General features: G+C 41.4%; 1 protein-coding gene across 2 annotated transcripts; it reads left to right on the top strand.

Moving 5' to 3' along the window:
* Nucleotides 1-21215: 21215 nt before the first annotated feature.
* Nucleotides 21216-54399, top strand: GATA5 (GATA binding protein 5). Of its 2 annotated transcripts, XM_077252887.1 has the most exons (8): nucleotides 21216-21352; nucleotides 21774-22394; nucleotides 37312-37481; nucleotides 39312-39461; nucleotides 52301-52426; nucleotides 52529-52610; nucleotides 53278-53399; nucleotides 53820-54399. In XM_077252887.1, exons 2-8 carry the CDS (start codon nucleotides 21893-21895, stop codon nucleotides 53967-53969), a joined length of 1302 nt encoding a protein of 433 aa, XP_077109002.1. In that variant the 5' UTR covers nucleotides 21216-21352; nucleotides 21774-21892; the 3' UTR covers nucleotides 53970-54399. The 2 variants fall into 2 exon arrangements, with proteins under 2 accessions (XP_077109002.1, XP_077109003.1); XM_077252888.1 differs by lacking the exon at nucleotides 39312-39461.
* Nucleotides 54400-72089: the final 17690 nt, after the last annotated feature.

Below are 72089 nucleotides of genomic sequence, written 5' to 3'. Positions count from 1 at the left end.
GCTTTAAAAAAAAAAAATACAATATTCACCTCTCCTCATTCCTCAATGCATCACGTAAGTCAGCTGGGTAATTAATCCAAAAAAGAAATGTAGAAGCTATAGCAATTGGATATATTAAAACTTAGCCTTTAATAAATAGCATAAAATACAAATACGCACAAAATAAATTTAGTGAGGTAATAGTGCCCTAAACCCAAACACAGGACGAAAAAAGACCAATATACAAAACATATAAAGTTTTAAAACATTGACTGCACTATTATTTGATTAACAATGGACCAGAAGGCTATCACTGGTCCTGATATATATTCAACACTCTCAAAGAGGTGCAAACAATGAGGTGCTCCCTACTCTGTTGGAGTCCACGTATCCTTATATGTTATAAGTCAAAAATGTACATAGGCAATGGTTGCCTTTATTTTAATGGCCAATCAAAAGCCACACACATCTACCAGACCAATTAAATAGTGTCAGTCAAATGAAAAGATTAGCAGCATGTCACTGTAGGCTTCATAAGGCATAAAGATGCCTAAAGGACTGGGTCATATCTAAAGGAACTCCTGCTTCCTCATCAATATTAGATAAGCGTTCACCAATGTGATCCAGTATACCAAGGCAATATCACTTTTTTCCTAGAAGCACATACAACAAGTGCTCCTAAGGCGCAATAACCAATATGAGCTGTGCCAAGCAAAAATAACCCACTGCTGCAGTAACCGTGGTCATATCACCTTTATCTCGATGACACATAACATATACATAATTGGATCTCTTCCGACTGAGGGTCCATATTATGGCAAAGTAAACTCTCCAGATGCGGGTGAGATCGATCCACAGCAGTGGCTCTATTCTTTATGACACACTTTACATTGATTAGTGTGCCTTTGAAGCACTTTATGTATATGTTATGTGTCATCGAGATAAAGGTGATATGACCACGGTTACTGCAGCAGTGGGTTATTTTTGCTTGGCACAGCTCATATTGGTTATTGCGCCTTAGGAGCACTTGTTGTATGTGCTTCTAGGAAAAAAGTGATATTGCCTTGGTATACTGGATCACATTGGTGAACGCTTATCTAATATTGATGAGGAAGCAGGAGTTCCTTTAGATATGACCCAGTCCTTTAGGCATCTTTATGCCTTATGAAGCCTACAGTGACATGCTGCTAATCTTTTCATTTGACTGACACTATTTAATTGGTCTGGTAGATGTGTGTGGCTTTTGATTGGCCATTAAAATAAAGGCAACCATTGCCTATGTACATTTTTGACTTATAACATATAAGGATACGTGGACTCCAACAGAGTAGGGAGCACCTCATTGTTTGCACCTCTTTGAGAGTGTTGAATATATATCAGGACCAGTGATAGCCTTCTGGTCCATTGTTAATCAAATAATAGTGCAGTCAATGTTTTAAAACTTTATATGTTTTGTATATTGGTCTTTTTTCGTCCTGTGTTTGGGTTTAGGGCACTATTACCTCACTAAATTTATTTTGTGCGTATTTGTATTTTATGCTATTTATTAAAGGCTAAGTTTTAATATATCCAATTGCTATAGCTTCTCAATGCATCACGTCTCCTCACCTCAGCAACTCCACTGCCCGACACAGCGTGGTGCGTGATGAAGTGACATAATTGTCCACCCGCTGTGTCAGAGGCAAAGGGGAGATGATGGGAGAGGGGGCATCATGTCTCTCTTCCATCATTGCTTTCAACTGTATCGTCATCTATGATGTGGGGGGCCCACCTCCCTGACTCATGAGCCCCATAGCAACCGTGTGGTCTGCCGCTATTAGCCACCTTGGACCACTGAGCAACAGTCCAGTTATTTTTCTCCTTAGCCCAGGTAAGACGCTTCTGGTGTTATCTATTCGTCATGAGTGGCTTGACACAAGGAATGCGACACTTGTAGCCCATGTCCTGGATACGTCTGTGTGTGGTGGCTCTTGAAGCAATGACTCCAGCAGCAGTCCATTCCTTGTTAATCTCCTACAAATTTTTGAATAGCCGTTTCTTAACAATCCTTTCAAGGCTGGAGATATCCCAATTGCTTGTGCACCTTTTTCTACCACATTTTTTCCTTCCACTCAACTTTCCATTACCACCTTTCCGACATCGGGCATAATAGTATGCTGATGTTGGACACCCTTGCTTTGATGTGGACTCCAGCGGTGAGCCCACATCTTTTCCAGCACATGTCAGATGTTTTGAACCGTGATCCAACTCGTTAAATGCAGCTGTCAGACTCTGAGAGCGGCATTTAACACGTGCTTCCGGCAAGCGCGCCAGAAATCCCGCCCATCTGCACCTGTGTCACATGACCGCAGGTCACCGATGGGTTAGCATGACAACCAGAGGTCTCTAGCAGACCTCTATGGTTGTCACTGCCGGATTGCTATGAGCACCGCCTGGTGGTCGGCACTCATAGCAAGTCAGCAATTCTGCTACATACAGGCGATCTGATCATCGCCTGTATGTAGCAGAGGGGATCGGGTTATGGCAGCTTCTAGTCTCCCATATTAAAAAAAGAAAAATATACATAAAAGTTCAAATCACCCTGCTTTTGCCCCATTCAAAATAAAACAAGTAAAAAAAATCAAACATACACATATGTGGTATCGCCAAGTTCAGAATTGCCCTATCAATATAAAAAAATTAACACGATTGCCAAACGGCGTAATGAGAAAAAAGTGAAAACGCCAGAGTTACAGTATGTTTTTTTGGTCGCCGCGACATTGCATTAAAATGCAATAATGGGTGATCAAAAGATTGTATCTGCACCAAAATGGTATCTTTAATAATAATAATAATAATAATAATAATTTTATTTATATAGCGCCAACATATTCCGCAGCGCTTTACAACTTATAGAGGGGACTTATACAGACAACAGACATTACAGCATAACAGAAATCACAGTTCAAAACAGATACCAGGAGGAAAGAGGGCCCTGCTGCTCGCAAGCTTACAATCTATGAGGAAAAGGGGAGACAAAAATGTCAGCTCAGCACGCAAAAAATAAGCCCTCACCCCACCTGAGATCACAAAAAATGGAGACGCTACGGGTATCGGAAAATGGCACAATTTTTTTTTTTAAACAAACTTTGGAATTTTTTTTCACCACTTAAATAAAAATGAACCTAGACATGTTTTGTGTCTATGAACTCGTAGTGACCTGGAGAATCAGAATGGGTGATCAGTTTTAGCATTTAGTGAATATAGTAAAAAAGCAAAACAAAAAGCAATTGTGGAATTGCACTTTTTTTGCAATTTCACCGCACTTGGATTTTTTTTCCCGTTTTCCAGTACACGATATGTTAAAACCAATGGTGTTGCTCAAAATTACAACTCGTCCCATAAAAAAACAAGCCCTCACATTGCCATTTTGACTAAAAAAAAAAAGTTATGGCTCTGGGAAGAAGGGGAGCACAAAACGAAAACGCAAAAACGAAAATACCTCCGGTCGTGAAGGGGTTAATATGCTTGGATACAGCACTCTGTGAAAAGCCAACTGCTTTAGCAATGACCTTTGTGGCTTACCCTCCTTGTGGAGTGTGTCAATGACTGCTTTCTGGACATCTGTCAAGTCAGTAGTCTTCCCCATGATTGTGGAGCCTACTGAAACAAACTAAAGGTATGTGTCCACGTTCAGGAAACGCTGCATGTTTGACGCTGTGTGGGGCCGCAGCGTCAAACACGCAGCGTCCAGATGTTCCAGCATAGTGGAGGGGATTTTATGAAATCCCATCTCCACTATGCATGGTAACACGCATCCGTCGGCCCTGCGACTCCGGACATGCTGCGCGTCTTTTAAGATCGCAGCATGTCCGTGTTCCTTGCGGCGACGCTGCACCGCCGCAAGGAATAACACAGGGCCCTATGTGTGGGGTGTGATGATCCCGGATGTGTGCAATGAACACATCCGGCATCATCGCGTCCCAGAAGGGGGCGGGGCTTAGCGCCGAGCGGGTTTGCCGCTTCGACGAAACCGCCGGCCATCCTGATCATGGACACGTACCTTTAGGGACTTTTTAAACATTTAGGAAACCTTTGCAGGTGTTTTTTTAATTATTCTAATTTACTGAGATAATGACTTTTGGGTTTTCATTAGCTGTAAGCCATAATCATCAACATTAACAGAAATAAACATTTAAAATACATCACTCTGTTTGTAATGAAAACCTCTGGAATGTAATCAAGAGGAAGATGGATAGTCACAAGCCATCAAACAAAGAAGAACTGCTTACATTTTTGTACCAGGAGTGGCATAAGGTCACCCAGAAGCAGTGTGAAAGACTGGTGGAAAGCATGCCAAGACGCATGAAAGCTGTGATTAAAAATCATGGTTATTCCACTAAATATTGATTTCTGAACTCTTCCCGACTAAAAACATTAGTATTTTTGTTTCTAAATGATTATGAACTTGTTATTTTGCATTATTTGAGGTCTGCAAGCAATGCATTTTTTTTGTTATTTTGACCATTTCTCATTTTCAGAAAATAAATGCAAAATGTATTGCTTGGAACTTCGGAGACATGTTGTCAGTAGTTTATAGAATAAAAGAACAATTTTTGAATATTTAATAATAAAATGGTATAATGCACTGTTACATACTAATTCTGAAAATTACCTTTTTCCACTGGCTGGTTGACCAAGATTTATTACATATTAAAACTAGTTTGAATCACTGAAAGGTAACCAACTTACGATTTTACTTAAAAAATGCTTTGTCCAAATTAATTTGCACAGCACTGTATAAAGAGAAAAATCAGACAAACTGAAAATTTTGCAGTGGTCTCTTAATTTTTGCCAGAGCTGTGTATGCATTGCAGATTGTGAGCAGGGTCCTCTCTTCTTCTGTACCAGTCGTGACTTGTATTGTTTAAGATTACTGTGCTTGTTTTTATTATGTACACCCCTCCTCACATGTAAAACGCCATGGAATAAATGGCGCTATAATAATAAATAATAATAATAGTAGTGCATCAACACTATGCACCAACACTATGTACACTGAAAATTACAATCTCCTATGAATGCCTCCACCGGGCTAGCTTTCAAAGGAGGATTGTAATGACAAGCACTGGCGTCTTCAGCTGACCCCCGGCTGTCATGATAACGCATCAATTGCATTGATAACACATAATGCCCTATGATCATGTCATTGGCATGCTGAGAAGAACGTGGAATGACAACCACCCTTGGCGGCGCGTAGTAAATGACGCTGTCAGAGATTGACTGTGGTATTTAACCGATTAACAGCCGCCGGCAGAGCTCTACTCCACCCATGGCTGTTAAAGGTACGCGTTGGCTGATTAAATCAGCCGTCATGTGTCCCGGGAAAGATGCAGGTTCAGTGTGCGAGGCCACATCTTAGTTAGAGAGCCGGCAAATGATGTACTAATACGTCATATGTCGTTAAAGGGTTAAAGGGCACTCCCACTTACTTTTGCATTCATTACATGTGTGTATATGTGCATGTAATGTAAGTTTGTTAATATACTCACCTATCGCTACTCTATCAAGAATCCAGCGCCGTCCTTCTCTTCTCAGTGACGCTACCGCAGTTGAAATTAGCAAGCTCACTTTATGCATGAGCAAGAAGTCTTGTTTACAATGTAAATCCATGGGGCCTAGTTCTTACTCTCTATAGGCTTACATTGTAAAAGAGACTCATGGGTCACGCTGCCCTGGGGTTGCCATGACCATCAGGAGTCTGCTGAAGCCCCCCGAGCCTGTTATGATGGTGTTTCTGTAAAGACCAGTCTGTGGCTGGCTTTCATTGGAGATCTCAATTTTTGCCATATAGTTATAGTATGTAGTACAAGCAATAACATCTGTAAAACTGCAGTCTATCAAAATATAAAATGAATTAACCTGAATGATAAATAGCATAAAGAAAAATAGCTAGATGCTAAAATTACAATTTTGGGGGCACCGCAACATCACAAAATATGCAATAAGAAGTCATCAAAACATCATTCCAAACTCAAAATGTTATCAATAAAGGCATCATCTTGTCATACAAAAAACACAACCTCACCCACCTTCACCAACCAAAAAAATGGAACCATTACGTGTCTCGTAAAATGGTGACACAATTTAATTTTTTTAATGATTTTCTGAACTTTTTCATTACTTGAATTTAAAAAAAACGCATGTTCGGAACTGACCTGGAGAATCATATTGCCAGCTTACCTTTCTCATAGGCCGAGGTCACCCCAGTTTGTAATATGGACGAGTGCTATGCGATAAAAAATCACAGAGCACTCTGACCAGTATTTCTCTATGGGGCAGCTCTCATCTTCCGTTTTTTTCTCGTCCGTATTACACTTGCGAGTGAAATCGCAGCATGCTGCGATTGTCTGCGTATCTCAGCTGAGAAACGCCAATGCAAGTCTATGGGGCCTGAAAAAATCGCACAGCACACGGACCATCAGTGTGACTTGCGAGAAATTCTCAGGCATTGGGCAGGTGACGGGAAATTGGCTCAGCTATTATTTGCTCATTTTGCAAGTGTGTGAGAAAATCTCACCATACGGATGACACACGGATACTTTTTTGAGAAAACAAATGCATCCTGGCATTGCACACAGATGACATACGGATCACCATACGGAAAACATTTGTGCGATTCTCGGCAGACAAAATCGGACAGATTTTTTATACCTTGTGAGTGACCCCGGCCATTTAATGAATGCCATGAAAACGAAATTCAAAAACCAATAGTCAAATTAGACTTTGCTTCGCAATTTTTGCCACACTTGGAATTTATTTTCCATTTCCACTACATTACATAGTAAAATGGATGGGGTCATTCAAAAGTACAACTTGTCCTGCAAAAACATACCCTCGAACAGCTACGCTGGCAGAAAAATGTAAAAAAGTTATGGCTCTTGGAAGAAGGGGAGAAATAAACAAAAACATAAAACTCGCCATGCCGAGAAGACGTTAGTCAGTTAATGAGATGGGTTCCAATGACCATACTCCTTGCAATATTTGATTGATTCTGATGTTAAATATACATTTATGCATAGGAAGAAAACGTAATTATAAGTTAGCGGGGGAGGGTGTACTTTCATTTTCCCCACTATAAATTAATGGGAGTTAGCAGGGAGTGAGCGCTGAGATAGGATGGTGAGTGAAATGAGAGTCAGGGCTGGGGGGAGTCAGCAGTCAGACAGGAGCCTGGCTCTCTCCCTGAAAGATTACTCACACTCCTCTGTTGAGCCCCCTGCATTCCCTAAAATCCTAGCAACTTCAAGCTCTCCCTGGCTGCAATGAATCATGTTATATAACCTTTACCCCGGCCACCACCAGGTTAATCTATCAGAGTACACTCTCCTCGCTCTACCTTATTATTTACAGGGAGATACTTCAGACATCACCAGATCAGCCCTATGGTTCTGCCAAGAGTCTCATGTCAGCAGCTTTTAAGAGGAATTTATTTGGCTGTGTTCACATACAGCAGCAATCATTAAAGTGGCTGCAGCCAGTCGCTTGGTTCAGCTATCCTGCCAATGTAGATAGCAGGAGAGGTTGAGCTCAGTGATTGGCTGCAGCGCTGTTGAGGTGACATTACTGCTGCAGCCGATAATAAAGACTGGAGCAGCAACAAGAGGTGTCATACTGATGGGGAATTCAGATTGGGTACAGCGATGATAATGTCTGTAAAGCGCTGCGGAATATGATGGCGCTGCAGAAGCATAATAAATAAAATAAAGGTGTCACTGATCTCCAGGAGGGCGAGTAACAGCTCAACAGTTTTTATTCTTTTGTGGGCCTGAGGCTATGGGAAAATAATCTTTGGAATGCCAAAAACCTCCTGAACATTCTAAATTATGAACAGATCAATAGATATATTGTACAATTTGATAATTCAAAAATTCTGATAGAAAGGAAATGAAATTTAAAGATGCCTATACACCTCTAATGCCGTCAGTCGACTTGTATGTCTTCTCAAACATGAGAGTATAAAGAGGTGGTGCCAGACACTTCTGGCGGCTGCTTATCTCTGGAGAGGACAGAAGAATTGATGCTTCTCTGCCCTGACATTTGCCATAGGAGAGCCCCCATGTACAGGAGGTGCTCGGCTGATCCCATGATAACATCATTTTATCTGGTATCATTTTCTTTTCTGTTGTGTTACTTTATTGTTTGTATGACAATATAGAGAGTGATTATAAAAGATTCATCCTGTTTTGCATTCATGTTACTGCAAATATATAAATTTTACCCGTTTGTAATAATATTGAATGTATCGATAGGTCACATCTCAGAGTTTGGAACTCACGCGTGCAGACTCGCTTGTGACTCATGGGTGGCAGGGCGGCATCAGATCCCAAAAAGGCGACTAGGCAAGAAAAAGCGTTTTGTGTTTTAGAGTATGAGAAGTGTAAATCAATTGTTACCGTTGAGCGAGTGTTCCGAAGACAGTATGAAAGTGAACCACCTGGTCACCGATCTGACAGCGTGTGACTTCTTCCTTTGGGGGTACGTCAATGACATTGTTTACATGCAGTCTTTGCCCACAACACTAGATGAGCTCCAGGACTGCATTACCGCCACTCTAATGACCAGTGATGGGAACATGCTGCAGCGTGTTTAAGTCAAACTGGCTCAAAGCAGCCATGGACTGCTCCTGCGGGAAATTCTGTTGCTTCACGTCTACAAATCAGCTCATTGTCTTCTGCTCTGCTATGTCAATGGGCCGTGAAAGCCGTTGTCATGCTGATTAACATTGGACTTCTAGCAGTTATCAATCAGCATGACATCTGTAGTCTTTCCCTGTCATCAGAGCAGATTGGAAGAGAAGCAGTTGCTCTGTTGACGTGACAGTACAAGCTACAGAATTGCCAACAGGTGCATTTTTTTTACAAAAATTCAGAATAATTAATATAAGAATAAAAATAAATGACAAATTTAAATGGCTTTCCTTGTATCTGTGTTGCATCCAGTCAGATATTTTTAAAGGAGTATTCTCAAGTTTAAAAGTTATTCCCTATCAATGGGGAAAAGGATAACTTCCCGATTGGATGATGGGACCCCCACTTATCCTGAAAACTGGGTCTGAATGAAGTGGTGGTCTATCATGCTCACGGACACTGTCCATAGGTAGCCGGGTACTGGGCACCACTAGACTTCCATAAGAATGAAATGGCAGTCATGGACCTCCATTCATGCAAAGTTTTTGCTTTTTGGGTTGGGCTAATGCAAAGTCGTGAACTGGATAATGGGAAATTATACCATAAATTGATGCCCATAAAAGTAAAACAAAAATAAGTGAACATCAAACTCAAAAATACTGATGATTGTTTCAGTGATATAGTAGTAGGCAGTAAAGTGCTGGAATGTACACACATGTTGTTTGATTTTTCAATTGAAATGGTAAATGAATTAAAGAGCTTTCTTAACATATATATTGTGGGTTATATTACAAACGAAATGGAAAACTATAATGGATCAGTCCCACACTGGACATCAATGACAACTTACAGACCACATTGACTTACCGTATATTGAGGTTCGTAGATGTTCCATCATGATGTCCGTCACTTTAGCCTGATGAAAAGTACCATAAGCTACCTTATTCTTACCACCAATTATGGTGAAATCTGTGGCCAAGACTTCTAGCAAACCTTCCAAAGCAGATGTGAACACCGCCTAAGTTTTGTGTTTAAAGGAAACCTGTTACCCCCAAAATGAAAGATGAGCTAAGCCCACCGGCATCCTGAAGCCCCGTTGTATCCTGAAAGATAATAAAAAGAGGTTAGATTATACTCACCTGGGCGGGCGGTCCGATCCGATGGGCGTCGCGGTCCAGTCTGGGGCATCCCATGTTCTTACGGTGACGTCCTCTTCTTGTCTTCACGCTGTGGCTCCGGCGCAGGCGTACTTTGTCTGCCCTGTTGAGGGCAGAGCAAAGTACTGCAGTGCGCAGGCGCCGGGGCTCTCTGACCTTTCCCTGCGCCTGCGCACTGCAGTACTTTGACAAAGTACGCCTGCGCCGGAGCCACAGCGTGAATACAAGAGGATGTCATCGTAAGAAGATGGGAGGCCCTGGACCGGACTGCAGCGGGACCGCCCCTGGGTGAGTATAATCTAACCTCTTTCTCATCTTTCAGGATACATCGGGGGCTTATCTACAGCATTACAGAATGCTGTAGATAAGCCCCTGATGCCGGTGGGCTTAGCTCATCTTCCATTTTGGGGGTGACAGGTTCCCTTTAAGGCTGTGAATATTTGTTTTGTTCCATGGCAAATGCACCTCAAGTTTATTCCCCGTATCCTTAGGCTATAATTGGCCTGACATATTCCGCATATCCCTGAGATGTAATAACGTGGATACCTTTTATAACTTTATGGAAAAAGTACACTGATCCATACTGGATGCTATGCCTAGAAGAAAAGCCGCCCACCTATGTATCATTCTTCTTCTCCGTTTGTGACCACATTTTCTTCTTCATATGTATCTGACCAAGATGCAGAATAATTATTACTACAGTAGAATTCTTATTACTTCCTGATTCTGTGAGATCCTGATCTGCGGAAAGCCAGATTTTACTTTTTTGTGTTGATAACATGGTAAGTGTTGTAGAAAGCTATAAATTAAAAAAGTGCCCCTTCCCCTTTTTTATGTAAAGGTGATGTTGATGTTGTAGGAGTACCAGTCTGTGCCATATCTACTGCTCTACTGTATTTTACATAAATAAGAGATGAAGACTAGCCTCAGAATTGTATTTAAACTGCCCTCCACAATATAAAAAAGGCATATCCAATGTCATTCTCTTCCAGTCACATGACTGCTGCAGCAAATCACAGCCCTCAGAGGTCAGATGACTGAGGAATGGACGCCACCGCTTCCTCTCCTGCATACCGACCAGCACCCGAGCCACAGGGGTTAGAGTCGGTACCCATGCCACATTTTGTTGTTTTAAAGCCTGTCCTGCCTTTCGAAAAAAATTAGAAGTTGAATAACCCTTTAAATGGCTTTTCTGGTCTCAGTTCACAAAGTGTACTCATTGTATAATAAAACGGTTAATATTTCCTAAAGTTTTTTAATACAGCATGTGTATCATCTATAACTATTCTTTAAGGGCTTTCTTGGATTAATTTAATGTTGACTTTTTTGACTATAGATTGTAAGCTTGCGAGCAGGGCCCTCATTCCTCTAATGTCTATTGTCTGTACAAATCCCCTCTATAATTTGTAAAGCGCTGCGGAATATGTTGGCGCTATATAAATAAAATTATTATTATTAATATTTTAACTTTCATAAGATCTGAATTTTCTCTATATAATTTTGATAACTGTACTGTGTGAATAATACAGTTGTGTCTTAAGTCTTACTAGCATTGCTTCACAAGAGATTCAACACCTCCCTACCCTACCCCACCACCTAAAAATTCCGAAAGATCCTGCAACTATTATTTATTTTGCTTACTTATATAGCACCATTATATTCCCCAGCGCTTTACAGACATCATCACTGTCACAATCTAAATTCCCTGTCAATATGGCTTTGGAGTGTGGGAGAAAACTGGAGACCCCAATATGAAACCCACACAAACACGGGGACAACATACAAACTGTTTGCAGATGTTCTTGATGGGATTTTAACCAAAGTCTCCAAACCAATAGTGCTAACCACTGAGCCACTTATCATTAAAGGGAACTTGCCACCAGGTTTTTCCCATATAACCGAAGGTCACCGCCTTTCAGTCCTGTGTTGCAACATTCTAAAATGCTGTGTATAAGCCTCCAAGCTGCCCTACAAATCAAAAAAAGAGCTTTTACTATACTGACCTATGGAGGGGTCGGGTCCAATGGGCATCACCTCCTCTCTTCTTGCGATGCCCTCCTGTTTCTCTGCTTTGTTTGGATGATGCATCTTACATTACCCGCACAGTGTTCCCTATGGCACTCCTGCACAGCTGTACTTCACTCTGCCCTGCGCACTGTTCTGTGCATGCTCAGGAAAAGGCCTAAAGAGCGCCGGCGCATGCGCACTACACTACTTTGCTCTGCCCTGCGCAAGGCAGAGAGAAGTAGTAAGAAGGAAGATGGCATCACAAGAAGAGAGGAGGCACCGGACCAAGACCAGCGACCCCCATGTGGACCAGACTGCCCCACAGAGTGCTGTAAAGGAGGGCTGAAAGGCTGTGGCTGTAGATTATATAGGAAAAACCTACTAACAGGTTCCCTTTAAATTATTCTGTTGGAACAAAGGAAAAAAGTGACTCTCCACTCTAGGGTTGAAAAGTGCCTTTGCTTTTCCCATTCACAGTCACCCTACCTAGTACCCTATTTGGCTCCCAATGTTTCCTCTGCTCAGGTTGGCATTTCATGTCCTTCTGCTTTCAAAATGACCTCTGTGGCGGCATTGGGAATGCAGTGGTAAGTGTAAACCACAACTTCCCTGCCCTTCCTGTGCTATAGGAATCCAAAGAAAACCGCTCCATGTCTGCACCGATCAACCAAGTAAATTAGAAAAATGCGAGAGGTGCTCACCTAGCGAGGTTGTCTTCATCATTTTTTTTCTCCTTAATTTTTGTGCCATTGGTGGGATAACAATTAATCCATTGTATTTTAAATGTCAGAATTCTGTGAACAATATATGGCTTTTATTCGGAATTTTTTAATAATTAAGTGACCAATCAAAGGTTATATGTGTTGTGATGTCCCCACCTGTCTGTATAAAGGCAGATGATGATATATGGCCTGTATACTCCTAATGAAGAGGATGGACCGTCCTTGAAACGCATAGTGGAATGAAAAGCTTTATCCTACCCGTACCTGGCTTGTCTTTCCCTTGCGGCACCCAGTTGCTTTCCTTTTTCTTTTCCTTCTTTCCTGTGTTGTGGGATAGGAACGGCTGGATGTGGCTTGGTTTAGACTTACAACTGCACTCTGCATGCCACTGTGACAGCCATCCTGGAAAAGGAGTAATGGAACGACGATTGTGCAGTGGAGGCAACCGGAGGCAAATTGAGATAACCAAATTGTGCGACTACAGAGAATTGTGTAGATGCTTTATAGTTCCAGGGTGTATGGTTGTCCTGCCTTGGGATACAAGTATGCTCTCTATGTGACTGCAGACTTGTGAATCCTCACATTGCACGCACTGCACGCTGTGAGGATTCTCCGATTCCGGGAGCCGGCAGTCATGTGACCACATGTATGCGTTTTGCTTACTTCTGAACACATTCCAACTAGACGTGTCCGGCCTCACTCAATACACTTGCACTGAGTGAGGCCACGCACGTCTAGTCGGCATGTGATCGCATATAGTGACTGCATTCTTGTACCAATAGGCCAGACAACCCCTTTAAGGTTTCGTTTGCATCTGCAATGTTATGTCGTTTTGATGCTTCATATGAGCAACAGGGAAAATAATGGCAGTGTTGGATCATTCATGTGACAAACTGCAATGACCCCCATGGACCCTTTTTCACTATAATGGGGTTTAATCGGGTTTTAATTATGATTTCCATAATTTTATAGAACTAAATAGTACAACATATTGCATATTATTTTCAAGATTTTTTTTTTTACAGAATCTGTGACGTGGGCTTCAGACTGCACCTTCAAAGAAGATGTGAACAAAGACTAAAGAATGCATTGCTTCATCAGGCTGTATCCCCCCAAAAATAAGTACATTAGGCAGTTGAAAACCCAAACACATGGAAAAAAGAGAACAGATCCAGTGACTGATTTATTTATATGGGAGGCAAAATGAATCTATTATTATAAGTTCACTCAGTACCTCCCACATTTTGGTTAATATTAGTCTAAAGAAAAATATTATAAAATCTCCATACAGTGTTTTGTCTCTTGATGTTTTTTGCAGCATTTTTGGGGCTCACTGACAGTTTCTTTTTGAAAGTGAAGAAGAAGAGTCAACTGAGTATGGCATTTTTCTGGCTTTTTTGCCATTTTGTGGGCATTTTTTACTTAGTTTTTTAGTATGGGCATTTTTTCTGCTTCAATTGATTGAGTAGTCAGATTTTAAGAGGGGTTTTTTTTTTAGCAAAAATGCCTTAAGGATTGATACTTTTTTCTTTTTCCACGTGGAAAGGAACAGCACCATGTGCATTTTTTTTCATTGAAATTATAGGAAGTTTATTCATGCAGTAATTTATGCAGTTTGTCATGTGGATTTTTTTAGCAAAATCTGCTCTAAAACCCATGTTAAGGCCGGTTTCACACGTCAGTGGCTCCGGTACGTGAGGTGACAGTTTCCTCCCGTACCGGAGACACTGACACACGTAGACCCATAAAAATCAATGCATCTGTTCAGATGTCATTGATTTTGTGCGGACCGTGTGCGGACCGTGTCTCCGTGTGCCAAACACGGAGACATGTCAGTGTTCGTGGGAGCGCACGGATTACACGGACCCAATAGAGTCAATGGGTCCGTGTAAAACACGCACCTCACACGGACATTCTCCGTCTGGGGTCCGTGTGGCGTGCCGGAGACAGCGCTACAGTAAGCGCTGTCCCCCCCACATGGTGCTGAAGCCGCCATTCATATGTTCCCTGTAGCACCGTTTGCTACAGAGAAAATATGAATGATAGTGTTTAAACTAAAGATCCATGTGTCCGCCGCCCCCCCACCCCCTGTGCGCCCCCCCCCCGCTGGTCAGAAAATACTTATCCGGGTCCCCCGTCGGCTGTCGCTCCTTCCTGGTCTGGCCGCGCCTCCTACTGTATGCGGCCGATTACACTCATGAATATGTGGCTCCACCTCCAATAGGGGCGGAGCCGCCTATTCATGAGTGTAAATGAGCGGCCCCACGTGACCGCATACAGTAAGCCGCGGCCAGACCAGGAAGGAGCGACTGCCGACGGGGGATCCGGGTGAGTATTTTCTGACCAGCGGGGGGGGCGCACAGGGGGTGGGGGGGCGGCGGACACATGGATCTTTATTTTAAACACTATTCTTCATATTTTCCCTGCAGCAAACGTTGCTGCAGGGATGATATGAATCGCAGCTTCAGCACCATGCAGAGTGGGTACCACACGCTCCGTGTGGTACCCACTCGCCATACGGGCGGCACACGTGTGCCGCAGGTATGGCCTCCGTGAGTTCCCAGGCACACGGACACGGATAACTCCGGTACCGATTTATTCCGGTACCGGAATTATCTGGACGTGTGGGACAGCCCTTAGACGAACTTCACACACCATTTTTTGCAGTAATTATGTAGCAAGTACTATAAAAAAAATTCCATGAATATCGGGTTTTTACAACCATTTTTGTTAATGCTTTTTCTTGTGAAATACACATGCTATTTTTATTTTTATGTATAAATATACAAAAGTGTTAAAAACAGCTACAAAAGTGCATAAACATGGCAAAATCATTTAAACTACTGTTGTTGTTTTTTTGCTTTTTTAAGGTATGGTGACTTGAAGTTTTTGACAAGGTTTTGGGGCAGATCTTCAGCCAAATCTACATCAAAAAAAGCGCTTTCATTTGATGGGGAATATGCACCTACAGTACACATGTCATGTTTTTCCTCACATTTTTAACGCATGGTAGAAAAAGGATCATTTTAATTCTTTTAATTCTCTGAAAACGCAGCAAAAAACTCAGTGTGAACACACACTTAAGGGTTTTTTGGACAGAAAAATACAAGTAAAAAATTCCTTTACGCCAAGTTCCCACGACGAGTATTTGTGCATTATAGTTGTAGCAAAGTGGATGGGATTTATGGAAATCTCATGCCCACAGCGTTTTTTTCAGCAGCGTAAGTTGACCTGTGAATGTGATGCATTTTTTAAATACACAACATGTCAATTTGTTTTGAGGTGAAAATGTGTTTTATTTTCAGATTTTCCCAATAGACTTGAATGAGATGAAGAAAATTTGCAGGTGAAAAACAAATATTCATTTTTGTTTTTTTGAAACAGACTAAAAAGACTAAAAATGTATAGCATGTATGACTTTATCAATAAAGTTTTATCAAAGCCAAATAACAGGAAATATTCAAAACAGGTCAGTTTGCTTTAAAATGTGAAACTGTGAAAGGAGACAAAAACTGCAGCAGAAAAAATACTATAAAAATGCATGTAAAATACATTCTCAAAAACGCATTGAAAAAAATGCAGAAAATCTACATAAAAAATGCACCAGGTATTCACCCAACTTAGCCTTGGGTTAGTTATGTTCACAATGAGTTTTTTATGATCGTTCTAAAGCAGATTCTACTCCAAAACCCACATTAAAAAAAACTCAAATACTCTTTGAACAGGCTTCCTATTCATATCAATTGGAAAACATGCCTATAGGTCACATGGTGCTGTTTTTACCACATGGAAAAAGAACCAATTTATGAAGTGATCCTGCTTGAGAAAAGAAATCTCCAAAACGTCTGAAACAATTGAAGCAGAAAAAAAAACACACTATGCACATGAAAAAATAAAAAAACACCCCCCAAAAAATATTTGTAAACCTTTTTTGTCAGCTTTGACTTTTAAGTCTAAAAATCCACATGAAAATACTGTGTGAACATACCTTTATAATTAAAAAAACACCAAAAACCTTGACAGTAAAAAAGCGTCAAAGGTTTGTTCTCACAAAACCACACAGAAAAACACTTTTTTTATTTTTATGTTAATTTTTCAGCATGAAAAATGTAAAAAAACAATAACTCTCTTTGTGAACATCTCCTTAAAATGCTGAAAAAATGGATTGTAAAGGACAAGGAATTCCCAATTTGCTAACTTGGCAGAGTCGCTGCTCTGTGCAGTGAACAGATGATCTGCACAGTAGACATGAGCTGTCTATTTATTGAGTTACCTCTACCCCCTAGAGGTTATTACATTACGATTTTTTTTACGTGTGTGTGTGCGTGTGTGTGTGTGTGTGCAGAACACACCTAGCTCTACTAGCAAATATGGATCTATAAGTAAAAGACTCAACCTCCCCATAAATGAAATGTCCAAAAGGGACCAATGTAATTAATTGCTATAAGGAGATTATTAATTAAAAAATTATTGTCAGGCAAAAGTTGTTGAGAACTAAAGAATGTAATAAATGTAGTCCTATATATTTATACTGAGTCCAGCATTTAGAGAGAGATGGACTGGTCAAAAGCCATATGGACTAATATTTATTATTGGTAAGAAGATTTTGTACTTTCATTAATATTTCATTAAGTTCTTCTCTTTTTTTTTTTGCTATCCTTTTCCAGTGAAACTACAACCCCCAGCATCTCTTGACAACATGAGCTGCGTGTATTACTGTGAATAGTGCATCTTCAAGGAAGTAGTGGACCAGAGCAGGGTGTACACAGAGATGGACACTGATAGATAGATAGATATGGGATAGATAGATAGATAGATAGATAGATAGATAGATAGATAGATAGATAGATAGATAGATATGGGATAGATAGATAGATAGATAGATAGATAGATAGATAGATAGATAGATAGATAGATAGATAGATAGATATGGGATAGATAGATAGATAGATAGATAGATAGATAGATAGATAGATAGATAGATAGATATGAGATAGATAGATATTGTCTCCTCGCTGCACTGTGCGATATATCAACAGTTTTGTCACTTGCGGCTTTATTATTGCTATTAGGAGTGCTAGATAAAGTAATGTGCTGTCTTTCCATGCTGACATCCCCCTATATCACAGATTAGAAAAAAGTGGTTATAAATGCAAAATACAAATGTATCAGAGCTTAAATGGAGCCAAAGTGAAAAGGAGCAGAGCTGGGTTTCTCCTGGTGACAATAGATTAGGATATTTGCAGCCCTATGGAATTCAATAGACAACTAAAAAGTCAACTCTGCTGTATGTGACAAATTCATCTCTGCTACTACTTCTTAGTTCTTCTAGCTAAAGACTGAGACTATAGCACTGGCTGGCACAGACTAGTCCAGTGTCTCCATATACCACTGATGCTTTATGGCAGGAGCTTGTGCCAGTCAGGAAACCCACCCCCGATGTACAGGATTCACTAAAGTCAGAGTTTCATATTATGTCCAACATTAATGCAGTACTAAGATGGAAACAATAATAAGTAATAGTATTTCTGAATCATATGAAATATATATAGTGGATACTACTTTAAAATAAAATACATTATTGTAGACATACATGATGACTACATTCTGGTGATAATGAATCATGGTATCACATAACAGCATACATTATAGTAAGGCTAATAGTAATAACACGTATTAATAATGAATGCAGGGTGCTGTGAGCTGTCATGATATCGGAATAGGCAGGATTCCTCTCTTGGGGTCACAGGAGGTAAATATCTCACGATGTGTCTCTCAGGATGATTAGTAGAGGAGCAGCAGCTCTGATCCCGGGAGCATGTCGTCCTCCATTACCGGCAACCGCTCCAAAATAAAATCCTGGAGGTTAGGAAGGATTTGACCTCAGCATTGCCCCTTTGCCTGCATGTGGTAGTGAGGCGTCTCCCTGCCCCCTCCCCAGTGAGTGACAGCTCCATATACTGGGGGTGCAGCACCCTGCTCTCCTTATTTATGTATAGGCCAGTGACTGGCTGGAGATAAACACCCGGACTGATAATGGCCATTATTAGATTAGACTGGCTCCAGCTCATCTGCATGGAGAATGGCGTTCTCTTCATCCCCACTGTGCACAATGAGAGATCAGACTCTATGTCCCGGGGTCTTCTCCCCGGGAATAGAAATACAAGAGGGGTCCTCTGCGGTGATGTTTGACAGGGGCACAAATATCTCTCTGGACTTTTTTTTTGTGGGGGGTTAATATATATATATATATATATATATATATATATATATATATATATATATATATATATATATATATATATATATATACATATAATCATCATCATCATCTCATTACTCTACAGAACCCAGAGTGCAATTAGCTTCTAATAATAAAGTAGCTAATTGAATATTAACTAATTATTTAACTATCAATCTCCTCATTAGACGAAATATTAATTATCTACAAACTGTAGTTCAACAACTGTTTGGTAACTACAATTCCCAGCAAGCCACAGATTAGAGAATAATTTATTAAGAGCAAAACATTGCCAAAATGTATAGAAATCATATAATGTGAAAAAGTTTCTCTCGTTAAAGACAGTGAATATCATTATTAGTAATATATATATATATAGGTAAGTGGCTATATGCGTTATATGGTGGCTTTATACATTTTATTGGTACTTCCATCCCCAGACAATATATAGTGGACATAGAAGGAAAGTCCAGCACTTCGCTGACGCTCCTATAGCTCATCCAAATGTACAGATTCTGCTTTCGGCAGCTGGATATAGGGCTAATGGTGCAGTATATGCAGAGGTTGGATACTTGGGGTTGTTTTTTGTGTTACATGTTGTCGCTTGTTACAATTTGTACAAAAAGAGTTTTCTCATGGACTTATTCCTCATGCATTATTACATAGAGGGTACACGATTGTTGTTATACTGTTTATTATAGGTTTCTATATGTTACTGTATGTGTGTTGTTACATTGTACTTTGATATATCATTGTGCTTAATGAGTACAGACAGTGATTATGTACTAACTTAATGTATTTGGTATAATTTAATCTATTAGTGTGTTTTACAAAGTATATTAATTGTATAATGGGAGCGCACACAGTTGTTACATTGTATCTTACTAGTTTACAAGTAGATACAGGAGGGGTCAATATTGTTTCATTGTATTTGGTTGCATTGTATTTATATAACATACATTTCTTGTAAATTCTATTTAGGTCACATATTGTGTGTTAGACAGCTTTCTTGAGAAAACACATTGTTTTGTGACACTTTATCTTGTTCCCTGGACCTATAGAGTGGCTCTATGTGTTACATTGTATCTGTTGTGTTATTACCTTGTACCTAGAGAATGCACATTTATGTCACACGTTGTTCCCTTATACTAAGTCAATACAGGTAGTTGTTACCTTGTGAGCTATTGGTTGTCCTGTACTGGTACCTGGATAGAGCACATGAGTGTTAGGTTGCTGCATTCTGCAGTTCAGACATTGGCACATTGTTACTTTGCACTTACAGAACACACACAGAGCGACTGGGATTACTGCGAAATCAGCGAACTCACATTTTATCTGATGCGGTTATTACAGGTCACAAACCAGATATTATGTCTCTAAGTATAGTAATGTTAATACTCCAAACATTAGAGCAAAATAATCTCTCTCTTACAGAGCTGACAATAATGGCATTATTGTTAACTTTATTATTAAATTATTATTAACATTATTATTATTATTATTATTAATAATATGCTTTTTTTTAGTATACATGAGCAGAGTTTTATTATACTGCCACACATGCGGCAACACATCGGCTTGGAAGATTAAAGTATAATTTGTATTTTTGTCTATGATTATGGAGGTTTTCGTAATGATGATTACTAAGCTTGGAAATATTGTATATGCCGCACATTTATTATTTTATCCTTAAAGTCGCATAATATGAGCTTTGTCAAGTGCTATATGCTGCACACAGACATATAATATGTAGAATAAAAACACTGGGCTGGATACAGTTAATATAAACCACTTATGTCTGCGATCACTTACCTGCACAACGCATGTAGGTATGAAAAGTGCATACAAACTCTTATCAGGCCACGTGTGCAACGTTTCGACTCCCCAGAACTTGACACAACTTTTTGCATATACATATACAGTATATAGAATGTGCTTCAACATATCTACAGTAATGGCTATAAATTAATTGCATAAAATATATAAACAAAATGTACAATTGTCACCATTAAACACAATGCAGTATGTACTCATATACAGTCACCCTGCACTCATAGGTCTCTGACTATATTCTGACCATGTTAGAATATACCTTTACGTATATTATTATATACAGATTCAGGGATTATTATACAGACACAGGTAACTCTGGTCTTTCACGATAGATAGATAGATAGATAGATAGATAGATAGATAGATAGATAGATAGATAGATAGATAGATAGATAAGACCCAGGCACATTAATACCATATATATGTATGGCCCTGTGCCCACATATTTGGTTGAGCTGACCATGGATGGCAGCACATCAGGGCACTGCAGGTTACCATTGCTGGCCATATACAGGGCACACAGGAGACGTTGCCATTCTGTGCCTGTTGCGGGTGCAGTCACCAATCCCCGGGGACACCAGGTGCTCCTCTGCGCGTCACGTGACTCTGCCCATACAATTGCCCTGCAGTAACGTGGGGCCGCCAGTCAGTTGCTCCCAGGTCGGCGGCGCAGGAGGAGGACGCGCTGCTCTGCTCCTCTCCCGGGAGGCCGCCTCGTAGTGTCTGCAGGAGCACCCGGACCGTGTGAGTAGCTCTCCCCTCTCCTCCCGCCGGTATCTCCCCAGCTCTCCTCCTTATCTGACAGATAAAACCAGGGCAGGTTTATACTGGGATACTGGGGTGGCAGATCTGCAGGACGCGCTCCCATATCTCACTATATCGTCTTATCGCTGTACAAATGTTTGCGCTTCATGCCCTCACTCCACGCAAGATTTATACCCAGGGTTATCAGGAATGTCCCGTGCGTGAACCCCCAGATGCCCCTTTGAGGTTGGCACGGGTCTGGAGGCTGCTGCCTTCCTTGTAGTGCATACCTATATGTGATTAGTATGGGTGCCCATAGGTGTCCTTCATCCTCAGTGCCCCCTCCTACCCCAGGTCTCAGCCCCTTCCCCCTCCTTGGCTGCACTACTCAGATTTCTTAACTTTTGTCTCCTCCACACAGTTCCAGGTACTTCAGAAGTGCAGAAAGCAGGAGATTGTCACTGTAGACCTGGAGAAGGATCCTCACCAGCATCATCACCACCATCACTCCGCCTGGGATTTTGGATATAAGCATTGACCATGTACCAGGGCCTGGCGCTAACGTCCAACCACGGCCAGTCTGCCTACCCTCATGATTCAGCCAATTTCCTGCACCCCACTGCCAACCACTACATGCAGACTGCACGTGTGCCCACCGTGCTGCAACCCCTGCCCTACCTGCAGAGCTGCGACAGTGCCCACCAAGGCCACCACCTGGGCAGCCACCCGGCGTGGACACAGGCGGCTAATGACAACCACGCGTTTAATGCCAGCAGTCCTCACACACCCACGGGTTTCTCCTACTCGCACAGTCCACCCGTGGGCAACAACGCTGGAAGGGACGGAGCCTTTCAAAGCCCCCTGATGACCAGGGAACCGTATGGAAACCCACTGGTGCGCTCAGTGAATGGCTCCTACTCCAGCCCCTACCCTTATGTCAGCCCAGAGATGCCACCCACCTGGGCAACGGGACACTTTGACAGCAGCATGTTGCACAGCCTGCAGAGCAGACCGGGTCTACCAGGGAGACGACCCAGCCTGGGTGAGTGGTGCAGGGGCTGATCCTTACCGTGGCCTAATGGGAACTATGTGGGAAGTATGGAGAGGAGAGTCCATATATACTACCATAGAGCGCTTGTGTGTATATGTATGTATATATATATATAAGTATGGAGAAGAGAGTCCATATATACTACAATAGAGTGCTTGTGTGTATATGTATGTATATATATATAAAGTATGGAGAGGAGAGTCCATATATACTACCATAGGGTGCTTGTATATATATATATATATATAAACAGTATAGCAATCAGAGTCCTCATATACTACCACAGAGTGCGTGTGATAATATGTATAATGTACTATATATATATATATAGGCTTGAGAAAGGCTCAGTTGAGAGCTGAAACGTTGCATGAGATGTGGGCTCAATAAAGACCTGCAAATTACCTTTAAGAATATGGAGTGCTGCCTGTTTTTGTGACATATATATATATATATATATATAGAATAGATAGTTATGAGAGATTATATTTATGTTATTATTATATACAGTATGGAGAGGAGAGACCACACATACAGTGTGTGTGTATAATCCATAATCCACATATACTATTATATAGTGTGTGTATGTATTGTACAGGCAAACAAATGGGTAAATAAAAACCACAATTTGCTTGTTTTTTCACCAACTCACTTATAGGACCATATAGTGTGTGTGCCATAACCAGCGATGGCAATACAATAAGATATATATATATATATATATATATATATATATATATATATATATATATATATCGCCATGACTAATGGTAATAAATACAGAAAACAGGAGTTATTATATAGCTATAAATATATATATATATATATATATATATATATATATATATATATATATATATATATATATATATATATATATATACACACACACATAGATAGATAGATAGATAGATAGATAGATAGATAGATAGATAGATAGATAGATAGATAGATAGATAGATAGATAGATAGAATAACTCCTGAACTGTGGCAGGGGGCGTGCTGTATTTTGTATTTGTTACCTTTAGTATTATGACAGGATATCATTTCCCGCTTTATGTTAGAAACTTTATGGAGGTGATTTGGTGAGGTCTCTGGGGGGGTTCAGGAGGGTCTCCGCATTGTTATAGGGATTGGCCACTTTATCCTGTTTATCTAGATGGCTTATGTAGCACTTTGATCATTGCTGCTTTTAATACAGCGACTGCTACTGAAACCACAGGATATAAGCAGGACATTGTTAGTTATTGCGCTCAGTATCGACTTAGCTCAGCAAAATGGACTTGTAGTGATATGTGAGAACTAGAGAGGAACATAGTAGATAGATTGGTAGAAAGGCACAGCTATATAGCTTGATACATGTTAGACTGATGTATATTGAATAGATGGATTGACACAACACACACAACGATGCAAAATAAATAAGAATGTATTTTAGTTAGAATCACATAAATAAATATGGATTAAAATAATGCTAAAATTTCCCAGTGTCTCTTCCACACCAGGAATTGTACATTGCATATATTTATAGCTATTGTATATCAATCTTGTAGAATAATGTATAGGTAGTATACAGCAGGATAAGGGAAGTAACAAAGATACATTGCAAAATACACAATGTATCAAAACAGTATTAAAAGACCTACCCTGACATATATCTGGTGGTGATACGTTCATATATATTCCATTATATAATTCTATAACATAACTGCAAATGTAGAAGCATCTGAAGAAACACTTTTCATTGTGTATTTATGAATGTGTGATGAATATGTTTGTCATATATATAAAATGTGTGATTATATATTATATATATATGTGCTTCTATCTCACTGTTGAAAGGCTATACTTTTCTTTTCCTTGTCCTGCTATTTCAGAAAGTGATTACTAATGGATTGCTGTGATAACCTCTTTGCAATTGACATCTGACATTAGAGTTGATATACCTGATATTTACTGCAGGGATCACAGCAGATAATCTCCTCATTCACACTTATTACACTGAGATGATAATGTTCCCTCGTATCAGAGAGCAGAATAATAATCAAATACTATGAACATTATTATAATGCTGGGAGATGGATCTGTCAATAATTTTGTCAAGGCCGAGCCATAATGTCAAGTGGTAGTAATAGATGGTAAATTGATTAGATACAATAACACTGCCAGGGCTGCTATATTGTCATACAGGATTACCTTATACTTAAAATAAACCTCCCTGCACCTCTAAATGTTAGTTATCCAGATATATTATTTTAATTATTATTACTGGCTTCTACTACTACTAATAATAATAACAACAAAAAAGTGATATTTAACTTAAAGGTTACAATATAATAAACATATACTACTACATTATATATATATATATATATATATATATATATATAATCCTCACTATTAGTGATATATAGCCATGATAATAATAATATTATTATTAATTAAAATTCTACATTATATATATCTACATGACTAGTAGTAATATGAGATATTTAACATTAGCAAATATATACATATATATTTATATATATACATATATATATGTATATGAATTTCACATTATATTACTATCACAGTTATATACTAAATATATAACCCATATATAAATAGTAATATAACTAATGTGATGTGTGTTATATATATATATATATATATATATATATATATATATATATATATATATATATATATATATATATATATATATATATATATATATATATATATAACTACCAGTGTTTTATTTATTATTCGTTTCTGAGAACATGCTGAAAATCTAATGATAGTAAAGATAGTAATACAAACCATTGGACTATACAATACTAATAGTGGTAGTGATAATAATAATAATCACAATAATAATAATATAATATTGTCATACACAGCCCAGCTTGTCCTTTCATGTAACCAGCCATTATTCTTCCATCTCTGTCCCCTGTACTTCCATATACAGATAATCACTATATGATTGTGATTACTATTAGTCCTTGGTTATTAGCAGTAATGATGATTATGGCGCAGAGAATAAATAATAATTTATATTATCATCATCATATAATCCTCCGTGTGAAACCATGTTCAATAGGGCATCACATAATAATTGTGAGCTTAATGTTAGAGAACAGGGAGAACATTACTTTTTATTTTGTGGATGATTCTAACAAATTAGATCTTCTAAGATCGCCTATTATTAATAATATTAAGGCAAATGACGGCACAGGGACCCTTGTTGGGGACCACCCCCCTATATTTCCTGTAGACAGGCTGCTCCTGGTAATGATCATTCTCCTCTTCTATGTCGCAGTGCGATCCTAGAGAAAACCACAATTGTGTGTCAGTGACAAGGACATATTGTCACATAAGTCACATAAGTGCGACACTTGTGCTGAAGTGACAGTGCGGGGTAGGGGGAGTTGCATACCCTGGATCTGACAGTCGGGGGTCTGCTCTGATGTTGGAGCTACACTACACTAGCCTGGACTGCTGCTTTTTCTGCACATGATATAGCGATTGCCAGTCATGTGGAACTACAAATGCCGGCATGCCGTTTAATCAGAATACTGTGGATGGGTTGTATCAGTGACTTGCTCGCTGTGCTGGCACCTGAGCATTCAGCAGTAGGGCAGAGATCCTGAATATAGTGGGGATGCATTTCAGTAGCTTTTCAGAGGACTCAGATGGGCAGTAATTAGTAAATGAAGATTTCTGTGGAGTCCATAAAGTCCTAAAATTATTGGTCCTGAGCATACAAGTGGAGATAACTTGGAAACTGTACATGAAAAAAAGCAATATGTATAAAGCTGTGTCCCCTACTGATCCATGATAAAGACCCCCTTCCCCTGTGTACCAATATACCATATTATAGGGGTCTTCTTCATAGATTCAGAAAATGGAGGTCACACAGCCTCCATATGGCAGCACATGGATTAAAAATAAAATGAACCTTTTTTATATTCCAGATGTTGGCTCACAGTAGGAAGGGTAGGGTTTTTTGTGTCATTGTTTAACCCTGGTGTTTTTTTTTTGTTTGTTTTTTTTCGGGGGGGGGGGGGGGAGGATGCAAAGGAGTGGTGGGTCCTTGCAGTTTTCTCAAATGCTTTAGTTGTACTATTTATTATTTTTTTTATTCTCAGGCTATTTTCCGCAGCATGGGCACTGTGGATTTGGTTTTCCATGGGTTTACATGGTAGTGTAAACCGCATGGAAAACTGCTGCAAATCCACAGCGGCCAATCCGCAACGTGTGCACGTACCCTCAGAGTGTTTTCTATAGGAACAAAAGTGTGTGAGTAAAAAAAAAAAAAAAAAAAGCCACAAAAATGGGAAAATACTTTTGGAAAATTCTTCCAAGAAAACGAATGAGAGTACGTGTTTTTTTATTTGTTTTTTTTTTTAAGGAGAAGTTGTGTGTGTGTGTGTGTGTGTGTGACAACACATATACATATATATGCTATCTACTGTGAATTTTGCCATGAATCCAAGGCAATTTTACATCAAAATCCACATGTCACATGTAAATGCTAACATGTAATCAGCCTTGCGGTCATGTAATACGCTGCAGATTTTTCACATGCAAATCTAGACTAAAATATCTGCAGCATATTTCTCCACGTACACGAAAACATATCTGTGAGCTAACTACTGATGTGGGTTGATGAATCCAGATAATTTGGTGGTCTCTACAATTGGTGTAATGTGTATGGTGATGCCGCTATATGGTAGAATGCTGTGTGTGCATTCATCCCACGATCAGTATTTGGAGATTTTTTGATGCTGCAGATTTTCTACGCTTTTTTTCATTGAGTTGCTGAGTGCGTTTTTTTTTTACATGGGTTTTTATCACTTTTTTTTTACACTGTGGTTTTTGTATCTTTTGGGTACATCATGTTTTAAAAAAGCTGCCTTGTTTTTGACATGTCCTGGTATTTGCCTTTGACCAAACTTTATTGATACAGTCATGTGTGGGGCTGAGGTCAAACAAAGGAATGAAATAAAGTCCCATTTTCATCCCAAAAACGCTGACAATTTTCATCCTTGCGTCCATATTTTACATCATCAGTTTTAAATATCCATAATCAAATACAGTTTCCGAGGCTGATAAGAACAATATACCAAAAATTGGACACAATGTTCAATGTGGGATCCAATTTTTTTTTTTTTGCGCACCCGTAGACTTGAATAGGCGAGCCTCATCTGAAATATGGAAGAAAAGAGTGCATGCAGCAATTTTTTTTTGCAGTCCATATGAAAAACTGTCATCTGACAGCACACATCCATATAATATGTTCGTCTGAATGAGCCTTTAGGCCTCGTTCAGACGTCTGTGTTTTTTCACTTATGCAAAAAAATGGTCCGAGTGTCATCAGTGTTTGATCCGAGTGTCAGTTTTTACCATTGTATGGAAAAATGAATAAATGAATGACAAATCTTCTATACATTACAATGTTATTCACGGACATCACATGGTCTGTACACTGATGCCATCTATGTGCTGTCTGATTTTTACGGACCCATAGACTTATATTGGTACTTTTTATGCCATAATGTCAGTAAAAAACAGACATGTCGCTGTTATTTTTGCATAGACACATGATCCGCAAAAAAAAAAAAGCATGTAATCCATAGACTATAATGGCAAAAAACACTTGTAGAATGTGTACGTGAAATGCGCATAAATTGCACATAATGAGCATTGATAATATAGTAAGTCTTCCTTCATTTACTCACATTTATATTTTTCAATATGAAAAAAAATAGATCCTTTTCAAATAAAGAAAATGGCTATTAATTAACAGATCAGTTTCCCATAGACTTCAATGTAAAAAAAAAAAACAGATCCAGTGTTTTTTTTAGCTGGACTGGAGTGCTGCTGGATCCATTCTAAGGCCACATTCACATGTTCAATATTTGGTCAGTATTTTACCTCAGTATCTGTAAGTCAAAACCAGGAGTGGGTGAAAAATACAGAAGTGGTGACGTGTTTCTATTATTCTTTTCCTCTGATTGTTCCTCTCCTGATTCTGGATTACAAATACTGAGGTAAAATACTAACCAACTACTGAACGCATGAGCATGGACTTAAAATGTAATCCAAAAGAAGCTAGTGAGTTTTTGTGTGCTGGACATGTTCAGACTGCAACCATGGCTGTTCAGATATGGTCATTGTTTAGCAGCAGTATTTTGAAATAAGCATAGGGGGTTATAATGGGAAGATTTTATATATTTTTCTCCTATTTACCGTAGTTATTTAGTTGCTCCTGGGAAAAGTGTCAGGAGAAATATCTATCTGGTGGCCATTTGTCCGACCCCTAGTAGATAACCCCTACTCTGCAATTAATGTACATTAATGATGGAGTCGGGAGCGATCCCTTAGCCCATCCTTTCATAGTTTTTACAGTTTCAATATACCATATGAGTAGTATCTTATCCTATAAAATAATGGTCTCCAACTGCTATGGCAAAACTACAACACCCATTATTGCCTAAAGGCCACAGACTCTCAAGACTTGAAGGGAGTTGTAATTTTTTAAACAATTGGAGAGCCAGTGTCAAAATGAACATATAGAATAAACGTAGAAATGAATGTATAGAAGCTGCTGCAGTTTGGATAGTTAGCCCATGTATTTCAAGCATTTGCGGAACTACAAGTTCCAGCATGACCTGCAAAGAGTTTGTATGTTCTCTCCGTGTTTGCGTAGGTTCCTCCGGGTACTCCGGTTTCCTCCCACATTCCAAAGACATACTGATAGGGAATTTAGATTGTGAGCCCCAACGGGGACAGTGACGATAATGTGTGTGCAACCTGTAAAGCGCTGCGGAATATGTTAGCGCTATATAAAAATAAAGATTATTATTATTATTATTCTAGCACGTGTTGAGCTGTAATGTCTGGAACATCAGCAGGAGGCACGCAGCAGCTGAGGCCTCTGGATGAATCTCTCTGTATTAGGCTGCCGTCACACTAGCAGTATTTGGTCAGCATTTTACATCAGTATTTGTAAGCCAAAACCAGGAGTGGGTGATAAATACAAAGTGGTGACTTGTTTCTATTACACTTTTCCTCTAATTGCTCCACTCCTGGTTTTGGCTTACAAATACTGAGGTAAAATACTGACCAAATACTGCTAGTGTGACGGCAGCCTATAGTCCCCTGTGCTGCCTGGATCTTGTTCTGTAGCTGAAAACTTTGCTTGATTTGACAGGTGAAGATAAGGGAATGGCTACAAGTTCAGTTATCAGTAAATGATCACTCCATGGGAGTAATTGACCCTAAATATTAGCAATGTCAAAGTGATCACTGTGCAGAAAAGGTTACACAAGCTAACGGACAGGCCTGGTTCAATCATCACGATTTATACAATCGCCATTATCAGCAATTGCCATATTTAACTCACTGTTTGCAAATTAAACCCTCTTTAAACCGAAGCAGCTGGAAGTTTCTATCATTAATCCCCTGTCAAACAGCAGAAGTAGTATGTGCAGGGCAGGGACGATGGGGGTTGTATTATTTTATATAATGAGAGGTCGTCTTATCACTGTTTATTCTGCATTGTCTTGAGTTGTGGTAAGATAACGCCAAGTAATTTTTTTCCCATCATTTTTTTATGTTTGCAAACCAAAAAAATGATGGAAGTTGCCGCCTATCTTCTCCTAGCAAGCAGATAGTGGGGAAAGGACAGCACAAGGATGCAACTAAGGCCACGGTCACACGTTCAGTATTTGGTGAGTATTTTACCTCAGTATTTGTAGCCAAAACCAGGAGTGGGTGATAAATGCAGAAGTGGTGACGTTTGTCTATTATACTTTTCCTCTGATTGTTCCACTCCTGGCATTGGCTTATAAACACTGAAGTAAAAAATTCATCAAATGCTCAATGTGTGAATGTGGCCTTGAAAATAACATGTTCCTGTTTTGTCTGTTAGGCCACGTGCACATGTTGAGTATTTGGTCAGTATTTTACCTCAGTATTTGGAAGCCAAAACCAGGAGCGGGTGATAAATACAGAAGTGGTGACGTGTTTCTTGTAAGGCTGCCGTCACTCTAGCAGTATTTGGTCAGTATTTTACATCAGTATGTGTAAGCCAAAACCAGGAGTGGAACAATTCGAGGAAAAGTATGATAGAAATATATGCACCACTTCTGTATTTATCACCCACTCCTGGTTTTGGCTTACAAATACTGATGTAAAATACTGACCAAATACTGCTAGTGTGACGGCAGCCTAACTCAGAGCCGTTTTATAGTTTTGCTTAAGCCGGTGTCACACTAGCGAGTTTTACGGACATATGAGAGGTGCAGAAAATACAGATTGCATACGGTACAATGATTCTCTATGGCCCAGCTCCTATCTGCCGTATTTTACTGATCCGTATTATACGGTCTTGTACGGCCGTAGAAAATCGCAGCATGCTGCGTTTGTCACCGTATTGCGCAAAAAAAAAATCGCCAATGAAAGTCTATGGGGGCGAGAAAAATATGGATTACACACGGACCATGCGTGTGACTTGCGAGAAATACGCACCGGTGTTCTCTAGAAAAGCCGGCAATTCAGTGTGGTGTACAGTAAAATCACACTGACAGAATAGAATAGGTAGAATAAATGTCTACACATAGAATAGGTATATATATATATAGAGACTCAAAAAAGAGGCAGCACTCCATACTCATGGTGAAACATGTGGCAGGTTTAATCGACCCACATAGCCGGGCGACGTTTCAGCTCAAACTGAGCCTTTATCAAGCAGCTTTATCAACCTGCCACATGTTTCACCATGAGTATGGAGTGCTGCCTCTTTTTTGAGTCTCTGTGAATTTGCAGTAATCGTTGGACTGATTACCTGGGGCTTTGCACCCGAAGATAAGTACCTATGTTGTGCTGTTCCTTTTTTCTTATTATATATATATATATATATATATATATATATGTCAGTGAGACACATATATATATATTTATATTTCATACAGCGCTAGATAACATAAAAGCCGGTAATTCAATTGCCGGCTTTTGCTATCTCCTTCCCAAACCCGACATGATATGAGACATGGTTTACATACAGTAAACCATCTCATATCCCTTTTATTTTTTTGCATATTCCACACTACTAATGTTAGTAGTGTGTATGTGCAAAATTTGGGCCCTCTAGCTATTAAATCAAAGGGTTAAATTGTGGAAAAAATTGGCGTGGGCTCCCGCGCAATTTTCTCCGCCAGAGTGGTAAAGCCAGTGACTGAGGGCAGATATTAATAGCCTAGAGAGGGTCCATGGTTATTGGCCCCCCCTTGCTAAAAACATCTGCCCCCAGCCACCCCAGAAAAGGCACATCTGGAAGATGCGCCTATTCTGGCACTTGGCCACTCTCTTCCCACTCCCGTGTAGCTGTGGGATATGGGGTAATGAAAGGTTAATGTCACCTTGCTATTGTAAGGTGACATTAAGCCAGATTAATAATGGAGAGGCGTCAATTATGATACCTATCCATTATTAAACCAATAGTACGAAATGGTTAATAAAACACACACACATTATTACAAAGTACTTTAATGAAATAAAGACACAGGGTGTTTTAATATTTTATTAGACTCTTAATCCACCTGAAGACCCTCGTTCTGTAAAAAAGGAAAAATAAAAAAACAACAATATCCCATACCTTCCGTTGTTCAGGTCACGTCCCACGATGTAAATCCATCTGAAGGGGTTAAATCATTTTACACCCAGGAGCTCTGCTAATGCAGTAGCTCCTGTCTGTAAAACTTGGTGAATGAATGGAATGTAGGGGAATGTCCTGTAGTTACCTTGAGTCGCGGTGATGCGCTCTCTGCTGGATGTCCTCATATGAACTTGAGCCTGGGAATTTTTCCCACGCTCGAGTTCATATGCGGACATCCAGCAGAGGGCGCATCACCGCGACTCAAGGTAACTACAGGACATTCCCCTGCTTTCCATTCATTCCCCGGGGGGTTTTACAGCCAGGAGCACTGCATTAGCAGAGCTCCTGGGTGTAAAATGATTTAACCCCTTCAGATGGATTTACATCGTGGGACGTGACCTGAACAACGGAAGGTATGGGATATTGTTGTTTTTTTATTTTTCCTTTTTTACAGAACGAGTGTCTTCAGGTGGATTAAGAGTCTAATAAAATATTAAAACACCCTGTGTCTTTATTTCATTAAAGTACTTTGTAATAATGTGTGTGTGTTTTATTAACCATTTCGTACTATTGGATTAATAATGGATAAGTGTCATAATTGACGCCTCTCCATTATTAACCTGGCTTAATGTCACCTTCCAATAGCAAGGTGACATTGACCCTTCATTACCCCATATCCCACAGCTACACTGGAGTGGGAAGAGAGTGGCCAAGTGCCAGAATAGGCACATCTTCCAGATGTGCCTTTTCTGGGGTGGCTGGGGGCAGATGTTTTTAGCAAGGGGGGGCCAATAACCATGGACCCTCTCTAGGCTATTAATATCTGCCCTCAGTCACTGGCTTTACCACTCTGGTGGAGAAAATTGCGCGGGAGCCCGCGCCAATTTTTTCCACGATTTAACCCTTTAATTTAACAGCTAGAGGGCCCAAATTTTGCACATACACTCTACTAACATTAGTATTGTGGAATATGCAAAAAAAAAGGGATATGAGATGGTTTACTGTATGTAAACCATGTCTCATATCATGTTGGGTTTAGGAAGGAGATAGCAAAAGCCGGCAATTGAATTACCGGCTTTTATGCTATCTAGCGCTGAATTAAATATATATATATATATATATATATATATATATGTGTGTCTCAATGACATATATACTGTATATATATATATATATATATATATATATATATATATATATATATATATATATATATATATATAGATACTGTATAAATGTTTTAACGAACATTTGAGCACATAAATCCATTAGATGTCGGTTTTGCAAGCCTGCGAGAAAATATCGCAGTACGGATGCCATACGGATTACATACGGAGGATGACATGCGCAAAATACGCTGACACACCCTGCCTACGGATGACATACGGATCACTATTTTGGGAACATTTCTGCGTATTACGGCCGTAAAAGACGGACCATAATTTCATACGCTGAGTCTGACGCCGGCCTTAGCAATAATCCATAACAATGCCCATATAGTTGCACGGGTCACCACTGACTCACTAAAATAATGTTGTGGTATAGTTTTTTTATATTTTGTTTACTTTTCTACACTTTTTGATATAGTTGTGTACAAAAAAGTTTAACTGACAAATATCTGCCTGTCTGAACCAGCATGGTGGCTCAGTGGTTAGCACTGTATGGTGGCTCAGTGGTTAGCATTGCAGCAGTGCTGGGGTTCTCAGTTTAAATTCCACCAAGGACAACATCTGCAAGGAGTCTGTATGTTCTCCCCTTGTTTGTGTGGGTTTCCTCCGGGGTCTCCGGTTTTCTCCCACACTCCAAAGACATACTGAATCTAGATTGTTAGCTCCAATGGAGACAGTGATGATGTCTGTAAAGCGCTGTGGAATTCGATGGCGCTATATAAGTAACATCACAAGGACACTCTTTTTGCGATGTGTCCGATGACATAGTTAATGTGCGCCAGGAAAATGTCACAGTGTATACTTGAAGCCCAAACGTGGTATGAACTCGCGTTAAGGCCACATTCAGATGTCAGTGATTTTTCTGGTACTCAAACAATGGCACAATTTTCATCAGTGTTTTTGATCCGATTTTTATCAGTATTTGGTCAGATTTACCATTAGCGATTTTCTTGTAGGAAAAAAAAATCTAAGCTTTTCCCATCAATTACAATGTTAAAAACGTACATAGGACGGACCTCACATGGATGGCAATGTGTGCTGCTAATGATTTTTCATGGACCCATATGCTTATATTGGTAATTTTGATCTGTGATTTGGATTAAAAACAGACATGTCTCCACTTTTTTGTGAACCACTTGGTTTGTAGAAAAATGCAAACATATGAACAGCCATGTAGACTATAATGAGCAAGTATTCTGTCCGTGAAAAACACTGATAGAACATGCATAATTTACAGACATCTGAAGGAGGCTTAAATAAAACTATTCAGTCATTATAAAGCTGGCGGCATATCTTAGATATCTGTCGGGCAAACGTTCCCAACTATGTACATGCATTTTTGATGTGGAGAGGGGATTAAGCTGCTGCCAGGCACCCCTGTCCCCTCTAGATACCTGTGTCCCCTACAGACATTTTGTGGAAGCAGAATATCTCTCATGAGAATAATGATCAGGCATGTTGAAATCCAACTTCCCAATCCTTCTTTCCTGGAGCTACTGTCATGGGGAGAGAATCAGGACACAAAGGATGCATATTAAATTAATTTTTGGGGCCTTAATAAACTCATATCTATCTATTTATCCCATATCTATCTATCTATCTATCTATCTATCTATCTATCTATCTATCTATCTATCTATCTATCTATCTATCTATCTATCTATCTATCTACCTATCCCTCTGTCTGTCTATCCCTCTGTCTGTCTATTTTAGCCTCTGGTAAAGCATTGCCTAACTGCAGAGGGCAATCTATACACTCCATTTCCACGCTTCCCCATTTCCAATTTGGAAGATGCTGTGCCATTTTGCTTTTCACCTTAGGCAGCAGTAAAGCTAGCTACACAGCTAAAAACTTCCATATTTCTCCAAGATGTACACCATGGTGCCTATTCCATCTTCCCCTGCACAGTGCTAGTGTCTGTATACATCAAAGTGTCCATTTCATGTGCTCATCTATCCCCATGTCAGGGTTGTCCTCAGACTGGAGGATGCTCACAACCTTTTGGATTGACTGGGGAATCTGCCCCCCTGCCCCTTCCTCCCACTCTCAGGGTCTGTCATTTGTCAACTGTAAAGTCTGGGTGATAGATTTGTATTGTAGGAGCTGACCAAAAACTGTCCGAACCCTGAGCTGTGAGCCATAAGCATTCCATCAGCCCCCAGCCTGCCTGTCGCCAGCAGTCAGCATGGAAAACTATGTGATGGAGTTCAGGAAAGTTTCCAAGCCCCCTCCTCCTTTTATCATCTTACAATAACATTGCACTAATCATTTATTGTCCAGCTCTGTGGGGGCTGCTGGGAAGGGAAGCCCAAGTCTTTTTTTGGGGAGAAAGGGTTAATCTTTTCAGGTATGCAGGAAAGAGTTAACAAGTCTGTCTCAATCAATCTTCATTTCCACCCCCTCTTCTCTCTGAAAATTCACCCTTGTGCCAGTGGGGAGCTATGTATCACTCACACAAATTAATACATGTTAGCGTGCACAGGGCTTGGCAGCCATACATTACACATCAAATCCTGTCCTCCTGTACATTAGAGGCAGGTCACCACCAGCACACCCAAATAGTCATTACAGCATTTAACATTAAGCCGAGTGCAGCTGAAATGTGACAAAAATGTAAAATGCGCCAGTAATAGAGAAGGCCAGATCAGAAAACAACACCGCGTATTAAACATTAACCCCGCGCAATAACATAACTTGTGCAGCACAAAACGGGGCGACCTCCACCAGATCCCAGAATCCAGTAACATTCCCATGTCACACAGCGATCCTTCATCGCCCTGAACTCTGACAGTTCATGTGACGCTGTACTGCCATTGGACATATAACATTCATTTTCCACCATCAGCCAGTTTTGTTGTATATTCCCTAGAGGGGTTACTCTGGTCTCTGAATATTTCTCCGCTGTTAAATGTCCCATAATATTTAATGGAAAATTTTAACATTGCTTATATTTGCCAGAATTATTTACGATTGGGTTAGAAATGCAACCTAGACCTGTAGGTAATGTGGAGGTCTGTGGTACCAGAAAGAAGTATCTATCTATTATCTATCTATCTGCCTATCCATCTGTCTACCTATCCATCTATCTACCTATCTATCATCTATCTATCTACCTATCGATCTATAGATCTATCTATCTATCTATCTATCTATCTATCGATCGATCTATAGATCTATCTATCTATCTCTGTCTGTCTATCTCTACTCACTATATCTATATAACTAGTTTTAAAGATGTGTGAGAAATTGTTTAAACGTTTACAAATAACTAATTGTTCTTGTCTACAATATTTTCTGCAAATGAGTAATAATTTTGTAGTGAGGAATCTGATCAAATGAAGCTCATAAGTTCTGAATAATATTAAATATTGTACTTTTATGTGTTCACTTCTTTTTTTACTCATGTGGAGGGCTTTTTCTCACACAACTATTCTGTTCATTCTGTAACTTCTATTTTTAATCCACTTTTTTGCTCAGTGGAATGGACCATAATTTGCGATCAGGAAATCTTCACAGTGATGATGGCTGTTCATTTTATTATGTGCCTGTATTCAGAAGTTTGAGTACATTACAGTGAAGTGAATACATTTGGGGTCTTTTGGGCACACCTTTCATTATCTTAATCATCACTTAACTTAATAATGTGACATCTTTGTAATTTGTTCTCAGTGACATGGACTCTCATGTTGAGACCTGGAAGCTGTCACCAATCTGCTGCCATTGACTGTGCTTTTCATAATGTTCCTCCGTTTAGTAATTTTGGTGCATTATGGCTTCATACTATGAAGAAGTTCAGATAAATCCCCTTCAGTTTGTTCTTGATTAGGAGGATCTTCACAGCTAACCATTTCCATTTCTCACAGATCTTTTCTTATTAAAGCTACTATAATTTCATCATATGGTGGCTTTAGTGGGCACAGTTGTAGGGTCTGTATTACGGCCATAATGCATAGGCTTCTCTGGTGATTTATGTTCCCTTCAGTAGAACCAGGTCACAGTGGCATCCAGTGTAGTATTTTGGCTTTGTAAATCTTGATACTTTTACCTATTTACTCATTCTTCATTCATCACTAATTATCGCATTTCTGTCCATAGAATACCTTGAAGATTTCCATGCCGAAGGAAGAGAATGCGTGAACTGTGGAGCAATGTCCACCCCTTTGTGGAGAAGAGATGGCACCGGGCACTACCTGTGTAACGCCTGCGGGTTGTACCATAAGATGAATGGAATCAACCGACCGCTCATCAAGCCGCAGAAAAGACTGGTAAGAGATTTCTTACTATTTAATCCATTCAATCATTTTTTTTATTATCTTAAGTAGTAGTCTCCAACATATGGCTTAACAAAACTGCAATTCCCAGCATCCCCTAACAGCCGGAGGGCATTGATTCCACTGTATCCCTTTACCTATTTCCCTTTTATCAACCGGCAAAAATTCAAGATTTCATCCTCATTATTAAATTATTATGGTAGTGCGAGTCCTACAGATCGAAAACTACTCCCTGCTCATCGTCATGTACAGAGTCAGGACTTCACCTGTGTAATGTCCGTATGATATAATAGACACGTGAACACTGGCATACAAAGAGTACAGATAAAAATAATGCTGCTTTATGCCAGCACCCATAACTGCCTCAAAAGGGTCCTACGGCATCCATTCCACTTTCATGACCATATGCAAAGGACAAGATGATCCTGGAGTGGGATGTCTCTCTCTGGAGACCCACCGGTCCCATTATAGACTGAAAACCTCTGTAATACAGAATGTGATGGAAATCAGACACACAGATACAACATGGACCCCAGATTTCCAAATCCATGCATATCAGAAATATGGTCAGGTGCACGTTCGCTTTTCGTCGTCTTCAGAAGCTTTTTCCTCTAAACACCATATGGGGAAGCCGTCTTCCATAGACCTTTTATAGTACACTTGCTTTAGATTAACACCAAGAAGTCAGATTTTCTGCGAGGTGCAAGATCTGAGATCTCCATAGAGCTTGATGTGTGAGGATGAAGGGTTATTGGGGGCCCCTGCTCGGGAGTAAGCCGCACTCTCTGAAAGCGGTTAGTCGCGTTCTCTCCAGAGTATTACTGGCATTATTATCAGCTTCTGGAGAATCCATCACAAGATAAAGATTTACACAGCGGAGACATCTGCAAGAAAAATCGTGCATTTAGTCTCCGTTTTTTAATTCTCTGTTGCTGCTATAAATGAGATTCCTTTAAAGGTTTGCACTCAGTGGTGAGCTCGCACCTATGTGTTTCTCTGCATCGTCCCTCTCCTATCCTTTGGGTGCACATATGTCTGCATAAGAGCTGGATACACACAACTGTAGCGTAATTTTTTTTTGGCCACATCCATCATTAGGGCCAGGGCAGACGATCGTAAAAATCAGATGAGTGCTATCCGTCATTTTGACTGGTAGCACTTGCCTCCATGTTATTCTATGGGACCATGCATATATCCACTTTTTTTTTCCTTGGGCCTAGTGAACCAAGGCAGGGATTTGAAGCATGCACAAGTTGCTTCCGATTATCAGATCACACTCGGCCATTCATGGCTATGGGTCCGTGCAAAAAATCGGACCACACTCAGATAACAAGTGTGAGTATTGGGCTGTACAGAGAAGAAGATGCTTTGACAATCTCCTAACATCATGGCTGTAGTCCCATCCTTTACTTTTATTAAAGGGGGTTTTCACTATATTTTTAAACTTATCAGTGGGAAGCTTCACTGCTAAAAGAGAAACAGAAATAAAGCATAATTAGTAGAGATGAGATAATTGAGTCACAGGACCTTGGTCCAGCTGCCAGATCAGTTTTCAATGGCCGCTGGATTGGAGACCCAAGAACCACCTCCCACATTTCCGGCTCCTCTTTTGATTAGCTGGCTCCCTGTGTGTGTTACTCCACAAAGCAATGATGTCATGCTAGGCCAACTAATCAAAAGAGGAGCCGGGGATGTAGGTATGCTGAGGTTCACCAGGCTCTCGTCCACCGGCCACTGAATACTGACCTGGCGACTGGACCAGGGTCCTGAAAATCGATTTGCTCATCTCTAGTAATTACCATTGTAATCTGTACCCCATTCCAGCTGTCTGTCTCTGCCGGACCAGAAGAGATGACATCGCAACCACAACCGTCACTGATTGGTTCCATGGTCAGGTGGTGTTCAGGACGTCATGAGTTCCGATCCAACGAAAACTGTTGGAGCAGCAACACTGGAGGGAGGCAGATTACGATGGTAAGTATGATTTCTTTATTTTTCTTTCAGCAGGGTGGCTTCCTAGTGATAACTTTAAAATCTAGTGGAAACCCCCTTTAAAAACTCCTAAGTGACCATCAATATAACTTAAAACTGACCTGAGATATATGTGAATAGCGTCCCTCGATGGGTGAAAATGCAGCAGCTGTCAGCTGTACACAATAGCTGACTCCCAATGTATAACTGTTTAATCCCTTAGATGTTGCCGTCAACAGTGACTATGGCATTTAGATGGTTAACAACAGTGTGCGGGCTCCCTCTTTAACTCCATCAGCACCCTGGGATACTGATTGTGTGGTCCTGATGCTTGCCATGGCAATTTATGGCCTTAGAGTCTGCTGGCTATAGTGACCTGTTCAGAAGTTAGAAACATTTAGTTGGCAAAAATAACATTTTTCTTATGTCATGTCACTTTGCATTTATTCCTGAAAAGCACCGTAAGGGTTAATAAACTACCTGACTGCAATTTTTGAGGGGTGCATTTTTTTTATATGGCTATCACTTTTGTGGGTTTCCCAATCTATAGGTCCCCCAAAGTTAATTTAAAACTGAATAGGTTTCTAAAAAAAATAAGTTTTGAAAATTTTCCTGAAAAGATGAAAAATTACTGCTACATTTTCAAAGTTTCTAACAAAATAAAAGAGCATTTTACAGATGGTGCTGATGTAAAGCAGAGATGAGGAAAATGTTATTTATTAAGTATTTTGTGTGGTATGACTATCTGGATTAAAGGCATAATCATTCCAAGTTTGAAAGTTTCATATTTTTAGAATTTTTTGTCAAATTTCTGATATTTTTATAAATAAGTGCAAAATATATCAAGCTAAAATTATCCTTATCATAAAATATAATGTGTTATGCAAAAATAGGCTCAAATTCACTGGGATATGTTGAAACATTCCAGAGTTATTGCCACATAACATGACACGTCAGATTTGAAAAATTTGGCCTGGTCACTAAGGGGATAGGAAAAGTTATTTTTATACAGCCCAATTCTCACACTAAGGCCGGCGTCACACTGGCGAGTTTTACGGACGTAAGAGCGCAGAAACTACGTCCGTAAAACTCGCATAACATACGGCACAATTATTCTCAATGGGGCTGCTCCTATTAGCCGTATATTACGGTTCAGTATTATACGGCTTTCTACGGGCGTACAAAATCGCAGCATGCTGCGTTTGTCAGCGTACTGCGCAAAAAAATCGCCAATGAAAGTCTATGGGGGCGAGAAAAATACGGATTCCACACGGACCAGCAGTGTGACTTGCGAGAAATACGCAGCGGTGTTAGTGAAAAGTCGGTAATTCAATTGCCGGCTTTTCATTTCTCCTTCACAAACCCGACATGATATGAGACATGGTTTACATACAGTAAACCATCTCATATCCCCATTTTTTTTGCATATTCCACACTACTAATGTTAGTAGTCTGTATGTGCAAAATTTCAGCGCTGTAGCTGCTAAAATAAAGGGTTAAATGGCGGAAAAAATTGGCGTGGGCTCCCGCGCAATTTTCTCCGCCAGAATGGTAAAGCCAGTGACTGACGGCAGATATTAATAGCCAGGAGAGGGTCCATGGTTATTGGCCCCCCCGTGGCTAAAAACATCTGCCCCCAGCCACCCCAGAAAAGGCACATCTGGAAGATGCGCCTATTCTGGCACTTGGCCACTCTCTTCCCACTCCCTGTAGCGGTGGGATATGGGGTAATGAAGGGTTAATGCCACCTTGCTATTGGAAGGTGACATTAAGCCAGATTAATGATGGAGAGGCGTCAATTATGACACCTATCCATTATTAATCCAATTGTTGGAAAGGGTTAAAAAACACACACACACATGATTGATAAGTATTTTAATGAAATAAACACAGCGGTTGTTGTAATAATTTATTGTTCTCTCAAATCCATTTGCAGAGCCTCGCTTGGCAACATAATAAACGCACAAGATACATACCTTCTGATGTACTGTCAGGTCCAACGATGTAATCCATCTGAAGGGGTTAACTAATATTACAGGCAGGAGCCCTGCTAAATGCAGCTGTGCTCCGTGCTTGTAATTCCCCTGCGAATGAATGAAATGTAGGTCATTGACCTACATTTCATTCATTCGCGGTGATGCGCCCCCTGGTGGATGTCCTCATATGACCTGGAGCGTGGGAAAAAGTTCCCAGGCTGCAGTTCATGAGAACATCCACCAGAGGGCGCCTCACCGCGAATGAATGAAATGTAGGTCAATGACCTACATTTCATTCATTCGCAGGGGAATTACAAGCACGGAGCACAGCTGCATTTAGCAGGGCTCCTGCCTGTAATATTAGTTAACCCCTTCAGATGGATTACATCGTTGGACCTGACAGTACATCAGAAGGTATGTATCTTGTGCGTTTATTATGTTGCCAAGCGAGGGTGTTCCTGATGGATTGAGAGAGCAATAAATTATTACAACAACCGCTGTGTTTATTTCATTAAAATACTTTTTAATCATGTGTGTGTGTGTTTTTTAACCCTTTCATACAATTGGATTAATAATGGATAGGTGTCATAATTGACGCCTCTCCATTATTAATCTGGCTTAATGTCACCTTCCAATAGCAAGGTGGCATTAACCCTTCATTACCCCATATCCCACCGCTACAGGGAGTGGGAAGAGAGTGGCCAAGTGCCAGAATAGGCGCATCTTCCAGATGTGCCTTTTCTGGGGTGGCTGGGGGCAGATGTTTGTAGCCACGGGGGGGCCAATAACCATGGACCCTCTCCTGGCTATTAATATCTGCCCTCAGTCACTGGCTTTACCATTCTGGCGGAGAAAATTGCGCGGGAGCCCACGCCAATTTTTTCCGCCATTTAACCCTTTATTTTAGCAGCTACAGCGCTGAAATTTTGCACATACACACTACTAACATTAGTAGTGTGGAATATGCAAAAAAAAGGGGATATGAGATGGTTTACTGTATGTAAACCATGTCTCATATCCTGTCGGGTTTGTGCAGGAGAAATGAAAAGCCGGCAATTGAATTACCGGCTGTTCACAGATATCGCGCTGAATGAAATATAAATACAGACTATATATATATGTGTCTCAATGACATATATATATATATACTGTATATATGTTTTAATGAACATTTGAGCACATAAATCCATTAGATGTCGGTTTTGCAAGCCTGCGCGAAAATCTCGCAGTACGGATGCCATACGGATTACATACGGAGGATGCCATGCGCAAAATACGCTGAAACACCCTGACTACGGATCAATATTTTGGGGACATTTCTCCGTATTACGGCCGTAGTACGGACGTATAATACGTGGCGTATTTTCTTACGCCATGTGTGACCCCAGCCTTAGGGCTCATTTCCACTTGCGAGAAAAAAAACGGTCTGTAATCTGGACCGAAAAAAAGGGATGAAAAGTATGCGTTTGTCATGCCAGTTCAATGCGATTTTTTAACCGCACCATCCATTTTACATCCGTATGCAATCCGTTTTTTTTCTCTGCAACTATTTTTATACAGTCATTTACAGGACCATTTACAGTGTTCTATGCCACAGAATGGTAAGGTATCCGTTAAAAACGGACGGAATACAGATGGTCCGTATTCCGTGCGTTTTTTTCTCGCACCCATTGACTTGCATTGGTGAGTCTCGTCTGAGACTCGCAGCGAATCGCAGCATGCTGCGATTTTTTTCTCAGTCCGATTTCGGCTGAAAAAAAATCACAAATGAGATGTCACCTATTGAATAACATTGGTCCGAGTGCAATCCGATTTTTTATCGGATTGCACTCGTCCGTTTTTCTTGCAAGTGGAAATGAGCCCTAAGGGTGCAGTCAGATCGCCATGTAAATTGGACCTTGACATGTGTTTCTATGCAGTTGTCACGCTCGAGGAGCCACCGGCCAGTCCGTGCTCTGCGCTCCGATCGTGGTCCAATTTATACTTACGTCTGACTGCACCCTAATGTAGAATGTCGCAAAAAAATAAATGACAAAAAATACCCTACAGTTATGTGTATACAGATCCTATACAGACAAATGTATCTTCATGATAAAAGACTACATACATACAAAGGATACCCAAAGGATAGGGGGTAGAGGTAGTAGAGCAACACGTGACTGCTAGCTATGGGGACACAAAGGTCTGCATAGAAGCTGTAGGCACAAAATGGTAGTTTTTTTTATTTAAGACTTGCTAAAGTTGCTTAATTTTTTTTAGTTTGCACATCTAATATAATAGTTTGAGACTTGTGGCCTAAGAAAGTCATAAAATTCAAACCATAGTCCCATCCCCTGATGACCCCGCATCCGAGGTGAAACATGTTGGGGGGACATGTGCTGTAGGAAAAACTGTCCTGTTTACCCGATAATGTTGACACCCCGGGGTGACACTAAGTGATATTTGGCAATCGCCTCTACATTATATTAGAATTCTTTAGGCAATATAGGGACAGAAGATTTCATGTTTAGTTTTACCCCACTATTTTAGTCCATAATAAAAGTTACGTTTTAGGACTTGTCACTGAGGGTTCCTGTTGGGTCATCCCAAATTGTACATGGCTGTTATATTTAACCCTCCCAAGCCCTTACAAGATCTCCTCAATTTGCACATTGAAAGCCAGAAAAGTTGAATCTCGACCACCCTGTACACATGCCTGCTCAGTTTGACTCAGCGTACATTTGTTTTCAATGGGGAGAGTGGAATTAGCTTCTGTTCACACAGTTCTGGCTGTGACTTATATTCCCTGAGAACAAAGGATCAAAGATGAAATTCAATATGCCCCATCCTGCTTTACCCCGGAATCATTTTGGGGGGCTATCGGGAAATCCCTATACACATTAGACTGATGATAATTCAATTGAAACTATTGGGTTTGGCAGACTTCTCTCTCATGTGTATATAGACTGGTTGCAGAATAAAGACATGAATGCAGAATTATGTTATGTATTTAGATGGAAGGGATGTAATGATACCAGATATAATGCATGGATGCCTCCAGCACTTCAGGGATAAGAGGAATCGGAGCGTGTGATACATATAGTGCACACAGTCATCGGCAAACAGAAAGAGGCGTTAACAGAAGGGTAACATGTGGGCCTTGTGTAATATGGAAGGAACCATACAGCGCAGGTCATTTATACATGGCTTTACTTACATACAGGGTGCAGCGGTCAGGACTGACGAAGCCGAGCTATTGGCATGGCACATTATAAATGACTGCAACATGAATAGAGCAGAACTTTGTACCCAGAGAATTCAGCAATGTAGATGGCAGCAGCACTTGATAGTGACTGGCTGAGAGAACAGGGGGTCTGAGGTGGTCCTGAGATGATAGCAGTGTTATAAAGCCAATTCACACTCAGTGGAATTTGATGACTGGGAGAGACCCTGCATATCTCTATGGGAGCAGCAATGAGATACTGAATGATGGCATAGCTTTTACGTGTTTTCTTTGCTGAGGATTTGCAATGCATTTCATCCTTTTAATTATTTTTAGAAGGCTATACGTACCATGGGGAAAGAGACAGCAGCTTTTACACAAGGGGAAGGAGGGTTTCCACTCCTGGTTAGCACAGGAAGTTCTGCTTCCCAGTGGTTGATGGGCTCCTCTTTTCCATTAGAATTATGCTAGTAAATAAAGGGGAAGAAAAAATGTACAATTGGTGGAGAAAGGTTGAACTTGATGGACCTAGGTAACTATGGAGTTGTCTTATGAAGCTGCTCCATATTGGGGCCCCATTTAGATATTAATATTGCAGCCATCTTTGCTCTGTGTACACTGTAGTAGTTAGATAATACCTGCAATATGCTAAATCATTTCTTGAATTGGCATAAATCCATAATATGGTTCCTTTAGAATCAATGGGCTCATCTTGTATTTTTGTTCCTGCAGAAAACATATTTTTTTCTTAAAAATAGTAGCTTTCCTCTTCATGCAGCACATTAACGAGCATTGCTTCAAGAGATAATGAAGGGGCATAATATGGGGAGAAATTGGGATGCCAGCTAGTGATGTTCAAATGTGCTGGGATAAGGTGTTATCTGAGCATGTTCAGGTGCTAACTGAGTATCTTCAGCATTCTCGAAAAATATGTTAGAGGCCCAGCACCTCCATGTTTCGTGGTTGTTTAAAAGATGCAACACATGCAGGGATTACCTAACAAACAGGCAATCTCTGCATGTGCTGTGGCTGTCGAAGAACCGCAAGACATGCAGCCACGGGGACTCAAACATATTTTTCGAGCATGCCGAAGACAATCGGTTAGCACCTGAGCATGCTCAGATAACACCTTCTCCAAGCACATTTGCTCATCACTAATGCCTACATGAGCCCCATACCAACAAATAAGGCTATGTTCACACTTTGCGTTTTTTGCTGCGGATCCGCAGCGGATTTGCCGCTGCGGATCCGCAGCAGTTTTCCATGCAGGGTACAGTACAATGTTACCCTATGGAAAACAAAAAACGCTGTTCCCACTTTGCGGAAAATCCCTTTAAAAACCGCGCGGAATTGCTGCGGAAAAAAAGAAGGAGCATGTCACTTCTTTCTGCGGATTCCACAGCGGTTTTCAACATGCACCAATAGGAAAGTGCTGTTGAAAACCTGCAGAGGAATCAGCAGAAGAAACCGCAGGAAAATCCGCAGGGAAAACCGCAGCGGTTTTTCAATGCGGTTTTTCCAAATCCGCTGCGGAAAAATCCGCAGCAAAATCTGCAAAGTGTGCACATACCCTAATAGTCCTCCTCTATTAACCCTTTCTGTCTTTGACCTTTCTTCTTTTCCCCCCCTGCTTCCAAGAGCCATACATTTTTTATTCTATTGTCGACATAGCCATATGAGGGCTTGTTTTTTTTTGCAGAAAAAGCTGTAGTTTTGAATGACAACTTTCATTTTATCATATAATGTATTGTAAAATTCCAAGTGTGATGAAATGGTGAATAAATGCAATTCTGCTATATATATATATACAGTGTGTATATATATATATATATATATATATATATATATATTTTTTATTTTTTTTTTAATTTATAAAATAACTTGGAAACATGATTGTCCAGGTCAGAGCGATTTTGGGGATAATAAGCTTGCATAGATTAATTTTCTATTTATGTGATGGCAAAACATTTTGCTGGTTTGTGACGCTATTTTCCAAGATCCAAAACATTTTTACTTTTCTGTTGAGGGCTTGTTTTTTGTGAGTTGATGATTTATCATTGACACCAATATATACAACATTTTGCTTTTTATTGCATTTTTTAGGGAGGTGAGAAAAATGTTATTCTGGTGTTTAGGTTTTTTTCTCTTTACAGTGTTTATTGGGGGGTTAATTAATTCTATATTTAGATAGATTTGACTTTTCCAGACTTTGTGATACCAAATATGTTTTTTCCCATTCTTTATTTTTAATGGAGGTAAAGGGATGATTTCAGTTTTTATATACATATATATTTTATTTTTCAACATTATCTATTACTCCCCTTTGGTGACTTGAACCTGTGATCGTCCATTGGTCCAGTATTGCAGTATACAATATAGTGAAAATCGAAGGCACCTATGTACAGCTGAGCTTCATAGGAGTACCAAGATGGCAGCGATGAGGGTCTGCAGCAGGCCCTGGCTACTATATTAACCTATCAGTTAAGGGTTAATGAAATACGATACGCACGAGCAGCGTCAGGTGTTCCATTTAAATGCTGCTGTCAGAGATTGACAGTTCTGGCCACCTCTTTTAGAGGATGCTGGCTAAGTAATATTTATTTATTTTACTCGCTTTTATAGCTCCACTAATTCCAAGTGCTTTTACAGATTCTGCTGTGTGTAGAGAGCCACCACACATGCAACCAATCACTGTGCAGCTTTAAATTGTTCTGCGCAAGTTAACAATTAAGATCTGAGTTCTCATTGGTTGCTGTGGGCCCAATTTTCTATAAGAATTTGATTTGTCCCATTATATATCTCACTGTACCCAGCATCCCTATAATGAATTATATTGCTTTAATTAAGGTCAAAACTTGTGTAACCCCCCAGCTCCAGATGCTGGACAAGGATAACATAACATCTTAGATTTTCATTCATCCATTTAAAGATTCTCTTAGTAATAAAACTCTTTGGGTTTTGGCCCTGACTGCTCGTCTTCCATAGCGGTGACATCTGAAATCGCTTTATAGGAAACAATTTGTTAGTTTGGAAATATCTTTGGCAAACAAACTTATTAATGCGAAGCAATTTCTAGTAGAGGGTTCAGATCTTCACATTACAGTACCGCTCAGCTGACGGATGGTCCTATACCGTGCAGGGAGACCAGTGAACTTTCGACTACTTTGTAGGGGAGGGGATCATATTCGAAGGGTCGTTCACAGAGGGTTAGTGCACGTTCAGTGATGTCTTCGGTTCATTTATAGATGTGTATTTATAGTCATCGTTCTGGTATTTCGCTGTTTGATTCTAAGCGAAACATTTCACTCCGTGTTACACAGGATAATATTTTTCATACCCACTGCAAGTCCATTGCTGAGAAAAGGCAACTGTTCAAATATAAGAGCAAATGCCCCTTTACACCGGCCCATAATCAGAATTGTAAGAATGCTCATTCCCGATCACTGGGCAATAGAAACATGTTGGCAATCAGCAGATGACTGATCAAAATGGGTCACTTACGTGGGCATAAAATCACTGTGGCCAGGTGGGAGTGTGCTGCCGAGAACATGCAAACTGTATGCAGACTGAATGATAGTATTAATATTATTCTCCTCTATACAGTTTGCATTGGCTTGTGTAAACCGGCCTTAAGTGATCAGCGATTGATTTGCTTTTTCATTGATTGGCGCTCGATATGGGCAGAAATCTACCCAGCTCTGACTTGGATCATAGGCAGCAGTGACTTGGATCATAGGCAGTTTCGGTTAACCTCTTAGTCTTGGTTCACACCACATTTTTATGATGTAAGCAAAAAAACTTGATCTGTTGAAAAACTTTTGCAAACAGATGCATTTGAAACAGAACTTATTAGTAGGATTAACCCTACAAAGTCATCTATATGGGCACGTAGGTCATATGAAGCTGAATAAAATGATACCTTATATCTGTGATCAGATATCTTATTCCAAAGAAATCCACATCTTTCTTAATATGTAAATGAGCTGTTCAGATCTATGGACCGGACACTGATCTGCATGAGAGTCTGCCTCCAGAGATTATTAAAATTAAAGGAGGTGGGGAGAGATACCAGTGTGAGACATGTAGTTCTCACACTGGTAAAGCCTCCTTCATTTAAAGGGAACCTCTCACCAGGTTAGGCCAATAAGAGATACAGCCATCACCTTTCAGGGCTGATATACAGCATTCTATAATGATGTATATAAGCCACTAATCCAACCTGTAAGAGAAGAAAAATAACTTTTATTATACTCACCTGCGGGGCGGTCTGGTCCGATGGGCGTTTCTGGTTTTGGTCCGGCGCCTTCATTCTTCTTGCAATGCCGTCCTCCTGCTTGCTTCATGTGGATGACGGGTCTCCTCAGCACTGCGCTCCTGCGCAGGCACACTTCTCTGAGGGAAAGCAAAGTATTGCAGTGCACAGGTGCCGGGAAAGGTCAAAGAGACACAGCGCATGCACACTGCAGTACTTTGCTCTGCCCTCGACAGGGCAGAGAAGTGTGCCTGCGCAGGAGCGCTCTGCCAAGGAGACTGTGTGGATGACGAAGGGACGTGTCATCCACACTAAGTAAACAGGAGGACGGGGATTGTAAGAAGATGGGAGGCGCCGGACCAAGACCAGCGACACCCATCGGACCGGACCACCATGCAGGTGAGTATAATAAAAGTTATTTTACTTCTGTTGCAGGTCGGGTTGGGGGCAGATCTACAGCATTATAGAATGCTGTATAGCAGCCCTGAAAATTGATATCTCTTATCGGCCAAACCTAGTGACAGGTTCACTTTAAAATAAGCTCTGTATGCAGATTCTCAGGGAGATCTCTGTCCCGCCCATAGATCTCAACAACTCATTTACAAATATTAAAAAAAAATGGATATCATGGTATCATTTTATCTAGCGTCCTATGACCTACATGCCCATATAGACTGCTTAGAATGGTTGATCATACTGCCAGATGGCCTTTAAAGCAGGTACTGTATATCTGTTTTATTGTTGTTATATGTTACATTCATTTACATCAACTTGAATAAAAAATTGCTTTTATTTTAAACGACACAGGGAAAGGGTCAAGAAATCATATGACTTTCTCGGGAAAAAAAACATGAAAAAATGGATGAAAATTGAGGCAAACATGAAAAAACCTCCAATATACTGCAACAATATCAACAATGGATACTTTTTCCATCTGTTTTTTTAGGATTAAAAAGCACAATAGACAGTGTTTTTGGCATCCTGAAACTACACCAATCTGTGCGAATATGTGCACAAATGTAGTCAAACTGATGCAAATTTGACAAACGTTTTTCCATTCATTATATTCTTCTGTTCAAACAAGTATTCAGTTAAATATTTTTTTACAGTACAAACAGATACATGATCAACTACACCACAAAAACATGGTGTGAAACAGGCCTTACCTCAAAAGCTGGGTTTACATATGTCAACCACAGCCGTCAAATGGCCACCGATTGGCTACATGTGCACTAATTGGAAGTTACCTAATTTAGACTGTCCTCAATTCTATGTGCACAGTTAATATGATCGTTTTGTGCTCATAGAATATCATTCTCTCAGCAGCACATCTCCATTTTGCAGGGGGCAATGTGCTGATGATAAAGATGATTTTAAGCAAGTTTGAAAGCTCTCCCTTATCCATTCCATAGGAGTTATCCTCCTGGTCGCTGGGGTCCAACCACTGTGACCACCACCAATTTCGAGAACCACTCCCTGGCATGACTGACAGCTGTCTCTAATTCTGAGCTGGCTGTCAGTCAGTGTCAGGGCGTGGTTTCAGCTGCTGCTCACTATGCACTGAGCGGTGACTGAAGCAGCGCCGGCCCACCCCTGTGACTGAAAGCTTGAGGCTGCCAGGAAGGATAATGTTCATTTCCTCCTGGAAGATCCTGGGATCTAAGTGCTGGTGCCGGGCAGGTTCAGAACTCTAGTAACCTGCAGATTAACCTCATATCTGCAGGTTAATAGTGTTTTTTTTACATGACAGGTTCCCTTTAATCGGTTATTATTCATTTTTCGCTTCCTCAATTATTCTAATTTTCCCATACTGACATTATGAGGCTGTGGTGATTCAGCTTTAGATGTGAGGTGCTTCTCCTCTTCTGCTAAATATGACCTACAGTATGGAGTTTTCAGGTAATTTAGTCTCTAATCATCCAATCTTTTTTACAAGAAATGTTATTTTCTGTACATACACATATAATTACTCCATAAACCAAAGATAAAACAGAACATTGAAAATCCTCTTCCGTGATGAAACATGGCACAGTTCTCTTCTATATAAATAAACCGCACAGTTCAAAGTTTGGGACTGAGGTTCTTCCAGACGAGGTCAGGACGTTGCCAGGGAAATGTGACCGGCCCCTTTCATTTAAAGTAAACTGAGAGGAAATAAGGAGTAAAATATCGTTCTTCTCCTGTCCTTGACAAGCCCCTGGGCCTTGCAATCGTCCATCACTAGCGCTCAAGATTTAGGATTTAGGGAGGAACATTTTCAGAGACAATATTTTTGGAAGCAGCTAATGGAGACTCTGCCTTTCTCTGCCTGTCTCCAGCTCTGGAGCTGCCAGGAAATAATGACTTAACCCTTACTGGGCAGAGAAGTATGGCAGACCTTCCAAGATAAAGAAAAGAAATAAACACCACAATCATTTCACTACATTCTCCATTACTGTATTAGCCACAGAGCTGGACACTCATTCCACCCATTCATGGACCCAGTAATGGATTATCATTGCTATTGGCCATAGCAAGCACCTACAGGAACAATGTGTAAGATTTTTTACCATGTCGGAACCCTTGCAAGAAGCAGGTACCCTTACAGTACATCTATACCATCACATCTTTAAGGTGATTTTTGAGGCCTATTACCAGGTGCCATAGTAACGCTGACCTACAAGGTGGCCTCCTCATCACATAATCTTCCTCTAGTCACCTGAGGCCCGATTCATCCAGGGTTTTTTTCGACAGTTTTCTGAAGCAAAATTTTGCTAAATTTTGTGCAACTCAAAGTCAGACGGGATGTGGCGAGGCCTGTCCGTCAAATTCATCAAAAGTTATATGTGGGTAAGTGAATGCAGACGGAGAAGAAAAACCCAACTCTTTCCAGTTCTTTAGTTACTTTTATTTTGCTCCATTTCCACTGCAGAAAAGATCTCATCCTTAGCTCCTTAGCATTGTTTAGGGTCACCATGTTTCTGGGTGTTGCCATAGCAAAATCACACAGAAAAATTAGGTGCTAGAGTGTTACATGACCGCTGAGGGAATTTTACTTTCCTCTCTCCCTACCACCATAATTTTTTCCATTCTTATGATGGACACATCCATTAAGTCCTAATTACTTATTTCTTTATGATCTTTTATAAAGGCCGAAAATAATCTACTTCAGCGCTTAGTCTTACTAACCACTTTGTGCTTTTATAGAAGAAATGCCAAAGTTATGGGCAGTTTCCCCAGTATTAGCAACTTACTGTATGTAAAATGTATTACACGGCAGGGGGCGACGGTGAGTATGTGCAAAAAAAAAAAAAAAAAAGTAGAAGTAATACCCATAGGAAATGTTCCACCTTGGGGCATCATCATAATCACTAAGCACAGCAAAGTACCCAAGTGGCTTTTTTGTGACCCAGACCTTACTCTTTCATTGCAGTCTTCCTCCAGACGGGCTGGACTTTGCTGTACAAATTGCCACACAACCACTACAACCTTATGGAGGCGAAACTCTGAGGGAGAACCTGTGTGTAATGCGTGTGGTCTGTACATGAAGCTGCATGGGGTAAGGACACAGTATTATTTGAAATAAAAGGTTCAATAATTAAAAACAAAAGCAACATAAAGCATAAGTAACCATAAATAAATGTATTCTGTTTCTGTCTAGGTGCCTCGTCCATTAGCCATGAAGAAAGAAAGTATTCAAACTCGAAAGAGGAAACCCAAAAATGTTAAAGGGAAAACAACAGGTAATAAAAAAGACCAACTAGTAGTTATTGTACAATTCCATAGCCCTAATGATTAAAGGAGTGGTCCAAAACAAAAACTAAACTTTAATCCTAAATTCCTATCTATTTAATATCATAATTTAATCCTTTTTCTAATACACTTTAATTAAAAATTCCCTATCTTTCCCTCGCTACATTATCTAACTGCTTTATTATTCTTTTTACTACTTCCTCTTGTTGATGCTTTCTTTGAGAATCCATGTGCATGCTTGGATATTCAAAGGAAGCATCATTAGGAGGCAGAGGATGCTATCACTACCTCAGCCTCTGCTCCCTCCCTGAAATGAAGTGTTATCCGTGACCGTCATTTCAAAGGCTGGGCTAGTCCATGCAATATTGAGCATGTGTCAGCTGTCAATTCCAACATATGCTCAGTAGATTCTTTTCACTATCTACAGTGACAGTGCGCTCTGTCACCAGCTCAGATCAGAAGTAATGAGCCGGCAAGAGAGCGCACTGTCAGTGCACTTTGTAAGAATACCCAATGTTTAGAGACCAGCGCGGCTCCGCAAATGGCATCACTTGTGTGGGCAGCACAATTAACTTTGAGAGCTAAATGTATCACAGTAAATTATAAAGTGTTTATCGACTCACATCCATAGTTTTATCATGTTGGCATCTCTTACAGGGCCAAACACTTCTGCAAACACCTCGCCATCATCAGTTACAACAGACACCACTCCGGTATTAAAAACAGAGCCAACGCTATCTGCACAGTACCCAGGACAGTCAATAGGACCCGGCTCCCAGGTAAGAAAAAAATTCACTGAGTGATAGGTTGGTAATCAATGGTCCAATAAGGAGATCACACAGGGTGGGTATATAGTTACATAGTTATTAAGGTTGAAGGAAGACTTTAAGTCCATCTAGTTCAACCCATAGCCTAACATGCCCTAACATGTTGATCCAGGGGAAGGCAAAAAAACCCCATGTGGCAAACAGTAAGCTCCACCATGGGGAAAAAAATTCCTTCCCGACCCCACATACGGCAATCAGACTAGTTCCCTGGATTAATGCCCTATCAAGGAATCTAGTATATATAACTTGTAACATTATACTTTTCCAGAAACATATCCCATTGGTCTTCTTAAACACTGTTGGAAAACAGTTCGAACTGCTTGCTGGACTGGAGGTTCCGCACTCTCATGCATTGTTTTGTTTAATTTCTAGGGTCAAAGCCATGCAGATGAAATTGTAACCGGGTCTCACGAGCTAAAATATATTTCTGATGAATATCCGTTTAGTCCAACACTGAACCAACATTCGGGACTCAGCGTTCCTCTCCGTCAGGACTCGTGGTGTGCGCTTGTTAATGCCTAAAATTCAGAACTTTCTTGGAACACTTAGAGACAGATATCTCTACTTGCTCTAGTAAGCAGACATATGTGGAGACTAGGCTTCTCGTCACATTGCCTGGAGGACAAAGAACAAGACTGGCACTTTTCTAGTCAGAGATTGTGAGCCTGAACTCTTGTGTTCTTAACGTCCATCACATCAGGAGAAGAGGACCACTATCCTTAAAGATGTTGCCACATCTCACATGAGATCCAAAAGGTGGTGGGACAGGGTCCAGATGAGAATAGTGGACTACTTCAAATGATTTGTGTTCTTTTGGAAGCCTTGATACAGCTACACGGGACTTTGCTCCTTAACCAAAATCGTTGATGCCTTTGACAATCAGAAGAAGCTCCAACCTTCATTGTTCAGATAAACCAGAGACTACTAACTGCTAAACGCGACCAACCGGGAGAAGAAAAAGCATAAAAATACAAAAAAAAAACAATAAAAAAAAACAAAAAAAAACTTTGAAACAAAGACTATTGAGAAATTGCCAAATATTGATTCCTTCCTTTCCTATTACCTTAAGTGCAATTGGTTTCACCCTTGAATAAAGAGTAATAACGCGGCACAAAGAAAAATAATGAATAACATTGGCACGATTTCCAGTGCACCTTTTTCATGTAAATTATTCTGTTTATTTTTTCTGCTTTCAGATTTATTATGAGAACTAATTTGATAAAATGCTTGTTTCAGGCAAAGTCCAGTTACTTTTGTGAGGTTTTTATTATTCATTGTTACACTTTATAAGCAGTCTTATGGCGGAGGCCCAAAGCCACTGCATGGTCAAAGATTTGAAGCAGATCAAAATTTCACAATCCACACTGCGTACATTATGAAATAGATTTCTTATATCGGAGGAGGCTGGTGTACTTGCTTTGAAAATCGATGTCACAATGGCTGCCTAATCTTTTAGAACATTGAATTTCAATCTCCACCCACTTAGCCTGATTGACAGTTCCTCAATGTCCCTCCTGCTGCTGAAATCTAATGCGGCTCAGTACAAGCTGCAGCTGTCAGGCTATATGGGTGAGGGGAGATTGAATTCTCTTTAATTTATGAGATAGATTTTCAAAATCATTACACCAGCCTCATCAGATCTAAGAAATATATTTAATAATGGATTCAGTTTTTATAGTAAAATCTGGTGACAAATCCACTTTAAAAGAGGACCTGTCTTCGGGTCAAAAACTTTTTGCTCTTATTTTATTTACACTGTTCCCCTGAGTATTCTTTTTTATTCTTTTCAAGTCCCCATTACGATTCCAGAAATATGAGCCTTTTTATTTGCTGTTAATTATCATGGCCTTTATAAATGGGGCATTGTTGACATATTAAAAAATGCAGAGGTGCAAAAAAAAGTAAAAAAAATAATTGGCAGCCACAGGTATAACATAAGAGCAAATCCTGGCCAATTTTCTCTTGGTGACAGGTCCTCTTTAAAGGGAACCTGTCACCCCCAAAAATCGTATATGAGCTGCGGCCACCGGCATCAGGGGCTTATCTACAGCATTCTGTAATGTAAATAAGCCCCCGATGTAACCTGAAAGATAAGAAAAACAGGTTATATTATACTCACCCAGGGGTGGCCCCGCTGCGGTCCGGGTCCGATGGATGTTGCGGTCTGGGTCCGGCACCTTCTAGCTTCATACGATGACATCCTCTTCTTGTCTTCCTGCCGCGGCTCCGGCGCAGGCGTACTTTGTCTGCCCTGTTGAGGGCAGAGCAAAGTACTGCAGTGCGCAGGCGCCAGGAAAGGTCAGAGAGGCCCGGCACCTGCGCACTGCAGTACTTTGCTCTGCCCTCAACAGGGCCGTACAGGAACATGGTCTGATCATATCACAGCTCCTGGGCAGGGGAGGAAGCAAAAGAGAGTTTACAGACAGGACAGTATGGGATCACAAGACAACTGATTCTTTTTGTGAGTAAAACATTTCCCTGCCTGTTTTTAATCAATGTTTAATCTCAAAGAAAGAATAAGCTGCAAATCACTTGTCTGTTTACTCTCTTTTGCTTCCTCCCTTGCCCAGGAGATACGCATGTAGGTCAGACACAGCCATTACAGAGTACACATCAGGAGCACATTTATAAGATTATCTCAGCACAGGAACATTTTTTAACCAATTGTAGAACTTATTTTTATTCCAAGATTAAAATTAACTTTGTGGGAAAACAGCATGAGACAGTTTCGAAAAATTTGGTGCATTTTACGACTGTGTAGTTTATAATGGGTGGTCATAAATTAAAGTGTATGTTGATTCTAAATGTCTATATATTTAATGTAGTAATCTAAACTCTTTATAATATACTTTAATTAAAAAGTCCCTACCGTTCCCTCTCTACTCTCTTTACCTGTTTTATTTTTATTTTTTTAAGTTGTTTTGATGACATTTTGTTTGAGAATCCCCTATATGCTGGGACACTTAAGAAGACAACCTCAGGGGGTGGAGGCTGCAGTCACTGCCGCAGATGTTTCCCCAACCTGAAACCAAATGTCATGAGTGTCGTCTGGTTCAGGGGCTGGGCTAGTCCCCTACTGAGCATGCATCAGTTGTCAATTCCAAGGCATGCTCAGTATGAGCTCACTTTGCTATATTTCTTTTCAATGCGCAGTGACAGTGCGTTCTCTCGCTGGTTGTAATGGGATATGACAAGCCAGCAAAACAGTGCAATGTCAGTGCACATTGTATAGGAGAGAATATGGCAAGCAAGTAGAGCAGTACCAGCCCCACCCCAGTATGTCATCAGTGGCATCTATTTCAGGGGCTGGGCTGATTTCCGCTCTCCTTGGTTGTGTCATTCTCTCCTTTACAATGCGCACTGCCATTGTGCACATTGAAAAGAAATATTGCACAGCAAGTCCATACTGAGCATGCATTAGAATTGACAACTGGCACACGCTTAGTAGAACAGGGACTAGCTCAACCCCTGAAATGGATGTTAATGGTGATGCTTCCATTCAGGGTGGGGAAAGCAGCTGTGGCAGTGATCATAAGCCCAGAACCCTGGTAATGTCCCGTTTGAATATCCCAGCATGCACTGGAGGTTCTCAAATGAAATATCATCAACACAGAAGTAAAATAAATCAGTTAGAAAGAGCAGAGGGGAAAGAGAGCAAATTTTTAATTAATGTATATTGGAAAATGATTAGATTATTACATGAAATAGACATTTAAGATTAAAATCAGCTTTAGTTTTGGACCACCGTTTACATTTAGCTTGTCTAAAAATTAAATGGGATTATTAAACTTGCTCAATAGTATACAATAAGCTTTCAAAGTACAACTGCGCTTTCAGGTGACTTTTCAGAATGAATTTTCATGTGTGTACATGAAGAATGCCCAGTACAGTATCCTTCATTCTTTTTTTTTTTTTTTTTTTTTTTTTACCTGAAGCAAAAAAAAAAACACATTACACATATGCATCCACAGAAGATGCATGCTCATCAGTATTTTATAATCCTGCATTATTTAGCAGCTTTCCCATCTGAAGGCTCCAGTCATTAGAAGCTACAGCAGCTACTTTTCGTGTGATCTGCCTCTTTCTCTCTCCAGCTTCACCCACTTACCCCTCCATTGACTGTTATAGGCAGCAGGTGATATTTTAACACTCACTGCAGACAGAACAGTAGACATATTTGAGTAGTTTTTGATAGTGGTTGATCAGTACAGCAGAGAAGAAACCTATAAGTGGAGAAAGAAGCATATTTCTCTAAGGGCTGTCCCACACGTCCAGATAATTCCGGTACCGGAATAAATCGGTACCGGAGTTATCCGTGTCTGTGTGCCTGGGAACTCACGTAGGCCATACGTGCGGCACACGTGTGCCGCCCGTATGGCGAGTGGGTACCACATGGAGCGTGTGGTACCCACGCGTGTGGTACCCTGCATCGTGCTGAAGCCGCGATTCATATGTTCCCTGCAGCAGCGTTTGCTGCAGAGAAAATATGAATAACAGTGTTTAAAATAAAGATCTATGTGTCCGCCGCCCTCCCACCCCCTATGTGCCCCCCCGCTGTTCTGAAAATACTTACCCGCCTCCCTCGCTGCTTCCTGGTCTGGCCGCGGCTTCTAGTGTATGCGGTCACGTGGGGCCGATCATTTACAGTCATGAATATGTGGCTCCACCTCCCATAGGGGCGGAGCCGACTATTCATGATTGTAAATGAGCGGCCCCACGTGACCGCATACAGTAGGAGGCGCGGGGCAGAGAGGAAGGAGTGACAGCCAACGAGGGACCGGGTGAGTATTTTCAGGACAGTGGGGGGGCGCACAGGGGGTGGGGGGAGGCGGACACATAGATCTTTATTTTAAACACTATTATTCATATTTTCTCTGCAGCAAACGCTGCTGCAGGGAACATATGAATCGCGGATTCAGCACCAGTGGGGGGGACAGCGCTTACTGTAGCGCTGTCTCCTGCACGCACACGGACCCCAGGCGGAGAACGTCCGTGTGAGGTCCGTGTTTTACACGGACCCATTGACTCTATTGGGTCCGTGTAATACGTGCGCTCCCACGAACACTGACATGTCTCCGTGTTTGGCACATGGAGACACGGTCCGCAAAAAATCAATGACCTCTGAACAGATGCATTGATTTTTATGGGTCTACGTGTGTCAGTGTCTCCGGTACGTGAGGAAACTGTCACCTCACGTACCGGAGCCACTGACGTGTGAAACCGGCCTAACAAGATATATTACAAAGTGTCTTAACTTTGCTCGTACAGTTAATTTGTTAATTAATGGGGGGGAGTATAGTTAATCTATAAGCTTCATTTATTGGTGGCTGCAGGTGAATAGAATTTTAGTATTTATTCAACATTTAGCAGACAGTAATGTCTACATCACAGATGAGGGACATCTAGATAATCTTTTTTTGATGAAAGCAAATTTGGGGATACATGGGAACAACTAGAAGAACTCCGGTACAATGGCTTGGTTGGGGTGGTTGGTTGATTTTATGATACGTCTAGAGAACATTTGCCATGATATCTTATATAATATCATACGATCCTTTACATTATTGTTCTGTCTCCTGATCACCATAAACGTCTGTATATTTACTTCCTGCACATATCTCCCATCACCAACCATTTCTACCCCAGATAAAAGTCGGCTCCACACTTTCACTAAACGACTCACTAAAAGAGATCTTCAAAAGGACGACTACAGTTTCTTATCCGTTTTATTAACTGTGCAAGAAAGAAAACAAGGTCCTTCCTTTCTCAGCCTTTGTTTGACCTCTGCACCAGAGAAATGGCTGGTTCTGTTCTCAGGACAGAAGATGTAATACATATGGAAAGGTGGATTTCATATAGAATTTATACGTTTGCTCTCACTCCGCGGGATAAATCAAACTGAATTAAGGTTACAAGTCCACAGAAATTAATGGCCGTCTTTCCTCCTCTGGCTCAGTAGCAGGCTCGCCCTGATTTTTTTTTTAAAGGTCAGTATAAAATTAAGTGTCGCTGTATATCTACAATGACACGATGGCTTCTCTCGCTTTAAACCGTATTTGTTTTATATGACATAAGATTTATAAAACCGAATACGGTAGAGTTATACAGGTACAAAGCACTGTGCTACCCTAGAACAGGGTCAAATACTCATAAAATCAATGTAAAATTAGATTTTACTGCTATCTGCACCCGATCCATGGGGGTGGAAGAAGGTATTTTAGATTAAAAACAGCTGTTGAGTATTTAGTCCAACCGTAGCATTGTACATATACGAATAGCAGCCATAACGCCCATTAAAAAAGTAGTATCCATACTAATGCATGTACAACAGCATCAGTTTAATGGGTGTGTGTCACCAGGTTTTTGCTAATCCATCTGAGAGCAGCATGATGTAGAGGCAGAGATCCTGATTCCAGTGATCTGTCACTTACTGGGCTGCTTGCTGTCATCTTAATAAAATCACTTATCTTCTGCAGATCTAGCTGTTCTCTCAATGCTGAGCTCTGTATAACCCCGCCCACACCTCTGATTGGCAGTTTTCTGCCCATGAACAGTGTACACAGAAATCTGCCAATCAGTATTGGGCGCGTGGTTATATAGAGCTCATCAATATGCTGAACTACCTGGCAGCAGATTTACTAGTCTTCTAGCGATAATCTCCTGCAGATAAAGCAGTGATTTTATCAAAACTATAGCAAGCAGCCTAGTAAGTGACACATCGCTGGAATCAGGGTTTTTGGCTCTACATTGTGCTGTTCTGAGATTAGGTGGCAAAAACCTTGTGACAGATTCCTTTTAACATTTCCATGCACACATAATAATACTAGCCATAAAGATCCATACATTATAGAATCGTTCATAATAATGTCAATACAATAGTATCAGTGATCTCAATGTTACGACCACTCATTTAGTGACAGTTAGTGGCCATAACCATGGATATCGGCCACGGCCTTTAGTAAACTTAAATTTAAAAACAACTAATTATGCTTCATTAAATCGAGCAAATAAAACCATAAGTATAACTATAAATATAATTATACAACTTTCATGTACATTACATGTAACTCTTTTTGTGCGTAGAGACCGCCATTTTCGACCGCGCATGCGCAGCCGAAACTCTGCCCCCTCCTCCCCGGACCTTGCAATGGGGCAGCGGAAGCGTCCTAAGACTGCTTCCGCTGCCCACGTCGGGCATTTTTTGCACAGTATGCGTCGGTACGTCGGGCTGACGCAGCGCGACGGCCCCGTACCGACGCTAGTGTGAAAGCAGCCTTATCCACGCACGGCCCATATTTACCAAACCCACTTCAAATCGTCACTTCTCCCCCAGGATAAGCCTTCCAGCCAACCACCATGCTCTGGGCAAGTTAGCCCAGGGCATGGAGACGGAAAAGTTTTGTTGGGAAAGTAATTAATCCTTTCAGGAGAGTAATGACATGGCTTTTAGGTATGTCATGTGATCCCCTCCTAAGTGTCTGGTGAGAAATATCCATCCTGTTGGATTTTCAATGACCAATCTTTTTTTTTTTCTCTGGGACATAAGCCCCTTACTGAGAAATGTGGCAGTGGTCTTCTCATAGAGAACACCGGAATACTCGGCCAAATTGAGCGTTCGTGTCTATGGAGTTGTTGGGAGGATATGTATGGGGGGGTCTAAACCCACCGGAATTTTCATTTTTGTCATTTTCCTGCCCATTTTAGGGCAGCACCAGTCCCACAGTACAAGGAGGGAAGAGTTTCTCCTTTAGGCCATGTGCACACGTTCAGGTTTTTTCGCGTTTTTTCGCGATAAAACTCATTAAAAATGCATGCATTATGCATTCTATCATTTAGAATGCATTCTGCATGTTTTGTGCACATGGATGCGTTTTTTTCCGCGAAAAAAATGCATCGCGGTAAAAAAAATGAGCATGTTCATTAATTTTGCGGTTTTTCTGCATTTTTTCCGCATTTCTATGCATCTGGGAAAAAACGCGAAAAAAACGCATGTGGATTTCTGGCAGAAATTTACGTTTTTTTTGTCAGGAAAATTTCTGCAAGAAATCCTGACATGTGCACATAGCCTTAGGGTACTGTCACACAGTGGCACTTTGGTCGCTACGACGGCACGATCCGTGACGTTCCAGCGATATCCATACGATATCGCTGTGTCTGACACGCTACTGCGATCAGGGACCCCGCTGAGAATCGTACGTCGTAGCAGATCGTTTGAAACTTTCTTTCGTCGTCTAGCGTCCCGCTGTGGCGGCATGATCGCATCGTGTGACAAAGGTGTGCACGATATTGTATACGATGTGCGCATAATAACCAATGGCTTCTACATCGCAAATACGTCATGAAATTATCGCTCCAGCGTCGTGCATTGCAAAGTGTGACCGCAGTCTACGACGCTGGAGCGATAATCAAACGACGCTGCAACGTCACGGATCGTGCCGTCGTAGCGACCAAAGTGCCACTGTGTGACAGTACCCTAATGACCACAAGAGACAGGAGAATGACAGATTAGATTTAATCAGATAAGTGTTGCACTGAAGGCCCTTGAAGTGGAGACCCAGGTACACCATGCAGACAGCAGCCACTGCAGTGTCAGGCCTTGTCTGGGCTACTGTGTGCCCTAGGCCCGTGTCAGCGCCTTCTTTCCTGTCACGCAGCTGTTTTTTATGAAATCAGTTGCAGCTGCACAAAGGTCTTCTCCCCTGGCGTCTTTTTACAACTTAAAGACAAGCGTCAGCTTTTATCCCTCTCCCACCAGAGCATTGCCTCATTCCTTAATAAGCGATTCCTTTGGTCGGGGAGCGCAGTCCGCAGTGCAGTGGGCCGGGCCGCTGTCCCCTTATTAATGAGGACATGAAAGGGCGTACAAAAGCAACCACTTCTGGATTGTTATCCCTGCACTCCTTGTTTGTAGAGAACTGAACTTTACACTTTAACTGTCAGGTACAGGGGAAGGTCACCAGGTGAACTGGAGGGGAAGAATTAACCCCATGATATCCACAGAGGTGAACTATAGGTCCCCGATAATCCCCATCCCACCACATCGGCACTGATGATATTGTATTTCTTTAAAAAAAAAAAACCTGAACAGTGCAGCACACTACTGCATGTACTGTATATATGTGGATGCGTAGGTGGGCAACACAGTAAGCCCCCTGCCTACTTTACCCACTGACACGCAAAAAACATCCTTAGGGCTCGTGCACACGACCGATTTTCTTGTGGTATCTGTGGTTTTCACTGATAGCACTCATACCTATGCTATTCTATGGCGCTATGCATGCGTGATTTATTTCCTCAGACCGAGCGGTACCAGAAAAAAGTCGGAGACATCTCCAATTTTGATCTGAGTGTCGGATCAAAATCGGCAATGCAAATCTATGGGCCCATAGAAAACGGTGGACTGCATTCGGATGACATCTGAGTGCGGTCCAATTTTCACCAACTGTCAGTGTGGAGAAAATGGAGAAACTAATTTTTTTTCTCTCCACGTCAGAGAAAAACTGATGACAGTGGGACCACACTCTCATCAAACTCTCATTTTTCTCAGATAAAATCGTCATTTGACCCTACCCTTACCCTGATTCACATTGGCCCTTTTGATCAGCGCCATTTGTCTATTTGTATCTGGTGCTGAGAATGGCCATTCATTTGAACACGGTAACTTTGGCATAGTACAAATGATCCCACCATGACAGATTGTGAAGGAGGACCTAAAGATCTGATCAGCCTGCACAGCCATTGTCAACTGTACGTCCATAGACTGCTGTATGGAGATGTGACACAACACAAGTGCATGCCAAATGTTGAGAGGATGGATATTAGAACGTTTCAACAATTTCCATTGAGGGGTTTAATGGGTTGTATGAGATTACAAAAAACGTTTTTTTTCCAGAATTGGTATCCCTTTTGTTCTTGAGTCGTGTCTGGTACCACAGTTCTCTTGGCTGCAATACCACACACTGCTCATGGAAAGAGAGGCGCTGTTTCTCATACAACTGCTTAAATTCACCACTTAAAATACAATGAGGTCTACTTAAAAAAGTTCTGATCACATGACTAAATACTATCTATTATAAAATCTTTAGCACATGACCAAAAGAGAAGGAAAGCTGTTGAAATAATGTATATGTGTTGCATCCACTTTAAAAAGACTCATTCACCAGGTTATCACACCCCTAATCTGAGAACAGCATAATGTACAGAGACCCTGATTCCAACAATGTATCACTTACTGGGCTGCTTGCTGTATTTTTTATAAAATTACTGTTTTATTAGCAGGAGTTTATCACTAGAGGACTAGCAAACCTGCACCATGTAGTCCTCAGTATTCATAAGCTCTGTATAACCTCACCCCCACCACTGATTGGCTGCTTTCTGTGTACACTGTGCATATGCAGAAAGCAGCCAAACAGTGGTGTGGGCGGGGTTATACAGAGCTCAGCATTCAGCAAACTGGTAGATCTGTATCAGATAACCAGTGATTTTATTAAAACTGCAGCAAGCAGCCCAGTAAGTGACACATTGCAGGAATAAGAGTCTCTGCCCCTTTATTATGATGTACAGGTGGAAAGCTGGGAGTAGGTTGGGTAAATGTTCACCAGAGTGCAAATAGTGCAGCGCCCCAGAGTCCTGGTCGTTGCAGTACTGTGGCTCCGCCGCTAAGGGGGGCTATGGTACGTCTGATGGCACTGAAGGAGTTCATCTGACCAGGTATCACAGACACCAATACATTTCACAGCCGGGCCTCCAGGGGGAGCTAAGGGTTCTATTGATTAGGCCACTCCTCACATACTGGTAAAACTGGGGGTCAGGCAGGAAGTTAGGAAAAAAGCTGACTGGGTTGGAACCAGGCAACACCTTGTGGCAGAGGGTGTTGTGGGAGAAGATTCGGTAGGGTCCCTGTCAGGGGTGGGATCCTGATAGAGGCCTGGCTACAGGAAAGAACGTAACGGGACCGTGCCTGCTCCGGGTAGCGGCGGTGCCCGAGGAAGGATTAGAAGCGAGATAGATTGTGCTGAGTGAGAAACGAGATCAAAGCAACAAGGAGAATACCAGTAGGAGTCGTGCTGTAAGACCGAGGCAACATCCTACTGAGGCGCAAACCACCGGTGGCCGGAACGCCGAGGAAGTATTTCTATATACAGCTTCAGGCAATACTTCAAACCTACGGCAGGACAGTCAGTCTCAGGCGGGCTGTCTCACCTAAATCACCTATGCAGTCTTGGGGGGCAACTTGTGGAGAGGGGCGACTCTAGGGTCCCGGAAGAGCTCCGAGCCTACCCGTCAAACGGGTGCCGTCCTAACCGTAACATCAGGGAGGGACGGAGGATTAGCAGAACATCATCTAATCGAGTTGTGAGGGAACTTAAGAAACAGACACAACAGTTGTGGGGACTTTCTGTAAGCACAGCAGGGAAGGACCACAACACAACACATAGCGCTAGCAGGTAGGCACAGATTTCCACCTGCAAAGAGAACTCTGGAGGTGCCATTGGACCGGCCGGACTTGCGCAGCCTGGTGAACCGTATTCCGGACTGAGGACCCAGAGATCTTCAGTAAAGAGGTAAAGAGACTGCAACCTGGTGTCCTCGTTATTTACCGCGACCTGCACCCCACAACTGCACCGCTACAGTCATTACCATCATCCATCATATCTACCACTGACTGTGCGCCCCTCGGCAGGGTCACGGATCGGGCCTAGCCACCATGACAACCCCAGAGCAGAGACTCAGAGGCCCGGTACCGGGTACCCCTCGGCCCTGCGGCAGTGGGGGCGCTGCAATTACATAGGTGGGTAAGACTGTTTTGAAGCACCTTTTGTACAGTATGTAGAGACTTCAACGCCAACTCAAGAACCAATGACTGTTTCAGCAGGTTCTGGTACATGGAAATATGGGCCCTGTCAAGTACAAAGCTAGAGTTTTAGAAATAACCAAGAGTGATCTTCTAAGAGGCTGGATGTCCCAAAAAGGAGGTTCAAAATATATAAGCTAGATAAGAGGTGGTCTTTGGAAAGGTAGAGCTTCTGTAGGGCCTGGAGGGATTTATGTTCCTTAGTTCCTTCCATGCATAACATTTTTTATGCTAGTAATGTCCTGAGCGGGAGGTTGGGCCCATGAACTTGTGTAGAAGTCTCCATGAGTGCCTGGTACCATAGAATTTTCTGTTATTTTGGGTGTTTTTTTTTTTTTTTACAAATCTCAGAGTTTCCAGACAGATAAGCTTCCAGCCAGCCAACATTAAGAAGGAATCCCCAGGTCTCAATGAGCAAATATTCATTCCCATTGGTTGCGTTATTCTCAGCAGAACTTGCAGACCTTCCTTTCTAAACAATTAAACTTCAAGGGTCACACCACACGTCTGACCAAAGCTGACAACATGGCTTGATTTTTGGATCCAGTGGCTCAAAAGAGATCTAAAGAAGATTAAAACAGCCTTTCTGCTTTCTTATAAACCTACACTGGAAAAGCTCAAAAACGTTCAAGAGATCCAGTTCCATCTTAGGGACTAGGACACAATGATCCATCAATGGTCAGCTGCACAAGGGCCGGTAATGGGGGCAGCTTGATGTCCATTTCTGTGCTTTCAGTGATGATGAGCTCATCCCAAAGAACTGGTAATGAATTAGACCAGAGGGAGCCATCCTAGTGACAGGTTTATATAATGCAGATGGGCTCTGTCACCAAATATGAATCTATAGGCAAATAAATTATCTCCAAGCGGCATCGGAGCTGCAGTGTCGATGCAGTGATCCGCAGTATAATGAGAAGGATATCAGACCTACACGTGGCAGGTTCATAGGAAGTCACATTTCTGCAAGAGGTGTGTTTTTGAGAAATGGCTCTCTATCAAAACGTCACTTGTTCTGCATTGCAGTCTCCTTATTGCAATGTTGTCTCTTGTCTGCAGTTCTCTGCAAGGACATCGGGAGGGAGTGCTGAAAAATGATGGTCTGGCTCATGTGTGTATAAATATATATATGTGTGTGGATAGATAGATAGATAGATAGATAGATAGATAGATAGATAGATAGATAGATAGATAGATAGATAGATAGATAGATAGATAAGATATAGAAAGATAGATAAATATATAGATAGATGATAGATAGATAAATAGATAGATGATAGATATTAGATAGATAGATAGATAGATAGATAGATAGATAGATAGATAGATAGATAGATAGATAGATAGATATGAGATAAATAGATAGCTAAGAGATAGAAAGATATGAGTTAGATAATAGATAGATAGATAGATATGAGACAGATAGATAGATAGATAGATATGAAATGAATAGATCGATAGATAAGCTATAGAAAGATATGAGATAAATAGATAGATAGATAGATAATATATAGATAAATAGATAGATGATAGATAAATAGATAGATGATAGATATTAGATAGATAAATATGAGATGAATAGATAGATAGCTAAGAGATAGAAAGATATGAGATAGATAATAGATAGATAAATAGATAGATAAATAGATGATAGATAGATATGAGACAGATAGATAGATATGAGATAGATAGATTGATTGATAGATATGAGATGAATAGACAGATAGATAGATAGATAGATAGATAGATAGATAGATAGATAGATAGATAGATAGATAAGAGATAAAAAGATATGAGATAGATGTGGGACAGATAGATAGCTGCAGGAGGACGAGCGGTGAGGCAGCAAGGAAAAAGGGAGGACAGCGCAGAAGGAAGGGCTCTGTACCTACCTGCAGGGCCACCATCAGGGCATTACTGCCCTGGCTGGTGTATGGGGCCTGGTCAACAGGGGGGGCCCGCATCGGGGTCCGTCTCTTCTGCTGATCGGGCCCCAGCGGCAGGATTCAGTTACACTCCATTGCCGTATGGGCCCGCATGGCAATTGTTAAAGCCGCCAGCCAATAGGAGGCCGGCAGCAGATGTCAGCGCGCACATCGCCGGCATCTGACGTCATCGTCATTCGCCGGCGAGTGCGCGCTTTCAGCCTGGAGGGAAAATCGCTTGCCGCAGGAGCGCGGCAAGGTAAGAGGAAAGGTTTTTTTTATTTTTTTTAATTTATTGAAAGCGGCAAGCCGGCAGGATGGAGACAAGTGTCCATCCTGCCGGGCCAGAATAGAAGCAGGGCAGAATGGAGACGGGGTAGGGTGAAAGATATCGAGGTATGATTGGAGACACGGGGCAGGATTGGAGACACAGGGCAGACATGGGGCAAGAAAGGAGACAGGGGGCAGGGTGAAAGATATTGAGGTATGAATGGAGACATGGGACAAGAATGGAGACACGGGAAGAATGGAGACACAGGGGAAGAATGGAGACACAGGGGAAGAATGGAGACACGGGGCAAGAATGGAAACATGGGGGCAGAATGGAGACACGGGGCAAGAATGTAGACACGGGGGCAAGAATGGAGACACGGGGCAAGAATGGAGACACGGGGCATGATTGGAGACACAGGGCAGAAGGGAGACACGGGGGCAAGAATGGAGACACGGGGGCAAGAATGGAGACACGGGGCATGATTGGAGACACGGGGCAGAAGGGAGACACGGGGCAGAAGGGAGACACGGGGCAGGATTGGAGACACGGGGCAGAATGGATACACAGGGCAAGAATGGAAACACGGGAAGAATGGAGACACGGGGCAAGAATGGAGACACAGGGGGCAGAATGGAAACACGGGAAGAATGGAGACACAGGGGCAGAATGGAGACACGGGGCAAGAATAGAGACACAGGGCTGGATTGGACACATGGGGCAGAATAGAGACATGGGGCAAGAATGGAGACACAGGGGGAAGAATGGAGACACGGGGCAAGAATGGAGACACGGGGCAGAATTGGAGATACAGGGCAGGATTGGAGACACGGGGCAGGATTGGAGACACGGGGGCAGAATGGAGACACGGGAGCAGAATGGAGACACGGGGCAAGAATGGAGACACAGGGGCAGAATGGAGACACAGGGCAAGTATGGAGACACAGGGGCAGAATGGAGACACAGGGGGCAGAATGGAGACACAGGGGCAAGAATGGAGACACCGGGGGCAGAATGGAGACACAGGGGGCATGATTGGAGACACAGGGGGCATGATTGGAGACACAGGGGCAGAATGAAAGATATGGGGGCAGGATTGGAGACATGGTGGGAGGATGAAAGACATGGGGGCAGGATTGGAGACATGGTGGCAGGATTGGAGACACAGGGGGCATGATTGGAGACATGGTGAGGGATGGAGACAGATGGGGCAGGATGGAGACAGATGGGGCAGGATCATGGGGCAGGATGGAGACAGATGGTGCAGGTTCATGGGGTAGGATAATGGGACAGATGGGGCAGGATAATGGGACACTTGTGGTAGGATCATGGGACAGATGGGCCAGGATGGGGACATCACATGGGGGCAGAATGGATACTCATGAGGGCAGGATGGGAGAACATATGGCTGGAGCCAGGAATGAGACACACGAGGGCCAGGATGGGGGATATTATTACCATAGGGGCTAATTAAGGGATATTATTACTGCAGTGATGTATTTATTTTATTTTTTGAGTATACTGTTTTAAATGGGGAGGCAGTCCTATTACTGTGCAGAGCGAAACTATGTCGCCTTTTTTCTTCATTTGGTGTAGTGTAGAAGTTGGGAAAAAAGTAAGTAATGTGTTCTGCAAGCGGTGCTCTAGCTAACTGTGTTATTTTCTGCAGAGACGAGCCTTGGCTGGAAGAAGTGACGTCGATCTGTGCTGGATGAAGATGAAAGACTTCACCTAGAGGCGTCACTGGTGAGCCAGTTTGTTACCTATACACTGATACTATACACTGTATAGTATATACAGCGGTCCTGTGTACAATGTCACCAGTGATCACTGTATTACCTTTGCACTGACACTGCATACTAAGTACAGATCTCCTGTGTATAATGGCACATATGGTGATATTAGTATTGTGGGTTTTTTTATTACTGATCAGTATTGTAGTATTCAGTCACTATGTGGTGGTAATATTTTGTCCGGCCATGGTGTGGTAGTATTTGTTCCTTGTATGTGGTATTATTGGTCACCATGTGGTGGTAATATATGGTCTGGTCATGGTGTGGTGGTATTTGTCCCTTGTATGTGATATTACTCGGTCACTGTGGTTTTAATATGTGGTTTGGACATGGTGTGGTGGTATTTGTTCTTTGTATGTGGTATTATAGGTCACTATATGGTGGTAATATGGTCTTGGTATTTGTCCCTTGTGTGTGATATTATTGGTCATTTTAAAAAGTTAAAAATACATCTAAATTGTATTGCATATTTTACCAAATGTTTAACAGGTTAGAGTAGAGTAGGGCCTGGCAAATCCTGGCCCGGCTGAAGGATACTTTTGACACCCACACAGCAGCGGAGATTAAAATTAAATTCTACGGGTGCAAACAAAGGGCGCAGGACAGTGTACGTAACTATGCCCTAAACCTGCAAGAGGTGCTGCAGGACAATAAACAGGTAGACCCCCAACAGTGTGCGAGACGAAGGCAGATTGCTAACCGAGCAGTTTACTGAGGGGCTCCTGTCTACCGCTCACCGGACACAGCTGCGCATTATGGCCCTGCAAAACCCTGACCTGGACTTCGCATGATTTAAAGACCGGGCCATCCTGGTGCTGCGAGAACCAACCCCAAGTGGCACTGCACCCCTCCAGCGCCCAGCTATCACATACCACCAGGAGGCAGATAATGACTCCTCTGCAGGCCTACGTCTCCAGGTCCAGGAGCTGCACTAACCAAAACCGTGTTGTCCATGCAAGGGTCCCCAAAGGAGAACATCCGGCTGGCCTCCAGTCCAGATAATGCCCCGTGGCGACGGAAGAGGAGAATTCCATGGACCAGAGGGCGAGACAACGATCACTGCGACTAGGACGGACGGCCCATCTGTCACTGCTGCAACAAGGTGGGGCACATCGCAATTTAAACAAGCAACCCCTGGGGCAGAGGCCCAAATGAACGCTTTATTGGACATCGGCTCCCAGGTGACAACAATGCCATATATCCTTTCTAAGCGGTATTGGGCTGATTCAGACATTACTCACAGCCCAGATGAACACTTTAACATCTTTGCCAGCAATGGTTAGCCCCTGCCTCAGGTGGGGTATAGGGAGGTGACCATCAAGGTTGGCCAAGTAGAATTGCAGTCGCAAGGTTTGATTATAGTTGATATTGACAGACAAGAATGCCATCCTATGATTACTCTAGGCACCAATGTAATAGAGAATTGTCTTGGAGAAAATATTGTTTTGTTTCAACAGGTAGCCGAGACCGCCAGTTCCAGTCAGCAGTGTGTCCTGCAAAAGGAAATCAGAGCCCTGACGCAGAGACAACAGGTAGAGCTGTCTGATGGAGAAGTCGGCAGTGTCAGAGTGAGTGATCCACTCCCCAATGAAATACCCCCTAGGAGTGAAATGTTGATTTGGTGTCGGGCAGCAATAGGCCTCAGGGGTCAAGACTACCAGGCTCTGGTAGAACCCATGTACTCTGATAGTAGACCCACCATCCTGACAGCCAGAGGGGAAGTCGATGTCCGCAAGGGGGGGTACCAATATGTATCCTGAATTGTGGGGAGAAAGAGGTCCATTTACCTCGGTATGCTACCCTTGCTAAGCTGTTCACTGTCAGTAATAATAATAATAATAATAATCTTTATTTATATAGCGCCAACATATTCCGCAGCGCTTTACAGTTTAACAGTTTCAAACACAACAGTCATAGGTAACAATGTTAACAATACAGCAATAAAGCAAAATAAGACGACCCTGCTCGTGAGAGCTTACAATCTACAATGAGGTGGGGAGATACAAAGTACAGGTGTGTATTTACAATGATGTATTTACAATGATGGTCCAGCCATCTTCAGGGGGTGGGGGGTAGATGGAGATAGTGAATGGGCTACACACACACAAACATAAAATGACTGATTAGGGAACGTGATAGGCCGCTCTGAACAAATGAGTTTTGAGCGAGCGCCTAAAGCTATGCAAGTTGTGGATGGTCCTAATATCTTGCATAATGCAATATTGCATAATGCAATAAAGGCCATGGAACCCTTGCTTCCGTCCAACCAGGCGGACGACAATGGCTCTGACGGGCAGCTGGAGGATTTGTGTCAGAAGCTACACATAGGTATTAATATTATTATTATTATATATTTATATAGCACTATTGATTCCATGGTGCTGTACATGAGAAGGGGTTACATACAAATTACAGATATCACTTATAGTAAGCATACTAACAATTACAGACTGATACAGAGGGGCGAGGACCCTGCCCTTGTGGGCTTACATTCGACAGGATGATGGGGAAGGAGACAATAGGTTGAGGGTTGCAGGAGCTCCGTTGTTGGTGAGGCGGTAGCTCCGGTAGTGGTGAGGAGGCAGCAGAGTCTGTGCAGGCTGTAGGCTTTCCTAAAGAGGTGGGTTTTCAGGTTCTGTCTGAAGGATCTGAATGTGGTTGATAGTCGGACATGTTGGGGCAAAGAATTCCAGAGGATGGGGTATATTCGGGAGAAGTCTTGGAGGCGGTTGGGTGAGGAGCGTATAAGTATGGAGGAGAGAACGAGGTCTTGGGAGGACCGGAGATTATGTGAGGGAAGAT

The sequence above is a fragment of the Ranitomeya variabilis genome, chromosome 4 (genome assembly GCF_051348905.1).
Source record: "Ranitomeya variabilis isolate aRanVar5 chromosome 4, aRanVar5.hap1, whole genome shotgun sequence".
Classification (NCBI taxonomy): domain Eukaryota; kingdom Metazoa; phylum Chordata; class Amphibia; order Anura; family Dendrobatidae; genus Ranitomeya; species Ranitomeya variabilis.
Note: the sequence above shows the minus strand (reverse complement) of the source record. Positions and strands in the feature narration are given on the sequence as shown.

What these genes read in the sequence shown, in the direction of transcription:
- GATA5 (XM_077252887.1), top strand. Translation starts at nt 21,893, where the DNA reads ATGTACCAGGGCCTGGCGCTAACGTCCAACCACGGCCAGTCTGCCTAC. An exon ending in TCAAGCCGCAGAAAAGACTG is followed by an intron (nt 37,482 to 39,311) that starts GTAAGAGATTTC and finishes ACCCCATTCCAG; the next exon opens with CTGTCTGTCTCTGCCGGACC. An exon ending in GAGGGAGGCAGATTACGATG is followed by an intron (nt 39,462 to 52,300) that starts GTAAGTATGATT and finishes CTTTCATTGCAG; the next exon opens with TCTTCCTCCAGACGGGCTGG.